The sequence below is a fragment of the Monodon monoceros genome, unplaced genomic scaffold (assembly GCF_005190385.1).
Source record: "Monodon monoceros isolate NGI ecotype Baffin Bay Population unplaced genomic scaffold, NGI_Narwhal_1 Super_Scaffold_11, whole genome shotgun sequence".
NCBI lineage: Eukaryota > Metazoa > Chordata > Mammalia > Artiodactyla > Monodontidae > Monodon > Monodon monoceros.
Genome location: NW_021703767.1, coordinates 111,374,125 through 111,446,213, shown reverse-complemented (window position 1 = coordinate 111,446,213; position 72,089 = coordinate 111,374,125).

The following is a 72,089-nucleotide window of genomic DNA, read 5'->3' as shown; positions in this document are numbered from 1 at the left end:
ATTCTAGTTATGGTTTTTTTTTTTCAGCCGCACCGCGTGACGTGTGGGATCTTAGTTCCCCAACCGGGGATCGAGCCTGTGCCCCCTGCAGTGGACCTGCAGAGTCTTAACCACTGGACCACCAGGGAAGTCCCTCTAGTTATGTTTTGTCGGAAGAGCCTACATGATGTCCTAATGGATTCCATGTGCCAAAAGGAGCAAAATGTAATGAATTAAATTATTTTATCTTGAACACTTGGAAGAATGACTGTGCCACTTACTCAAGTGAGGAATCTTGGGGGAGGAGCACACTTATGCAGGGGAAAATCAAATGCTTGATTTTTATTTTAATGTGCCATTTAGGCATTCAAAGGAGAATATTGAGTAGGCAGGTGGATATATGAGTTGGAATTCAGCTGAATGCATTAGCCCAAAGTCTTAGAAGTGGTTTGATGTGTAGGGTATCATCTACATTGTTTCTTCCTTAGTGCTTTGAGAGGGTTGGGGTTGATCATGACAAATATTCTATTAAGGTCTAAATTTTAATACTAATGATATCATGGTCATGATGCCAATGGTATACTGGAAGAATTCTTTTTTAGTTTGAAAAAATAGTGTAATGTACCCATTGCCTTTAGGAGGAAGGGGCACTCATTTCCACTGCTGCTGAGAGTGTTGGGTGATTAGAGTTCATAGTTGCATTATACTTGGGGAATTGCCCTCCTTTGAAGGACATCCCTTGCGCATCCCTTCCCCTATGTGTGTTACATCCAATGACATGTCAGTGTAGGAAAGATAATAAGGCCTAGAACCTTGGCCTCAATTTGAGAACACGCTTGCACAAATGTATCACAGTTCAACCTCTCCTTTTGCTCAATTCTCTTCCCTTACTCTTCAGAAGTATTCCCAGAAGCAGTCCCGAACCTCTGACACCCAAATCTCCATCTCAGAATCTATTTTTCAGGGAGCACAACTTAAGCCACAAATGTCTCACAAAAGTGAATATTCATAAATAAAGTGTTTTAAGTTAAAAAAAGGTAATAGAACTACTATGGTACAATTGAATTGGATATTATTTACATTATTTATTAAAACTATCCAAAAATACTGGTGAAAAAAGAGCGTTCAACTAAACTATATCTTATTTAGAAATATTTCAATGAATATAGATTCATCCAGGCAGAATCAGAGCTCTAATGGCAAATTTGAATTTCATTTGCAGTGTATTCATTTTGAAGTTCAGTTTTAAGCTATAGACCAATACACATAAAGGATATTTTAACACCAATTATATTTAACAAACACAGAAAAAAATTTTGAACCAAATAACACTTCAATTACAAAAATACCTCAGAACAACATGGTATGTTCATTATTTTTATAATTCAAATACTCCACAAAAGACACCAGGATCAAACTCTCAAAGCTTTTGTGCAGATTCTCGTCTGTCAATCAAATGTTCCGTTTCTGAACATGTTGCTTTTTGTCACTTCAAAAAGTTGACATTCCTATGATTAAGATTATCCCCCCATTTAAAAATCTCTCCCCCCTAACTTCCTGTGTTTTTCACTATTACTTTTTAAAAAACACTAATAAATGGTCTTTTGTTGGATTCATTTTGTTTACTTGACTGCTTATAAACACCAATAAGCTTTAAGAACTAGACAGAATTATTTCTTTTTAAAAAATTTTAAGCAGCAAAGCCAGTTTATTTAAACTTGAGTGAATTTCCTTAACTTTTATTATATATTTACTAATATTGATTTAAAAATTTTTTTTGAAATACACCAAGAAAAGCATGACCAAAAAAATAAGAGATACACTAAAAGGCGCAGTACTTAATTGCTTTTCATGAACAGTTCCTCTGAATACAGAAACATCTATTTAACAGCTGCCTGGAAATTGCTGACCCTTATCTATGCCGTTCCTTGAAATTTTCAATCTTCAAATTCTCTCTTTTTGTTGTTAAAGTAAAATTGTCTTAAAAGAGAGCATGGGCAATGTTATTTAGATGATTTTAAAGTGAAATAGAAATTTCATATGTTTCATAAAGAAAATGAAAGATTGTTTTTCTAGTCTTAGTGACTGAAGTGATTTTTAGTATTTTGGAGATAAATGTCAAGTCGGAACTGTCTGGCTAAAAGTCCATTGTAGAATTTTTTTCCCTTGTAACAAATTTGAACAAGGAGATTATAATATGGATTAAAAACAGTTTAATGGATTTATAATACATCTTTTAACTGTTTTTACAAGTGATTACTTATGGCACAAGCTAGATTTTTTTGTTTGTTTTCTTGACTCAAATTGTAAAATAGGAAACCTTTATCATTTTCTTTTCTTTTTAAAAAATATTTATTTTTCTTTCTTTATTTATTTGGTTGTGCTGGGTCTTAGTTGCAGCTCACTGGATCCTTAGTTGTGGCATGCAAACTCTTAGTTGTGGCATGCATGTGGGATCTAGTTCCGTGACCAGGGATCGAACCCAGGCCCCATGCATTGGGAGCTCAGAGTCTCAACCACTGCACCACCAGGGAAGTCACTATCAGTTTCTTTAATCTATACAGTGGCCTACAATGGATCTATATGCCCTCTTAGAAACCAGTTAGCAAGTAGGAGCTGAATTAGATTTTTGCTGTGTGGTTCCAAAAGAGAGAACAGAGAGCCATATGTGAACATGACAGATGGGCTTATTTCAGCATAGTGGTGGGAAGAACCTTTAAACAATTACAGCTGTGCAAAATTCAAATGAGCAGTGAGTTACCAGCCCTTGCTATGCTTAGATATCATTCACAGGTCAGAAACGTGGTAGAGGGGACTATAGCACTGGACAGTAAAAGGTGATATCTCATCCCAATCTGGGATTCTCTGATTTAAGTTGATGACTTATTTGAATATATCCTCACCTCCAAATCAGGAATATTCTAAATGTGTATTAAAAAATTTTCAAGTTAAATCAGCCAAGCTAATTTGTCCAATTTTATTCCTCCCAGTACTACAAAATTTGCTCACAGCTGGAGTCTACTGGCAGGTTTTAATTGTTTTTGAACTTGCTATCACTGAGGTTGCCATGAGAGGATTAACCTTTGAGTCACTCTGAGGATGAGGCTCTGCCAGGCTCTCTGCACAGTGACCTTCCTTGCTGCCCCATGGAGGGTGACCACTGCAGTCCTAGTTAAAATATTTCAGTTAGGCCATCTGTGGTAGGCAGAATAAGGGATCCCAAAGATCCCCAGGCTCTAATCTGTGGAACCTATGGATATGTTACCTTACATGGCAAAAAGAGACTTTTGCCGATGTGATGTTAACAGCCCTGAGGTAGGGAGATTATCCGGGTGGACCCGATCTAATCACATGTGCCCTAAGGGCTGAGAACATTTCTCAACTGCTGTCAGAGATGAGAGTTCAAAAGAAAAGTTGGAGAGGTGCAATATTAATATTATAATCTTTGAAGATGGTGGAAGGGGGTCTTGAGCCAAGGAATATGGGCACCTCTAGAAGCTGGAAAAGATGTGGAAATGAGTTCTCCTCTAGAGAAAGCAAAGAAAGCAGCCCGAGCACCATCTTTATTTTAGCTCAGTGAGACCTGTGTCAGATTTCTGATTTCTAGAACTGTATGATATATAATTTTGTGGTTTCAAACCACTACATTTGTGGCAGTTTGCTATGGAGGCAATAGGAAACTAATACAGCATCCATGAAGCCATGTGACTCTACATCTGCCAAGAGGGTGCTAGAAAGGTAGCCTCTCTTGCAGAAAACGTGCAGTAAGATCCCTTCACTGTCCTTCTGTTGTGTAGATCTGAGTATCTGCAAACAACCAAAAGTCATACATAACGAGAATATTTGTAATAGATTTTGGAATATTTATTCTGAGATCCAGTAAGATCTGATCTGAGATACAGTGTGGTTTGAATCATGGACTTAAAAATATGATCTTCAGCATTGTTTTGGTTTAGTATATATAGTATTGTTATTACATTTCAATTATTTTAAAGCTTTCAATCCATCAAGGCCCAGAACAAATGTTAATAATCTGTTGCTGAGAAACCAGATGTGACAGTCAGTGGCTTGCGAATCTGTTTCAGCCAAAAGGGCCTTAGGCGCATTTACAAACTAAAATAAGTATACTTCTGTTGCCTTCTCACTCTCTCTTCTGTATCCTTCTTTGCCTCTGAGCGACCTCACAGCTCAACACAGGGTCTGCCATGCATAAAGTCAACATCACTCTAAAATTATTCCATTCTTCACTTTCTTTCTTTCTTTCCCTAAGATCAAAATGGTTATTACCAAAAAGTGCTTATCTTTAGCAGGTAGGAGACCATGGGATTAAAGTAATTCACTCTGAGGGTAAAAGTCTTAACCTGTGCAGTGTAAGGTTTGATGAACTAAGTACAACTAATCAATGGACTAAGTGGGGAAATATTTTTGAGGCAGAGTACTTTGAAAGGGATGTGTTTATTGCAGGCCTTTAGTTCCCCGATGCGATCTTCAAACATGCAGTGAATATCTGCTAAGGTTCTCAGTAGGGCACCAGAATTTAAGTTCAAAGACCCTGGAGGCAGACAAAGCTGATTGAGTTCAGGCTGTGCCATAGCTGTGACTGAGCTTCTATGTCCTCATCTGTGAAATAAATATAATAACATTGACTAACTCTTAGGGTGACTGTGAGGTCTAAGGGAAATCACACATGTCAACTGCTCAGTGTGGTACCTAGCGTGGAGTTAAGGACCCAGTATGCCTTATCTGTCACTTATTATCTAGGGCAGGCTCTGGATAAAGCATTTTGTGAAGACACAGGAAAACAAAAAAGGTCTATACAGTCCTAGACCCCGTGGAGCTCTGCCCCCAACTTCCAAACTTTCCTTGTCTATGAGCAGACACCAGAAAAGCAACAGGTCACTTTAAAAAGTAAATTCCTAAATTACATATACACACTACTATATATAAAATAGGTAAACAACAAGGACCTACTGTATAGCACAGGGAACTATGCTCAATATCTTGTAATAACCTATAATGCAAAAGAATCTGAAAAGGGTATATACATATTATTTATATATATTCAGTTATGTATATAACTGAATCACTTTGCTGTACACTTGAAAATAACACAACATTGTAAATTAACTATACGTCAATAATTTTTTAAAAAAGTAGTTAACTCGTACATGTCTGGAATTTCCAGACAAATTTTTGGCACACAACAGGAGTAAAACCCATTACCTAAATCCTTGTGTATTTATACATGGTATTTACTTATTTCCTTAGAATTCTCACAGATAATTCAGTGAAGGAGAAATACAAAGGAGAAAATGTGTAAGTCAGTCATGGAGTTTTTTTTCCCTTTAATTATAACACACTGAAGAAATAAAGGAGGTATTTTAGGAAAGATTACCTTTAAAAAAACATTTCACAGTGGTTCAAAAAAGGAGTATAAATCTTGGAATAAGTCTCCACATCTTCCCCAGGAATTCTGACTTTGTTGAGGATGCATTGTTGCTGCTATAAAAGAGAGATGGGACTGGGTGAAGGCGAGGACATCAAGAAAGATTTGGTGAAAGTTGTTTGGTGCCAATAGCTATTAACGGCTCCATTCTGAGGACTTAAACAAACAAAACCAAAACAAACCCCCCTCAATTTTAATTTCAGAATTTAAAAAAAAGATAGACTATAATCTGAACCGTAAAGTAAAGTACAATAATCCTCAAATGGTCCTCTTAGTATTTCAGAAAAGAAGGATCGAGATGTTTTTCAAAAATTAAATTTCAGGAAAAGCCTTATTGTAATAAAAGCAGGTTTCCTCCTTAAGAGATGCCACTCAGAATTGATTACCTTCCTTCATAGAATGCAACAATAGATATGACTGACAAGCATGCCAAGGCTTCATTCTTCTAGCTGATTATCAACTGTTCCTTCCGGTAGCTGATTTCAACGAGTTGTTATTTTGAGGTGCTGTCATAGGCTCATTGGAAGGAACTAGAAATGTTAGCTCCTTCTGTCTGCAATTCCAGCAGGGATTCTATGTCTGAATATTACGTCTAACTTAATAATATGATTTTTAGAAATTTTTGGAACTGTATGGAGAAATGGAGTAGAGTTACCTCAAACCTTCATAAGAGAGCTTGAACATCAGAACAGGGCTTTCTGTATTCGGTCTTACTTAACTTCTTGTGATTCTGAATAGACACTTACTATTGCAAACAATGAACTGAGTATTAGACTACCACGTGCAATTCAAATGTAATGCAGTTCTTTATACGGTTAATACCTCTTTGAGCAGAAATTGAGTCAACACCCCTCGTAGCATGAAAGGATAAATTTGACTCAGAACACGTATATTCTGCTGAAGGGAAAGTGTGAACATTTATAAATCTAAAGTTAATCAATCCTTCGTAGGACAAATAATTCTAGATATCATAAACTAGCATGATTAAGCACAGAAAGGTGTTATCTTTCTAGGAGTAACACTTATAAATTACTTAACATGGTGTTCTGGCACATGGCAGACACTCAATAAATCTTAACTATAATCATCATTTAGAAGTAGTATTTGATTGTGCATTACAAAGACCTAACGATAAGTGGCTTAAAAATACATTAAATTTTCTCTCACGTACAATGGAGTCGAGAGGTGGGCTGTTCAAGGCTGGCATATTGACTTCTTCATATTATCAATATCTTAGAATATTTCTATTTTCTGCTTTGCTCTTCTTAGCAGAAGCTCACATCCTCAGAACTACCTCATGCTCACAATATGACTGCCATGATCCTACCTACCACATACAGGGAGAAGAAGGAAAAAAGCTGGTTGTGCAAAATGGTGAAGGCCAGCTGAGTCCATGCCATTTCTTCCAGAGTCCCAATCAATAACTCTTGCTCAAACATCACTGGCCTAAATGCAGTCACACGCTTTCCCTTTTCTTTAAGGGGAGATGGGAAGTATACTTTAACTGGAGGCATTGCCAAACCTAACAAAATTAAAATTCTGTTCTTAAGAAAAAAGGGGAATATTGGATTTGGATAGACAACCAGCAGTCTTTCTCACTGTTATTATTATGACTATAACTATTGGGAGGTCCAAGAATAAATGTGTCCTTTTGCAGTGGTTTGCTTCTCTGTGTGACTATAATATTTCCCTTTTAGTAATGCATTAGAGTCAGCTTGCAAGGGCCAACTGATAAATTTTCAAGAATTTTGCAAGCTGGTAATTAAACAGCCATTATTAAAAATTAAATAATATAAACAGAATTAAATTAATTATCTTAGAAACAAGGCTAATAAATACTTAAAACAGATAAATTTCTAATTATTTTACTGTAATTGACTATCATCCATGCCCTTGAGGTTATGTACATCCATTGTATCTATGGTGATAATTGTTGTTCTGAGACCCATTTTCTAACGTAGGGGCGTGTGGTTTCCCATACCACCACCAATTCTCCGACATTAGTATGGTGTCCTACAATTCAACACAATTCTGACGCTATCTACCTTGAGACGGCATTAGATTACACAAGTTAAGGCTCAGTCCTACAAGGCAGCCCCTTTCCAGCCCCCTACTCCAGATGCCAGCCACAACCCAGGTCACTACCTGTGATTCTGACTAACTGGTTATAAATCAGAGGTTACCACAACCCCCTCCTTGGGTTTGATTAATTTGCTAGAGAGGCTCACAAAACTCAAATAAACATTTTACTTACTAGATTACCAGGTTATTATAACAGGATCTCATTTAGAGCAGCCAAGATGGAAGAGATGCATATGGCAAGGGATGGGGATAAGACTTGGAACTTCTATGCCCTTTCCTAGGGCACCACCCTCCTTGAATCGCCACATGTTCACTAAGCCAGAAACTCTCTGAACCCAGTCCTTTTGGGGTTTTGTGGAAGCTTCATTATGTAGTCCTAACTGATTAAATCATTGGCCATTTGTGATTTATTCAACCTCTAGGTCCTCTCTCCCTCCAGAGGTGGCGGGGGGGGGGGTGGTAAGAAGTGAGGGGATGGATCTGAAAGTTTCAACCCTCTAATCACAGGGTTGGTTCTTCTGGCAACCAGCCCTCATCCTTACTGGAGGTCCAAAAGTCACTTCATTAACGTGACAAGAGACACCTTTATGGTTCTCAGCCATTATGAAATTCCAAGGGTTTTAGGAGCTCTGTGGCAGAAACTGAAGAAGACCAAATGTGTATTTTTTATTATAAATCACAATATCACAGGTAGAAATAATATATAATGGACACTTATATAATAGTGAGCTCCTGTGCTTCTCTTCCCAGTTCTGTATTTTGTGATGTTACATTGGTAGCTTAAAACTCGTCATGGAGGAAATATATAAATGATGGAAGTTGACATATACTAAAATGTGGGCCCTGGAGAGTATGCTGTAAACATTTACCAGTGCACTTCTGCCTCATATTAACACAATCTTTTTAATAGTTTGCTATATTAATACTGGCCAGTCTAGAGATTATGGTAGGGACAAATTTAGTATGTTTCACTAACATTATAATCACAACCAGGAAGTTAATCAGTGAACACATTAGAAGAGGGAAGGAATTGTTCTTCCTCTATTCATGTTTTGCAACAACTCTCATGGGACCACCAGCAACACTAGCCAGATATTTCAGCTCTGAGCTAGAGAAATAAATTTGTTTTGTGACTAATCTCTTTGAGAGATAGGCAAGGAAAGAGACTGCTACATGTTTTCTCCAAGGACTCATAAGTTTGTTATGTCCCTTTGAGCTTGTCTTACTCATCAAAAAAGGAAAAGGTACTTAAAAAAAATTCTGCCTCACTGGCTGTCACTCTTTGGATGGTAAGAAAATGAAATATTTGGGGGGGACTAAGGATGTAATATTAAGCAGAATATCAAGACAACGTAGTGGGAATCAATTAAAAGGGTGATTTATAACTCCTTTTCTGTATCAAATATTTAAGTGAGCTTATTAAATTAAAGCTAATTATATATTTTTTTACCTTGACTGCTTCTTTGCTTGCTACCTACGATTGTGTGTAAACCTCTTGCCCCACCGTCTGGAGTTTGAGATGATGCTGGAGAGATCCATAGGAGAAGGGAGTTTGACAACATTCTCCTTTGGCCAATCCGTAGGGAAGCAATCACTCTTCATTGCTGAAATGAGTGTGAATTAGTGTGACCTTTAGACAATTTGACATTTATCAAAATTGCAAATGCATATAGCTTTTGACCCAGCAATTTGACTTTTGTGATTTAGTCTATAGATTTACTTGTATATATATGCTCAATGCTATAGGTTCAAATCTATTCATAGTAACATTTTTGCATAATAGCAAATGGTTAGAATCAACTAAAAAAATCCATCAATAGGGAATGGCTAAATAAATTATGGCTTACTTTTATGGTGGAGAACTATGTACATGTTAAAAACAAATCCTAGGAATTATATAGTGGGGAAAATATGTCAGAACAGTAGGTATAATATACATTTTGTATAAAATAAGAAAAAATAAAAATCTATATTTCTACCTTATTGAATATGCATAACTCTGGAAAGATCTATAGAATCTAAGAGTAGAGATTTCTATGTGGAAGGCAAGGAGGTTCTGGCTAGATAAAGGACTGGGTTGGAAAGAAAGAAATTTTTTTTGTTGTTGTTATCTTTTATAGTTTTTTGATTTATCTTTTATAGTTTTTTGATTTTTTTTGAGCCATATGAACATAACTATTTAAACATTTTTGTAAAATCTTAAACTCATATATATGGCTTGCAATGCTAAGTAGAAAAATATTTGCCCACCAATAACAGAGATATTATTTGGTCTGATTTGATAACTGGAGCTCGAGCTGTGAGATGAAAGGACCACGAGTAGAGATGTGCCGATTTAAGGCAGGGGTCCCCAACCCCCGGGCTGTGGACCGATACCGGTCTGTGGCCTGTTAGGAAGTGGCCGCCCAGCAGAAGGTGAGCGACCGGCCAGCGAGCGAAGCTTCATCTGCCGCTCCCCAGCGCTCACATTACCGCCTGAACCATCTCCCCTCCCAATCCGTGGAAAAATTGTCTTCCACAAAATTGGTCCCTGGTGCCAAAAAGGTTGGGGACCGTTGATTTAAGGGACTGGACAGAGGATAGTGAGGCACTGAGGGACCAGCACCCCTGCTGCTGGGTCCCATTGGAAGGGTAAAGGTGTGGAGCTATCATGGAGGCAAGGCAAGGACAACAGCTCTAACTGTAGAAAGCAGCCCATGCCAGACACAGTGTGGCAATAAGGAGCAAAAAGAAGCTATATCCCAATCTTTCTTTCCTCCCACCCTTAATCTTCTGCTAGTGCCAAACATAAACCAGAGAACGAGGAAGCCTGGGGCACACTCTCTATAGTGGTCATCTTCCTCGGGACAAAGGATGGCCGAAAAGGGTGGAGAGTAAATCCAGGCAACAAAGGAAAACTAACCAGAACAGGATATTAGGAGGCCAATTTGCATCTTGGATGTGTGTGTAAATCCATCCATGTGTGTTCTATAAATGAGTTAAGATGGACCCCGATATCGGCTCCTATGGTGTTACTTCTTCCCAGCAGGCTAGGGTCATTAGCTCAAATTTTGCCAGCGCCAGACTCAAGTTTTTACACATCCAATTGCTTTAAACATAGCCCAAGTAACGATATTTATAGCCATTTAGAGACTGGTTGCCTTCTAAACCCTGTGGGACTGCACTGATTTATCTGCCAGTTATAGATAAGACAAACCCCTGGGGCTACAGAAGAAGAAAACCTTGTTGCCCCTTGGAAGTCTCTGACCCAGAGGCTACCCACTTTGAGGCTGAGTGACATCACGGAGACATGTAAGCCTCTCTCTGATTCCCTTTTCCCCAGGGGCTCCCTTGCCCTCTTCCCTTATTTTTTCTTTTTAAGTCAAAAGCCTACTTCTATTTATTTATTTTTTAAAATTAATTTTTATTGGAATATAGTTGATTTACAATGTTGTGTTAGTTTCTGCTGCGCAGCAAAGTGAATCAGTTATACATACAAATATATCCACTCTTTCTTAGATTCTTTTCCCATATAGGTCATTATAGAGTATTGAGTAGAGTTCCCTGTGCTATATACAGTGGGTCCTTGTTGGTTACCCATTCGAGTTCAAAGACTATATTCTCTAAATGCTACACTGTCATCAAAACTAAAAGCCTGAGAAATTCCCACTTAGATTGTCCACAAACATTTACTGAAGGGCTGCTCTGTCTGTGCCAGGCACCATGCTAACCACAGGAGACACAATGGTGAACAAGATTGACGTGGCCTCTGCCCGCCAGAATAAGAGCTCAAGTTTCCACTAGAGTCTGAGATCATAAGTTTTCCTTACAGCAGACAAGGAGCTTATCTATGTTATTAGTATTAACAATACTAATTAGTAATGTTTGTAATTCTGTTCTATATTGAATATAATAAGTGTGCTTGAGTTTCTGATATAGTCACAGTGAATCTAAATAAATCTTTCTAACTATAATAGAAAACTATAAAATTTTTCTTGCAGTTACTGTTTAAAAAGGAGTAAGAAATTCTCCGTGTGTGTGTGTACACATGCACTTTGCTTTGAGAAAAAATAACCTATTAGTGAAAAATTAACATTAACAATCAGAAAATTTTAAACTGTGGTAAGCTTTAAATTATAAATTTGGATTGTTCTTACATAGTATCTTGAGTTGAGCAGTGTTACCCAGTTGCCAGACTGAGCATGTGCTCTGGGCATGCACAAAGAGGGGCACTAAACACACAAACCAATAAGTAGATAAATAAATAGGGGAGAGTGAGAGCAAGAGGGATTTGGAGAGAGAGAGATTGAGACTGAGGTTGATTTAGCTTCAAAGGATTTATCCAGAATTTTGAAAACAAAAAATATAGAAAAAAAGTTTTACTATCTATGTACATGTACATTTTATTTAACTGTTTTTATTTTATATATATGGAGAAAATCAAGCATACCATAATGTTTTCATTGATTTGGGGTTTCTAAAAACCCTAACACAGTCGGTCTTATTTTGGATCAACTGTTTAACACTTTTCTTTTCATAGGTTGCCATTAAAGCAGTAGGACTTTTGAAGTGAACTGGTGCACCCCAGAAATAAAAATGTTAAACTTTAAATTCTTTTGTAAATTACAGAGAAACAACTATTGCCACCTAATGGTAACAATGCAAACTGCAATCGGTGCTTATTTCTTTAATAGGCATCTGCAACTTTTACAGCACACTGGACTACATAAAAATGGTATCAGTTTAAAATGCAAATGACTTTATAATAACAAATTTGGTAATGATAAGTATGGAAACATCTATTAATATCAATAATGCACTTTTATATAATTACTGGACTTGGAAAAGCCTTATGCCTTATTTTAATACTTGACATTAAACAGTTCTGATGAACTTTTTCATGGTGCTACTTCTATTAAAACAAAAGCATAATATAACATGAGAAAATTGTTTTTTATGACTTTAACTAGGTTTTTAAATTACATTGGAAAAAATCTACTAAGTACGCTTTGAGTTTACTATGAAATAAAATCTGAATACTTGATAATGGCTTTGTGATTATTTTTTGTTCATGTGTTTAAATATTCCATGAATTTCATTTTCTCTTGGGAAATATATCTAAAGTATTTAGTTAAAACTAAGGTTTATTGCATAATTTAGGATGAATTACCATAATACCAAAGTTAGGTAATCAGTCAGTATAATGATTTAATGGGGATGTGATAATCATTAACATTCAAGATATGCCCTCTAAAGAGACAGCACAGAAAGTTGCCTACCTAGTGGAATGTGTAGGTTTCTCAAATTATTGCATTGTCATATTGTCAAATTCTACTGTGTAAGAATGTCAAGTCATTGTTTTCCCAAAGTTACTCTTTAAGATGACTGACTATATTGTGCTTTTTTCATCTTGCTGACATCAGTTCTCTTTGGAAGAGAAACTTGGGACAGAAAATTTTGATGAGTAGTCAGAGAAGAAAGCTAGTCCTGACTGTTGGGCACTGCAGGGTAGGGAAAGTGAGGAAGGAAGTGCCCTCCCTCTCTGGCCCTGAACTCCTAGGGGAACCCAAGTGAAGGGGGAAAATTTGAAGACAATGTTAACAGTATGGAGAGATCGTTTACCTACTATACTATGTTGATGGTAAAAGACTAGGATTTAGAGTCAAACGACCTCCATGTTTTGGTTCTATAACCCTAACTGGGTTATCAATTAATCTTATAAGCCTTGGTTTATTTATTTATCAAATGGGTATAAGATATTTATTTAAATCATGCACAACTGACAACTCACATAATAGCCAAGGCTTCCTATTAGTTGCTACGAGTTAGTCTATAAATAGACTACATGTTGCTATAATTAGTCTTAGCTAATTATGTGCCACTGGCTTAGGTGGAACAATAACTGGAGAATTATGGGGTTGGAAAGAGAGATTTAAATTTTTTTAAAGGTAGAAACTAGAGTATGTTTAAATGCTCAGAAGTATGCTCATGAGAGGAAGACATTGCCTTTTACCTCACATAAGTCAACACTGACTTCTGAGGATTATATATCTGATATACAGCAAGCTGGAAAGGCATTCCAATTTATTGTTTTATGTTTTAAACCAAGAATATATCTGTAGGAGATATCATTAATGTTCATCAAATACCCATTTTTCTGTTCATTTCCCACCTGCTTCTTCAGCTGGGGTGTGTCCATGTGAGCAGTTCTTTAACGAATGAACTGTAAAAAGTGATATGCATCCTTCCAGATAGAGGAAATTAAGAGTCAGTGTGGTTTCAACATTTTTCTCCTCCCCATCATTTGTGTTCCCAATGGAATAATAAGGCTAATATAATATAAATATTATATTATATATACTTAATATTTGAGATTGGTCTGTACTTTTCCATTTTTAGTACTATTTGGGGGGTGGGGTGAAATAAATGTTCCGATGGCTTTTACTAAAGTATCTAGAAGTTTTCATTCCTTTTCTGCGCTCGGGAACAATTTTAATAATATTGCAGTTGTAACTAAATTAATCTCATTTTTTCCTGATATGTATTATATTATTTAAAGCGATGAATTTTCCTCTTAACATTGTTTTAGCCTTTTCACACAGATTCTAATATTTTTATTAGAATTTTAAATTATTTTTTATATTTTTAAATTTTAAAATCACTTCTCTATTTTTCCTCTACGTAGTCTTCTGCCATATACAAATAGATGATAGATAGATAGGAAGGTAGATCGATAGATAGATGATAGATACAATAGATAGATGTTAAAGTGAGATTCCTTTGTTTTTAACTGCTGTGAAACGTTGCTCAATAGAATAAAAGTTAGGAACCCTAATCACACATTCGTCTATGTATTAGTATGAAAATAGCAGAAAATTATTTCTGAAAAAATAAAACTTGGCTTTCTTTTATTGAGGAGTGTGTCTTATTTCTGTTTTTATTAATAAAACTCAAACTTTCTAATGCTGTTTGTCAACTTTATAAACATGATCTTAAAGTTTTTACAATGTGAAACTTGAACATCTTCGAATTTAGCAAAAATTCCATCATGAGAACAATTGAGCTATTCCTCTGAGTCCTAAATTTATCTTGGTTCAAATCACATTAACACACATGCCACATTAACTTCACACAAGGATAATCAAGTAACAACTCAGAGATATTTACAGGGATGTTTTTGATTTTAAAGTTTACCATATCATATGGCAGTTGCTTTATGATTAGCTAAAGGAAAATGTTTTCTATGTATGTAACTGGAGAAACTACATTTTTTTTTTCTGAGCAACTGATGTAAAGCAATTAAAAGTACTCATTGTGGGCTTTCCTGGTGGCGCAGTGGTTGAGAGTCCGCCTGCCGATGCAGGGGACACGGGTTGGTGTCCCGGTCGGGGAAGATCCCACATGCCGCAGAGCGGCTGGGCCCGTGAGCCATGGCCGCTGAGCTGGGCGTCCGGAGCCTGTGCTCTGCAATGGGAGAGGCCACAACAGTGAGAGGCCCGCGTACCACAAAAAAAAAAAAAAAGTACTCATTGTTAGTCAGTAGCTGTGTAGAATTGTTGATTTAATTTAGAGCTTGTCAAATATGCATATTTTAAAAAACTTTAAAAATAGAACTAAGGACACATCAGTCTAATAGAATCGAGGAAAAAATAATTAGAAAAGGAAAAGCATTGTTAACAGTACACAATAATATGATAGTAATATATCTACCATCAGAAACTACAATCAATACACACACACAAGGTAAAAGAGAAAAGTTCTCAATTTGTTTAAACTACAAAATCAGCTATACCTTGTTTATAAGAGACATACTATAATGGTGTCCAGAAAGATGATTATCAAACAAAATAGATTTTAAGTTAAATACATTATTATGGAGAAGAGGGCATTACATGATAAAAGGAAGATATGATTTTGGTAAAACACATACTAATATATATGAAGTAAAAAATATAAATAGAAATTTATAGATATGCAATCACAGAGAAAGATTTGTAATTCTACTTAATATTTTAAAACAGTAGTTGCTTGAGCAAACAAAAATTAGTGTCAATATAGAGTATTTAAACAAAGCAATTTATAAGCTTGACATAATAGCCATAGATGGAATGCGTATAAAACAATTAGACGGTTTTATGTTATTTTCAAGTACAAGAAATCTCTTTAAAAATGAACGTGCTTTGGCCACAAAGAAACTCTCAACAGACGTAAATAATAAAATTAGAAATCATTAGCAAAAACATAGGCACTTGGACATTTAAAAATGCATGTTAATATAATTTATTGGTTAAAGAAAGAAATAATCATATATTCATATATGAAAATGGACATCTGATAGATATCATATAAAATGAAAAAAGTTGCAGATTCATAAAGTGATACCATTTATGTAAACTTAAACACATAAAACAACATTACTATGTAGAAATACATAGGCACTGGCTAACATAACATGCATGGGAATGACGTAAAGCGTCTTCAGCGCAATGGATACTCTAGGAAATCAGGAAGGGGAAAGGATGGAGTTAGTGTTATAGCTGGATCTGTAATACTTAATTCCTTTTCTTTCTTTTTTTTTTTTTAAGACCTGAAGCAAATGCTGTGAAGTGTTAATTTCCCTTAAATTTGGTTGTTGAATGCTGAGCTATTTTTATTCTTTTTAAAATATATAAAATACGTTGTAGTTAAAATTAAAGGAATATCTTTAAAGAAATAAACCAGCAAAGTAAAAAACAAACGTTCTTATGGTCTGAGGGAACTGTTCCATCCTGGGTCTTCCACTTGGGAGAGTGTGCCGCTTTGGATAAATTACATAATTTAATTGGGCGTCGGCTTCTATGTCATAGAATCACTCTGAGAATTATATAAGGCTTCTATATATTGTTCACCTCTTTTAGAGCTGCCACATGGTAGACACATAACACATATTTATTCTCACATTTGTTGAATAAATGAATGAAGGAACAATCATGATCTTGGTCTCTAGAATCATAATGAGTGAATAATGCACATCCTTCCTCCATTTAGAATCCAGGATATGTCTGACAGAGTAAACAAGAGATAATCATTTGTGTATCTGCCAAGAGGTGTGCAGTGAGTCTTGTCATGTTCTAGCCTTTTTCTTTTGGCTGCAGCAAATAAAACATTACATTCTGCCACCTGAGAAAGCTGCACCTTTGATGAACATGTCTATTATTGGGCCTGATTTAAAGATAGTTTTCAGTGTATAGTTCAAAGAGTGATTCTTAGTTGGCTTCCTCAACAACATCTATTTCCCTTAGAAATAAAATGCTGCTTAGATTTTGGATATGATTTTGCTTGTGAAAATGATGGATGTATTTATTTGGCAGTATTTAGCTGGCTGGTCATTAAAAGCAAGCCTCCTTTCCACCACCCTGTACCCTCCCTGCTCCCACTAAAGAATCATGTCTCTGTTAAGTATCTCTGTGCTAAATATTAAGCTTGCATCATAGAACATGATGTTTCTGATTGACCTGTGGCCAGAATAATCAGTTGAAAGGTGAATAATTCAGTCAAGATGATTTTGTGGCATTCTTTAGAAGAAAATATGCTTAGTTTAAAAAAAAATGATTAGCCATTTCACTGAACTCAGCCTCTTTTTCAAGGGAATTTATCAAAACCATCTGGATGTCTAGACATGGCCCAAGACAAAGTATTCCCAGCAGCATATTAAGTAATGAAAATGAACAAGTTAGAAAATAAATAGTTCTTTAGGAAATATTAGTAATCCTGGTAAAAGAATTTAAGGGATAGTTTAAGTTTGAAATCTGCTTAAAGCCTATACTCTTAGAACTCCAAGGTGAGTAATTTATTAAAATATTAATTAGAAAAACTGAGTTAATTTACCATCTGGAGGCAATATTTTTCAAGGTATAACTTAATTACCTACAATCTATCTAGTGCTGCTCTAAGAAATACCCTGCACTTTTTCTTTGAGGAACTAATAGGTGGGATTATTGATTTTTAAAATCTGATATATTTTAATATATATTTTCTGTTAATCTTATAGAATCATTAAAGAGTAATCATGTAGGTAAAGTTGATGTGTATGGTAAGTAGGCTACATACTTAGGCTTTCCTTTCAAGCTTAGTAGAATTCTGAGTTAGTGATCTTCTAATTTTTCACAAGATCTAAACAAATATTCCCAAAGTTTACTAGAAAAGCAACTGCTCTTGATTTTTTCTGTTTCATTATTTCTCTCCTACTCTACACATGGAGAGAGGTGAAGTAAAAGAGGGAATATATGGGGAAAGTAGGACTATATCTTGACACAAAAGAAGGATCTGAGATCCTATGCAAAATGTTCCATAGCACCTAGATCATGATTCTCTTTTTCCTTATTTTTTAAGCTCTTTTATTGGCATAAAATTTGTATTCTTCTATTTTGTGTTGTCTTTTCACTTTCTTGATGCTGTCATTTGAAACAAATATTTTAAATTTGATGACATGAAACTTATTTTTCCTTTTGTTGCTTATGGTTTAGGTGGCATATCTAAGAGGTCTTTGCCTAGTCAGGTCATGAAGTTTCTTCTTGTGTTGTCTTCTATAAGTTTTACAGTTTTAGCTCTGACAGTGATGTCTATCTTCTGGGAATAATTTTTCGTGTGTGGTATAAGGAAAGGGTACCACTTAATTCTGCATGTGGATACCCAGTGTCTCAACATCATAAGTGAAAAAGACTATTCTTTCTCCATTAAATTGTCTTGGTACCCTTGTCAAAAATCAATTGATCATAAATGTGAGGGTCTATTTTTTGGACTCTCAGTTCTATTCCCTTGATCTCTCTGTCTATCCTCACATCAATAGCACACTATCTTGATTAGTGACCTAAGCTTTGAAATTGGGAAGTCTGAGTACTGCATCTTCGTTCTTTTCTTTAGGAATGTTTTGGCTATTGTGGGTCTCTTGGATTTCAATATGAATTTTAGGATGAGTTTATCAATTTCCGCAAAAACAGAATACAGGGATTTTGATAGGAATTGTGTTGAATCTATTAATTTGGGAAATATTACCATTTTAACAACATTAAGTCTCCTAAATCTATAAATGTGAAATAGCTTTTCATTTATTTAGATCCTCTAATTCTTTGCAACAATTTTTGTAGTTTTCAGTGTAAAGTATTATGTGTTTTGTTCAATTTACACCTAAGTATTCTATTGTTTTTGATTCTAGTGGAAATTGAATTCTTTTATTAATTTTATTTTTGAAATGTTCAGTTTTAGTACACAGAAATGCAATTGATTTTTGTATGTTGATCTTCTGATCTGATCTGATTATATAATATATTAACTCATTCACTAATACTAATATTCTAATAGCTTTTAGTGGATTTTAGCTTTAATATATTTCTATACAAGATAATGTCATTTGAAAATAGAAATAGTTTTGATCCTTTCTTTCCAATGTGAATGCCTTATTTATTTTTCTTGCCTAAATGTCCTAGCTAGAACCTCCAGTATAATGTTGAATAGATGAGGTGAGAGTAAGACATCCTCATCTCATTTCTGATCTTAGGGGAAAAGCATTTGGTCTTTCACCATTAAGTATAATGGTAGCTGTGGGGTTTTTTTTTTTTATATAGAAGTTACCTTTCAGGTTGAGGAATTTCTTTTTATTCCTATTTTATTAAGTTTTTAACATGAAGATGCTTTTTCTGTGTCTGAAATAATCATATACTTTTTATCCTTCAATTTATTGATATAATGTATTACTGTAAATAATTTTTTTGTGTGTGTGTGGTACGCGGGCCTCTCACTGCTGTGGCCTCTCCCGTTGCGGAGCACAGGCTCCGGATGCGCAGGCCCAGCGGCCATGGCCCACGGGCCCAGCCGCTCCGTGGCATGCGGGATCCTCCCAGACCGGGGCACGAACCTGCGTCCCCTGCATCGGCAGGTGGACTCCCAACCACTGCGCCACCAGGGAAGCCCTGTAAATAATTTTTGTATGTTAAACCAACTTTGCATTCCTGAAATAAATTCCACTTTGTTATGGTGTATAATCCCTTTTATATATTCCTGCCATGTCAGTTTGCTATATCTTGTTGAAGATCTTTGTATTTATATTCATAAGAGATACTGGTCTCTGCTTTTTTGTCATGCCTTTGTCTCATTTTGACATAATGGTAATACTGCCTTCATAAAATGAGTCAAGAATTATTATCTTCTATTTTTTGAAAGAGTATGAAGAATGAGTGTTTATTTTTATTTAAACATTTTGTAGCATGTACCAGTGGATCCATCTGGCACTGGACTCTTCTTTGTGGGAAGTTTTAAATTAACTAATTTATTCTTTTTACTTACTATAGGTCTATTCACATCTATTTCTTCTTTTGTCAGTTTTGGCTGTTTCTTTCTAGGAGTTTGTTAATTTAATCTAAATTATCTAATGTGCTTATATACAATTGCTAATATTATTCCTTTAAAATCCTTTTCATTTCCGTAAGGTCAGTAGTGATGTTCCCTCTTTCATTCGAGTCTTTTCTCTTTTTTCCCAGTTAATCTACCTAAAGATTTGTCAATTTTGTGGTCATCACAACTTTTCGTTCAGTTGATTTTCTCTATTGTTTTTCTATCTCCTATTTCTTTAATCTCCATTCTAATTTTTACTATTCTCTCTCTTCTGTTAGCTTTAGGTCTAGTGTGCTCATGTTTTTCAAGTGTCTTAAGGTGAAAAGTCAGATTATTAAGTTAAGATATTTATTCTTTTAAAGTATTTTGTGCTATAAGTTTCTAAGCACTGCTTCAACTGCATTCCATAAGTTTAGGTATGTTGTGTTCTCTGAGACTCTGCTCATTTTTTCATTCGTTTTTTTCTCTGTGTATTCAGATTACATACTCTATATCAATCATCTTCAAGTTCACTGATTTTCCCTTTGGTCAGCTTAAATCTACTGTTGAGTCTCTCTAGTGAATTTTTTGTTTGAGTTTTTTTACTTTTCATCTCCAGAATTTCTATTCAGTTCTCTTGTACAGTATGCATCTCTTTTTTTGACATTCTCTGTTTGATGAGACATTGCCATTATATCTGCCTTTACTTCTTTATGCATGGTTTCTTTCAGTTCTTTGAATATTTTATAATAGGTCTTTGAAGTTTTGTCTGCAAAGTTTGATCATTGAGCCCTCTCAAAGGCAGCATTTTCGCCTGTATTTTTTTTGTTCTGTATTTAGGTCATACTTTCCTGTTTCTTTACATATCTCATCATTTGTGTTGAAATAGACACTTTTAAAGAAATCTATATCCCGCAGTGCATATCCTCTGATGTGGTTCTTCATAGGGCTCAGCCTTGGGTGGACACACAGTCACTCAGGATGGCAGTGGTTTCATCAGGGCTTTCTTCATCTCTTTGCCTGCTCTCTCTGTTAAGTTTTTTGCCTCTGTTGATAATGCCCCTCTGTTACCTTCACTAAGTGCCAGCTGATGGCTCTATTGTTTGCAACAACGCTCTGGGGCATACATTTCTCCACAGTTTGATTCAAGTCAATTTGGGCCCCTGGATATTGTATTTACGGAGCTATGGAGCTATTTGTTCTTATGGCCTGTCTCACCACCCTTGTGTAAAACCTCTGTGCCACTTTAGGGGATTGGAGATGGGGATAACACTGTCATCCAAGTGAAATGCTGGGTGAGGTTGATAGTCTCTGGTTTTCTCATATTGACGGTCCCAGCTAGAAACCTCCACTCTATGAGCAAGCTGGGGCAAGAGTGACCGGGGCCTACTGTAGTGTTTCTACTCTTCATCCCTTCTGGGTGGAAAAAGGGAGTCCCAGATCCCTTAACTGCCCTTTCCTAGAATAGAGTTTCTGGAACAAGGAGCTGGGGGGATGAGTATTGCTGGAGGATGCTCCTCCTGGGAAGATTTCATAGCTATAGCCTGAGAGCAAGATGGAGAGGGAGATCTGCATTCTTAAATACATCCACCACGGGTAGTTTCCATGACGCTGAGCTGAGGGGGTGGGAGGAAGAGGTTTATGGCTCAATTACCACAGACTCTACTGTTCTTAAAAAGATTGAGTGAGTTTTCTTGAATTAAAATTTTACCATTTTCTCTATTTCCTCAGGACAATTTTCAGAGACTTTAAGTCATTGTTTTTTTATATAGTTTTAATCATTTGTGGTTGTTCCGCGGGGAAGAGGGTCCTTTGTGGTTGTTCTGCGGGGAAGAGGGTCCTTACGCCACCGTTCTGGAAGTCCTATGTATGATTCCATTTAAATCCAGACAAATGCAACCAGTTCATTAGAATGTAATAGACTGAGTTAAAAGTTGATGACACTAATTTCAGCTCCGGAACTTTGTCACTGAAAGACCTCAGGCTTATTATGGCAAATAACTGCATTTCAAACTCCCTATTTACACGTTAAAAAATAAAGGAATCAGCACACATTTTCACACATTTGTGAGATTTAGTCAACCACTGAATTGTCTCACTGGGTGAGCCAGTTGCTGTATGTGTTACAGTTTGTTACTCCCTCAAGTCGTCATTGTCACATACTTCTGGAACCATAATTTCTAAGTAGAGCACTAATGGCTTAAAGAAAAATGATTTTATCTATCTGGGATACATTGAAGGAACTAGTTTTGTTTTAATTAAAAGTTATTTATAACTTATTTATAAATTATTCCAAAAGCCACAAAATTATTAAGATGTGTGTGTATGGGGGGGGGTAAGTGGGAGGGTAAAACACCCCCAAAACACAAAATAGAACAAAAGCAAGAACTGCAATGTGGCCACTTAAAGACAAAGATGATTGAAGAGATATAGCATTAAGGATTGCTATCCCTGTAGTCATGTGTAACACTAATAAAATTACTAATACTCATACCACTTTCACTTGCAATGTTTTTAGTAATGTAAGAGAAATCACAACCTCTTCTATTTGCACTTTAATCATTTTTACTTTAATTATTAAAATAATTTTATAAGCCATGGAATCATACACACACACTTTCTCAGATATAGCAAATTAAAATTAGATTAAATCATGAGCAGTAACTTTAAAACAACTGAGTGTAGATCACAAACTTCCTAAGACTATGCTTGTGAAAGAGAATATTCTTCTGGCAAGAAAACTAAAAGCACCATTCAATTTTTAGTATGTTTTTGCTTGTTGAATGTCCATGACATAATTTGATTTTAAACTTGCTTTCATTATTATATTATTAAATTTCAAAAAAAGATGTGTGCATTTGAAGGGAAAGTGATTTATTATTATAATACTTTTTGTTCAGTTCTTAATATTTTTTCCTAAAAAGAAACCCAATCTCTAATTTATAAAAAATGTTCCCCTTGAATTATGAAATAGAGAAATTTTCCTCCTAAGTAAGATGGGTAAAATTATAGCATACAGAGAAATTTAAGTAGCTTTTATGGAATTACATAAAAAGTCATAAAACTGGCTGGGAATATTAACTTGGGATGCTCTTTACAGTCAAATTTACTAATTGTCAAGTCATATTTCATTTCCTTTTTAAGAAAAACTCTGAAAATGGGTCATGTTTCCTACAATAATTCTTTGTTCCTACAGTTCCTCAGTCTCTCAGATCTAATGATTTCCCTCCATCCTATTAGAATAATTACACATAATGAGATTGTTTGGAAGTGATGATTTGGGAAAAAGTTTCCTCTTTAATATTGTGAACTCTTGAAATTCTGTGTGCATGTATGCAGACGCGTGCAAACACACACACACACACACACACACACGCACAGAATTCTGCTCTGTATTTGCTGAACTGTTGCTTCCTCAATCATCTTTTCTCTTCAATCTTTACTCTCCATCTTTCCGCTGGTTTCTTTACTTTTATCTGTAAGTATCTTCAAATTTTTCTAGCTCAATAGCAAAGAAAACAAAAATATGTTCCTTCAAACTTAAAGCTTTATTTCCAAGCTATATTCTCTTCTCATTCCTTCCCTTTACCACCTGACTTCTCAAAAGATCTGCATATACAAGAGTTTAAAGTTTGTTATGAAACAGTAAAAACATTGTCGGGACAAATACCAGTTGTCAGAAAACATTCTCAGATAATCCCTTTAATTTTTATTCACGCTCACTCCCATGAAATCGCTATTCCGTAGCTACAAATAGTCTTACACTGCTATCCCCTACATAAATGATGGCTCTCTTGAAGTCAAATCCATTTCAAATCACGATAGAGTTTTTCATGGAACTTAAAAGCTGATTTTGAAACTTAAATGAAAGAGCAAAAGGTCGAGAAGACTCAAGACATTTCCAAAGAAGAAAACTGCTCTAACAGATATTAAAATTTTAATAAAGCTATGTTAGTTAAGACATTGTGTTATTTTCAGAGAGATAGATTTAAAAAAACCCAGAATATAGAGAACTTTGAAACAAATTACTAAAATATACAGGTTCAGCTTATGTACCACAGGGTACTTGCCTTACTTATAATAGTTTGTGCTGTTCCCTTGGTTTTTGCAGGGTAATAGTACACTCCAGAAAGAAGAATAGCTATATGTTTCAAGGATGTTAGATATGGGCTGTCATTGTCATCATGGTCCTCTGGTCAGGATAAGGGCTTACAGATGGCTGGTAGTAAATGGAGAGTGGGATCAAGTCCATTTCACTGGAGGTTCAATCGATCTGTGGACTCAACTTGTGGTTATTTCCCCATTCTGAAATGTATAATTGGGATAAATACTTAGCTACTGATAGAACCCTCACATTAATCTCCTGGTTTATTAGAAAAAAGACTGTTATGGGAGGAATGGACAAATTTAATCAGATGGTGGCCCAATTGCAGCAACTTTGCCAGATGTGGTATCTTTGCTGGAGCAGATCAACATCTTCTCTGGTTGCTGTTGGGCAATGCATGATTCTTCATCCCTTGAATAGGGAAGCATGCAAGAGAGATCACTTCAAACAGCAGGGCAGGATACCTTCATTGTTTTGCTTCAGTGTTTTCATGCTAACTCTCCTCTATGTCATAATTTAGTTGGGAGGAAACTTGGTTGTCTTGACTTACCTTAAAATATTATATTGGTCCACTATTTTGATACCATTATGCTAAATAGACTTGGTAAGCAGGAAGCAGCATTTACCCTAGATATTCTAGTCACATACATATATACCAGAGGTCCTGAAACATTTTAAAGTTTTGTAGTGAACCACTGATCTGGGACATTCCAGGAAATTCTTCTCTAATGTAAAGGATGCATTTTTGCATCTTGGACCCCCATTAAGAAAGAGAAATAGTGTTTGGTTGGGTCTATTTTTTTGTTTTTGTTTTTAAATTATTTTATTAAAGTATAGTTGATATACAATGTTCTGTTAATTTCTGCTGTACAGCAAAGTGATTCAGTTTTACATATATATATTCTTTTTCATATTTTTTTCATTATGGTTTATTACAGGATATTGAATATAGTTTCCTGTGCTATACAGTAGGACTCTGTTGTTTATCCATTCCATGTATAATAGTTTGCATCTGCTAACCCCAAGCTCCCAATCCATACCTCCTCCACCACCCTCCCACTGTTTTTTTGAGGGAACTTATTCCATGCTTGGGAGTACCACCTCCAATCAGTTTATCAGATTATGGGAAAAGTTTACAATTTTGATTAGAGCTCAGATTGGAGGTGATGGCAGCAGATTCAGGCTGGTGTGCAATCTTCTCTGCCACTTGGCCATGTCATCCCGCAGATCTGATGGTGCTAGAGGTATAGACAGTAGATATGGGGAATCTCCGGCAAGCTCCAATAGGCAAATGGCAGTGTAGACAGACCTCCCAGAATCTAGAGTTCATCTCTGCTTAAAATAACAGGTCCTCAGAAACTAATGTACATCAATAGGCATTAAGACTCTTAATCATGGAGGTAAAAGTGACTGTGAAACTTGAGTTGCTTGTACCCTAAATTGAATATTATCAATCTGCAGAGTCATAAGGTGCAGAAGAGTATCATCGATCTCTTGTAAGGCGGAAATAGTACATTAATATTTGCAAAACAGGAACAGAAGTTACGAGTAGATTGCATAAGTAGGTGGCCCAGACTGCCGTGTCAGCTACCTCCACAGTGAAGGTAAATTTCACAGTGACCAGAGCTACAAGCAATATACAATACACTTGTTTACTTGATATGGAGGGAGAGGTAACCTGATATATGAAAATACAGTGAATTTTTTAAGATGCTGGAAATATTCTATACCTGTGCTGTTCAATATGGTAGCCACCAGCCATATGTGGCTATCAAGCATCTGAAACGTGACTAGTGCAACTGAGGAAGTGAATTTTTAATTTTAGTTAATTTTAATTACCTTAAATTTAAATAGCCACATTGGGCTACTGGTTGCCATATTGGACAGCACATGTCTAAATTATATATATTTAAAAACTATATAACAAATGGTATAAGTGGCAGCAAAAGTTATTGATCAAATTATTCTAATAATTTCCAACTATTATTAATGTGGCTCTGGTTAGCCAAATGATGCTTCTGTCTGAGCTATGTTTTGACTGTATCTTTTCCAATGATTTCTTCATCCAATTTCTAGTCATTAGTTACTGGGAATCTTGCCATGCACCTAAGGGGTCAAGTTTGCATGCTGACCTTCTTCTAAGCTTTCTGTTTTCCCTTACTGGCCTCCTGGCCTCTCAGTGATTCCTTCACCACGAACCATGATATGGACCATGTGTCCAGATGCTGTTCATATGCCAGGAGCTGGTGCTGGGAGCACTTGAACCAGAGGACAAGTGAGACAGGGGAGGGCAGGGTGGCATAAGGATAGGGGATGAGATGGTCTAGATTTGTCCCATCCTAATTGCCAGAGCCAGTACTTGGCCACGAACTGGTTTCATCCCATACAAAGGCAAGGGCACAGTTTATTCCAGTCCAGATAGTTTATGGAACCAAGATAGAAGTGGGAAAAACAGAAGGGAGACAACAAGGAAAAAAATAGAAAGCCCAAAAGGTGGACCAGGATGGACAAGGGCTCAGTCAGGCCTGCTCCTGAGGCTCAGTTGGCCCTGGCAAGTGACAGAGCAGGTGGGCACAGAGAGGGGTGGGCAGCCTCATGTGAGGTTTCTCTGTCCAGGGACCAATCGTGAGGGTGGGTCCAAAGGAGACAGATATGGTGTCACTTGCTGGAGAGTCTGCTTTTCTGATGTTAATAGAGTCTCTGGGACATACATACCTATAGGCCTCCCCTGTCTACAGAGATTTATGTGCTCCAGCAGGGATTAGGTTGTTCAATAAGACAAAGGTTTCTAAACACACGTAAAGTAAAGTTAACACACTATGTAGGAATTATATCCCATCCAATCATCTCTTTATGTCCTTGGTCATTGGCTGCCTTCCCAGTTAATATCTGAGCTGGAAAGAACACATATTCCCCCTTGGGCAGTGAGGTATCTCTTCAGGGGCAGAAAGAATAGGTCTTCCATTTAGCTGTGCCTCCCAACCTCCAACCGAACTTTTGTAATAAACGACAGGAGATTTATAGCTGGCCACTTCCCTCCAACTCAGCTTCAGTACCTAAAGGGAAAAAGTGTCTTGGTATTGCAATGGGCATGCTGCCATTTTTATTGATTGGTTGAGTGATTAATTTACACTGCCTCTCAATATCATTGCTCTTAGCAAGATAGGGGTAGGGGATTAAGAGGCACAAACTACTATATATAAAATAAATAAGCTAAAACGATATGTTGTACAGCACAGGGAATATAGCCAATATTTTATAATAACTATAAATGGAGTATAATCTTTAAAAATTGTGAATCACTGCGTTGTACATCTGAAATTTATATAACATTGTAAATCAACTATAAAGAAAGAAAAAGAACTATTAGCATCCTTTAATGAGCTTTAAACAATAACTTCCAGGACCTGGCCCCCTGAGATCTGGTAATAAGCCTAGTCAGTGGCTAAGTGATTGTATCCACTCTGCCTGGAATCCTTGTTTTGCACTCTCTTGGGCCAGTGGATTCCTTTTGTGTGGCCTGATGACATTCCGTACTGGGTTGCAGCTTCTTTGTTTCTGCGCCTTTATAACTGTTTACACAGAGCCCTCAGCCTTCCCATCTGTAAATGCTCAAAGTTCATTCCAAGTGCAGCCTGCAGAGGAGTCCTCTGCTCCCCTCCAGTGTGCTTGGATAAATGCCTACAGGCCGTCTGCTTTTTTATTGTTAATCCCAGGAATGGAGTTTCTTTCGTTGGTTTCTTGCAGTTCTCTTTGACTTGAGCATTGACTGAGGCATGGCCCTTCCCTGCCTGGCTTCCTGACCTCCTCAGAGTTCTGTTCTGCCATGCTGGGTTTGCTCTCCAGCACACATACCCGAGACAGGAAAGGGTACCCAGTGACTTAGGTTATGTTTGTAGGGGAGCTAGTTCCTGACCCAGGTCTGAGTTGAAGCACCCTTTCCATTCAAGGGAGGCCCTGGCATTTAACTGCATAGTTACACGTTCCTCTAGTATTAACAGCCCAGCAATATTACAAGCAAAGGGAATAATAACTCACTGAACAGATTATATTTTGACTTCAAGTAAAAGATGGAATGTGTTTGTAATAATTGATGAGTCGTTTGACTCAACTAGTATGTGTTTTAATTAGATACCTGAAAACAAAGTTACTCCTATGGGCTAATATTTTGAGATATTAACCTATGCTCCCTTGTTCCGTAATATTTTCTCTTCTCCCTTCTCCTTTTAGGCAGGAACATTGGATTCTGCTCCCCTAATCTTAAGAGAGGTCTATAGAAGGACAAAAGCTCATGTTGCCTGAAAAAAAAATGCATTTCCTAGTTTTGGTTTTTAAAAGGCTAATCCCCAGAGCTAAAAATGAATAGGCTAGTCAAAGGAAAACAGCTTTTAAAACAAATGGAGGGAGAAAGTTCTTTCACAGACTAGCAAGAGATTACCATCAGCAGGGGAGAGGGAAGCAGAAGAGTGCATGTCCAGTCTACTGGGGAAGCAGTAAGAGGGTGGCTGCGTGGTGCAGCCACAGCAGGGATCTCGAACACCTGCTATGGCAAAGGCAGGTCAGACAAATGGTTGCAAAAGGGCCTGGTGTACAGAACAAAAAAAATCTTGTGAATATTATAAAAACGTCAACTGGCACCCCACCTCAGTGTTGGGGAGATAATTGAGGTTGGATGGGTCTGTGTCAAACCTTGGATGGGCAGCCCCTTCTCAGAGCCTGTGATTGTTGCCACGTGGTGAGGTGGTCCATAATTGCTAGTTTTCCTGATTTTCCAGAGAACCAGAAATGGTGCTTTTTTTTTTTTTTTTATAGTGAACTCCCCTGACTTTTAAAAGTTGGCTAAAATGTTTTTAAAACATAGAGTAGGCCAAACAATGCACATCTGCCGGCCAGATGTAGCCTCCATGCCAATGACTTGCAACCTGTAGCCTAGACAGGGCCGCAGGCCATCTCAGCAAGGATTCTTGTGCCTGAGGGCCATGCTGAAACAGCAGAGGAAGGTTGGTCTGAAGGGGTCATGAAGCTAGGGCCCTAGTAGTGTGCAAACTGATGACCAAGGACAAGATGACACCTCAACCATCAATGTTTTGGCCCCATGGCCTAACTAAAGGGTGTGAACAAGAAGTGGGAATTTCAATAAACAATGACAATGATTGCTTTACCAGCCAGGTGGATGAAGGTTGAAAATAGGAATCGATTCAGGTTATGCAGAAAAAGGATGTGATAATTCTTGAACACAAGAATTTGTGGACTGAGATTTATACTTGCTACGCCCAAGGACTTGTCAGATGTTGCTAACGATTCCTTGGTGAGTACACAATCACACCCAGGTTCCCACCCACTAGACATTCCTATATTCCTTTAATCTTCAGGCCTTCAGGTGACCTGGGGATTATGCTGTGAACTCTGTTTTGAGGGAGGAGAACCTACTCCATAGAGAATCTAGAGAGATCACTGTCATCTTTTTAATTTTTTTAGCAGCTTTATTGAGGTATAATTTATATAACATAAAATTTACTTACTGTAATTACACAATTTGACGATTCTAGTAAACTTATAGAGCTGTGTAACCATCACTACAATCCACTTTTAGAACATCTCCATCACTGTAGAAAGTGCCCTTGGACCTCTTTACAGTCAATCCTCACTCCCACCCCTAGCCCTGGGCAACCACTGTTCTGCTTTCTGTCTATACGCTTTCCTTGTCTGGACATTTCAAATAAATGCAACCATAAAATATGTAGTCCTTTGTATCTGACATCTTTCACTTAGCGTGATGCTTTGAGGGTGATTCACCTTGAGGCATGTCTCAGTAGTTTTTTCTTTTTATTACCGAGTAGTATGCTACCGTGCATATATACCCCAATTAAAAAAATATGTTCACCAAATGGATATTTGGATTGCTTCCAGTTTGGGGCTTTTATGAATAATGTTGCCATGAACGTTCACATACAGGTCTTTGTGTGGCACTGCCATGCTTTTGAAAGGGGATGTTTCAATATCAACCAATAAGAATTTTAAACAGGTGCCCATTTCATAGGCAGTGATGTAGAAAATAAGGTGTGCTTGGGGAACCAGGGAGAGCAACCTGACAGTTCTGCCCAGCATCTGCTCTCTATCGTTGTCAGATTCAATCTTCTATCAGAAAGACAAGTCCTGATCAGGAGCATTGGGCTGGGGGTTGGGAGAGATGAGGGGAGATGTAATACCTTCATGTAAGTAAGCACAAACAGGTGGCCACTTCCTAGGAAGGATGTTGACTCTCAAGGTGGAAGTGGGGGATTGGCCATTAAATCAAAGCCCTAATTACTGCACAGCCCATCAGAGGCGATCAAGACTCATGGGGAAGTGTATCTTCGAGGTGTGGATCAGTGCTGGAAGAGGAGAGATCTGAGCTGGAGATTCACTTTTTGGCACTTCCCTGAACTGTTTTTTGGGTAACATATTTCGGAATACTGGTGTAATTCACAGATGGGCATAGGTTACATTCTTGTCAGTGTACTTTTGAAGAAATCCCTTGGGGGTTTAGTTTTAAGCAATAATGCCTTTGTGGGTATATTCCATTTACACAAATCCTGGAAGTCTAGGATATATATTGGCATTATTAATAGAAGCTTATAAAAATAGAATTAAGTTCTTTTTAGTATAAAGTTATCTCTTTATTATCTGTATTTCATAATAAAATGTATGTGTATAGTATCAATTAAAAAAAAGTAAATGACAACCAATTCAGCCATCATGAGATACATCGCAAAAAATATACTCCCAGAAGAAATACACACACACACGCGCGCGCACGCACACACACACACACACACATATCCCAAGCATCCCTAAGTTTTCTGGCCTCCTGAGATCACTGTTTTATGAAATATCTGAATGTCTGTTTCTTTAGCTCAGTATTTCTGGGCATTCCTGGGGAGTGCATGCCCTCTCCTGGTTGTTGTCTATCACTCCACCCTTGAGCAGATCCTCTAATTTCTCTTATCATGTCGACAATCTGAAGTAGTGGGAAACTGGAAAAAAAATTAAAATCGCAGTCACAGGAAACCAGACCCCCTACTCACAAACTATACAATGATTTGATGCTTTCTCTGAGTCCTGTCTTGCTCTAGCCATTTGGTCCATGACTAACGAATGGTCTTAAGTTTATGACCACTCAAAAACAGGGTAGAGGAAATGACCACTAGCTGTGAGAACAGGAAAAAGATATTTGTATTCTATAATCTGTGACTCCCAAACAATGATTATCATTGGTCTTCTCTCTGCAAATTAAGACACTTTTAAGACACCTCCCTGAAATAAGCCTACGAATACTGGTCCCAGGTGTTGTCCTTTGAATTGCTTAACACTTTGCTGATTTTGCCACTGGACTGAGATGTCTTACCCTGCCAGGAGCCCTGTACCATCTGGACATGCCTACTCCACATATCAAGACCTCCCATTATATTGCAAAGCTACAGTCATCAAAACAGTATGGTACTGGCATAAAAACAGAAAAAAAGGTCAATGGAACAGGATAGAAAACCCAGAAATAAACTCATGCACCTATGATTAATTAACCTATGACAAAGGAGGTAAGACTATACAATGGAGAAAAGACAGTCTCTTCAATAAATGGTGCTGGGAAAACTGGACAGCTACATGTAAAAAAATGAAATTAGAATATTCTTTAACACCTTACAAAAAAATAAACTCAAAATGGATCAAAGACCTAGATGTAAGACTGGATAATATGCAACTCTTAGAGGAAAACATAGGCAGAACACTCTTTGATATAAATTGCAGCAATATCTTTTTTGATCCATCTCTCAGAGTAATGGAAATAAAAACAAAAATAAACAAATGGGACCTAATTAAACTCAAAAGCTTTTGCATAGCAAATGAAACCACAAACAAAATGAAAAGACAACTCACAGAATGGGAGAAAATATTTGCAAACGATGCGACTGACAAGGGATTGGTCTCCAAAATTTATAAATAGCTCATGTGGCTCAATATCCAAAAAACAAACAACCCAATCAAAAAATGGGCAGAAGACCTAAACAGACATTTCTCCAAAGAAGGCATAGATGGCCAAGAGACACATGAAAAGACGCTCAACATTGATAATTATTAGAGAAATGCAAATCAAAACTACAATGAGGGACTTCCCTGGTGGTCCAGTGGCTAAGACTCTGAGATTTCACTGCAGGATGTGTGGGTTTGATCCCTAGTTGGGGAACTAAGATCCCATGTGCTGCGTGGTGTGGTCAAAAAAAACCCAAAAAACACCTGCAATGAGGTATCACCTCACACCGGTCAGAATGGCCATCATCAAAAAATCTACAAACAATAAATGCTGGAGAGGGTGTGGAGAAAGGGGAACCCTCCTAAACTGTTGGTGAGAATGTAAATTGGTACAGCCATTATGGAGAACAGTATGGAGGTTCCTTAAGAAACTAAAAATAGAGCTACCATACGATCCAGCAATTCCACTCCTGGGCAGATATCCAGAGAAACACATGGTTCAAAAGGACACATGCACCCCAATGTTCATTGCAGCACTGTTTACAATAGCCAAGACGTGGAAGTAACCTAAATGCCCATCGACTGATGAATGAATAAAGAAGATGTGGTACATATATACAATGGAATATTACTCAGCCATTAAAAAGAATGAAATAATGCCATTTGCAGCAACATGGATGGACTTGGAGATTATCATACCAAGTGAAGTAAGTCAGACAGAGAAAGACAAATATCATATAATATCGTTTATATGTGGAATCTAAAAAAAATGATACAAATGAACTTATTTATAGGACAGAAACAGACTTACAGACTTAAAGAATGAACTTCTGGTTACCAGGGGGAAGGGTTGGGGAGGGGATACATTGGGAGTTTGGGATTGACATGGACACACTGCTATATTTAAAATAGATGACCAGGGCAGAGTCAAGATGGTGGTGTGGGAAGACGCCGAGTTAGCTTCTCCCCACAAGGGCACCTGCTGTCCACTGGTGGAGGACCCTGATGCCCAAGGAGACAGGAGGAATGCCCAAGTGAACTGGTAGGACATCGAGGGACTGAGGGGGGAGGAGAAGTGGAGGCCAGACAGGATCAGTGACCCTGAGGCTGGAGAGATCAGGAGAGGCAGGGGGGAGGGTCTCTCCAGGAGGAGCGGGAGAGGGCAGAGGGTGATTGCCCTGCGCACTCAGACCCAGGGAGCCTGCTGAGCTCCCAAGCTGGTATCACCCCCCCAAAGCCCCCTCCAGGCCATGTGGGTCCTTGGGGGCATAGGAGGGAGGCTGGGGAGATCAGGGGAGGCAGGCGGGAGGGGCCTTCTGGGAGGAGCAGGAGAGGAGCTGGGGGCATTTTCCCCGCCCACTCAGGCCTAGGGAGCTTGCTGGGCTCCCAGGTGAAGTCCCCTGCTCTCTGAGACCAGGGTTGGGGGCACACCTGAGCCCCATCTGTTCCTTGAGCCTAAGCCTCACCCCCCTCACCCCCACAGCCTCCAGAGCCTTTTCCAGCCCTGTGGGTCCTAAGCATAAGCCCCGCCCACCCCCCAAACCACATCCTTGCTTAGGCCCTGCCCTCCACAGCCAAGGTCATTTCCCCCCCTTTTTTTTTTTTGTCTTTTCCCTCCCCCTCTTTTTTACTATTGTGGTACTGTTATACCTTCCATTTGTTGATTCATCTATATTTTTATTTTTAAATTCTTTCTAACATATCTGTTAGTTTCCTAGTCTAATTTTATTTTTTACTTCGTTATTGTTCTCTCTCTCTCTTTTTTTTCCCACCCCACACAGCTTGTGGGATCTTGATTCATGAGCTGGGGGTCAGGCTGAAGCTCCTGCAGTGGAAGCTCTGAGTCCGAACCACTGGACTAACAGAGAACCTCAGACCCCAGGGAATATTCATCAGAGTGAGGTCTCATGGAGGTCCTCATCTCAGCACCAAGACCAAGCTCTACCCAACAGCCAGTGTTGGACGCCTCAAGCCAAACAACCAGTAAGACAGGAACACAATCTCACTCATAAAAAAAAAAAAAAAAAAAAGAGACAGCAAAAAAAAAAAAAAAAAGTCACAGATGAAGGAGCCAGGAAAAAATCTACAAGACCAAAGAAATAAGAGAAAATAGGCAATCTACCTGAAAAATAATTCAGAGTAATTATAGTAAAGATGATCCAGAATCTCGGAAATAGAATAGAGGTACAGATGGAGAATATACAAGAGACGTTTAACAAAGATCTAGAAGAACTAAAGAACAAACAAACAGAGATGAAAAACACAATAACTGAAATGAAAAATACATTAGAAGGAATCAATAACAGAATAACTGAGGCAGAAGAACAAATAAGTGAGCTGGAAGACAGAATGGAAATGGATGGAAATAACTGCTGAAGAGCAGAATAAAGAAAAAAGAATGAAAAGGATTGAAGACAATCTCAGAGACCTCTGGGACAAAACGAAATGCAACAACATTTGAATTATAGGGGTCCCAGAAGAAGAGAGCAAAAGAAAGTGTCTGAGAAAATATTTGAAGAGATTGTAATTGAAAATTTCCCTAACATGGGAAAGGAAATAGTCACCCAAGTCCAGGAAGGACAGAGTCCCATAGAGGATAAACCCTAGGAAAAACACACCAAGACACATATTAATCAAACTAACAAAAATTAAATTCAAAGAAAAAATATTAAAAGCAGCAAGGGAAAAACAAAAAATAACATACATAGGAATCTCCATAAGGTTATCAGCTGATTTTTCAGCAGAAAATCTGCAGGCCAGAAGGGAATGGCAGGATGTACTTAAAGTGATGAAAGAGATAAACCTACACCAAGATTACCCAGCAAGGATCTCATTCAGATATGACAGAGAAATCAAAACTTTACAGACAAGCAAAAGCTAATATTATTCAGCACCACCAAACCAGCTCTACAACAAATGCTAAAGAAACTTCTCTAGGTGGGAAGCACAAGACAAGAAAAAGACCCACAAAAACAAACCCAAAACAATTAAGAAAATGGTAATAGGAACATACATATCAATAATAACCTTGAATGTAAAAGGATTAAATGCCCCAACCAAAAGACAAAGACTGGCTGAATGGATACAAAAACAAGAACCATATATATGCTGTCTACTTCAGACCTAGGGACACATACAGACTGAAAGTGAAGGGATGAAAAAAGATATTCCATGCAAATGGAAATCAAAAGAAAGCTGGAGAAGCAATACTCATATCAGATAACATAGACTTTAAAATAAAGACTATTGCAAGAGATAAGGAGGGACACTACATAATGATCAAAGGATCAATCCAAGAAGAAGATATAACAATTATAAATGTTTATGCACCCAACACTGGAGTGCCTCAATACATACGGCACATGCTAACAACCATGAAAGGAGAAATCGACAGTAACACAATAATAGTAGGGGATTTTAATACCCTCCTTACACCAGTGGACGGATCATCCAAAATGAAAATAAATAGGGAAACACAAGCTTTAAATGACACAATAGACCAGATAGATTTAATTGATACTTATAGAACATTCCACCCCAAAGTGGAAGAATGCACTTTCTTCTCAAGTGCACACGGAACATTCTCCAGGATAGATTACATCTTGGGTCACAAATCAAGCCTCAGCAAATTTAAGAAAATTGAAGTCGTATCAAACATCTTTTCTCACCACAATGCTATGAGACTGGAAATCAATTACAGGTAAAAAACTATAAAAAACACAAATACATGGAGGCTAAACAGTGCGCTACTAAATAACCAAGGGATCACTGAAGAAATCAAATAAGAAATTAAAAAATACATAGAAACAAATGACAATGAAAACACAATGACCCAAAACCTATGGGCTGCAGCAAAAGCTGTTCTAACAGGGAATTTTACAGCAATTCAATCTCACCTCAAGAAACAAAAAAATCTCAAATAAACAATCTAATCCTACACTTAAAACAACTAGAGAAAGAAGAACAAAGAAAATCCAAAGTCAGTAGAAGGAAAGAAATCATAAAGATCAGAGCAGAAATAAATGAAACAGAAATGAAGAAAACAATAGCAAAGGTCAATAAAACTAAAAGCTGGTTCTTTGAGAAGATAAACAAAATATATTAGCCCTTAGCCAGACTCATTAAGAAAAAAGGGAAAGGATGCAAATCAATAAAATTAGAAATGAAAGAGGAGAAATCACAACTGACACTGCAGAAATACAAAGGATTATAAGAGACTACTACAGACAACTATATGCCAATAAAATGGACAACCATGAAGAAATGCACAAATACTTAGAAAGGTACAATTTTCCAAGAATGAACCAGGAAGAACTAGAAAATATGAACAAACATATCACAAGTAATGAAATTGAAACCATAATTTAAAATCTTCCAACAAATGAAAGTCCAGGACCAGATGGCTTCACAGGTAAATTCTATTAAACATTAGAGAAGAGCTAACACAGATACTTCTCAAACTCTTCCAAATAATTGCAGAGGGAGAAACACTCCCAAATTCATTCTACAAAGCCACCATCACTCTGATACCAAAACCAGAAAAGATATCACAAAAAAAGAAAATTATAGACCAATATCACTGATGAACATAGATGTAAAAATCCTGAACAAAATACTAGCAAACAGAATCTAACAACACATTAAAAGGATCATACACCATGATCAAGTGGGATTTATCTCAGGGATGCAAGGATTCTTCAGTATATGCAAATCAATCAATGTGATACACCATATTAACAAATTATGATCATCTCAATAGATGCAGAAAAAGCTTTTGACAAAATTCAACACCCATTTATGATAAAAACCCTCCAGAAAATGGGCATAGAGGGAACCTATCTCAACATAATAAAGGTCATATATGACAAACCCACAGCAAACATCATACTCAATGGTGAAAAATTGAAAGCATTTACACTAAGATCAGGAACAAGACAAGGATGTCCACTCTCGCCACTCTTATTCAACATAGTTTTGGAAGTCTTAGCCATGGCAATCACAGAAGAAAAAGAAATAAAAGGAATACAAATTGGAAAAGAAGAAGTAAAACTGTCACTGTTTGCAGATGACATGATACCATACATAGAGAATCCTAAAGATGCCACCAGAAAGCTAATAGAACTAATCAACGGATTTGGCAAAATTGCAGGATAAAAAATTAATGCACAGAGATCTCTGGCATTCCTATACACCAACAACAAAAAATCAGAGAAACAAACACATTTACCATTGCAACGAAAAAAATAAAATACCTAGGAATAAACCTACTTAAGGAGGCAAAAGACTTGTACTTAGAAAACTATAAAACACTGATGAAAGAAATCAAAGATGACATAAACAGATGGAGAAATATACCATGTTCTTGGATTGGAAGAATCAATATTGTGAAAATGACTACACTATCAAAGCAGTCTACAGATTCAATGCAATCCCTATCAAACTACCAATGGCATTCTTCACAGAATTAGAACAAAAAATTTTACAATTCATATGGAAACAAAAAAGACCCCAAATAGCCAAAGCAATATTGAGAAAGAAAAACGTACCTGGAGGAATCAGGCTCCTAGACTTCAGACTATACTACCAAGCTACAGTAATCAAGACAATATGGTATTGGCACAAAGTCAGAAATATAGATCAATGGTACAGGATAGAATGTCCAGAGATAAACCCATGCACATATGGTCACCTAATTTATGACAAAGGAGGCAAGAACATATAATGGAGAAAAGACAGTCTCTTCAATAATTGGTACTGGGAAAACTGGACAGCTACATGTAAAAAATGAAATTAGAACACTCCCTAACAGTATACACAAAAATAACCTCAAAATGGATTAGAGACCTAAATGTAAGACCGAGCACTATAAAACACTTAGAGGAAAACATAGGAAGAACCCTCTTTGACATAAATCGCAGCAAGATTTTTTTTGATCCACCTCCTAGAGTAATGGAAATAAAAACAAAAATAAACAAATGGGACCTAATGAAACTTCAAAGCTTTTGCAAAGCAAAGGAAACTACAAACAAGACGAAAAGACAACCCTCAGAATGGGAGAAAATATTTGCAAATGAATCAGTGGACAAAGGATTAATCTCAAAAATGTATAAACAGCACATGCAGCTCAATATTAAAAAAAACAAACAACCCAATCCAAAAATGGGCAGAAGACCTAAATAGACATGTCTCTAAAGAAGACATAGAGATGGCCAAGAAGCACATGAAAAGCTGCTCAACATCAGTAATCATTAGAGAAATGCAAATCAAAACTACAATGAGGTATTGCCTCTCCCCAGTTAGAATGGGCATCATCAGAAAATCTATAAACAACAAATGCTGGAGAGGGTGTGGAGAAAAGGGAACCCTCTTGCACTGTTGGTGGGAATGTAGATTGATACAGCCACTATGGAGAACAGTATGGAGGTTCTTTAAAAAACTAAAAATAGAATTACCATATGACCCAGCAATCCCACTACTGGGCATATACCCAGAGAAAACCATAAGTCAAAAAGACACATGCACCCCAATGTTCATTGCAGCACTATTTACAATAGCCAGGTCATGGAAGCAATCTAAATGCCTATTGACAAATGGATAAAGAAGATGTGGTATATATATACAATGGAATATTACTCAGCCATAAAAAGGAATGAAATTGAGCCATTTGTAGAGACGCGGCTGCATCTAGAGACTCATACAGAGTGAAATAAGTCAGAAAGAGAAAAATAAATATCGTATATTAACACATATATGTGGAACCTAAAAATATGGTACAGATGAACCAGTTTGCAGAGCAGAAATTGAGGCACAGAAGTAGAGAGCATACATATGGACACCAAGGGGGGAAAGCAGTGGGAGGTGGGGGTTGTGGTGTGATGAATTGGGAGATTGGGATTGACATGTATACACTGATGTGTATAAAATGGATGACTGATAAGAAATATAAATAAATAAAAAATAAACATTAAAAAAAAGAAAATGTTAAATAGACATAGATTCGAAGACTCAATATATATTTTTTTCAGAACATACTGGGAAACACAACACTAGCCCCACTGCCTCACTAGCTTCTCTGGACTCACTAAGTAACTGAGATTTGGAGCTGGAAGGACCACATGACATAGAACTTGAAGGTTACATAATGCCAACCAAGCCTGCAGATAAGCTACTGACAATTGGACCCATTGTACTGTATAATTTCTTTATCTCACGCATACACTAAATTTAATTTCTAATCCAGAAATTGCTGTTATACCTGAAAGTATAACCAAACAAAAAGTTTTTTGTTTTTTTTTTAGTGGTAAACCATGGGAATTGATCTTGCCATATTAAGCAAGAAAACAGGGTTTATTGGAAATATCCTGGGGGTAGTTAGCATTGTGAATGAAGCACTGAACACCACAGACACCAGAAGGACAGGAATCAGGGACACCCCCAGCACCTGAGGAACAGTGATTCAGGGATAGTTGCCTTGGTTCCAGCCATCAGATTGCCCAATTCCAACCCACTTTCTATCTAATATCTCCTCTAATGATCCAAACTTCCAGAAGACGTTGATTAGAAGACTCAGTATGGTGGTAAATGTCTTCAGAGATCTGTAGACTTACCACAATCTTTATCAAAATCTCAGCAGCAGAAATTGATAATTTACTCCTAAAATGTATATGGAAATGCTAAGAACCTAGAATAAACAAAACAACTTAGAAAAAGGAAGAATAAAGTTGGATGACTTCCACTATCCAATTTCAAAGCATATTAAAAAGCTACAGTAAATGATACAGTGATATTCTTGTAAAGGTAGGCATGTAGATCAGTGGAACAGACTTGAGAGTTCAGCAATAATCCCTTACACTTATGATTAAATGATTTTTGAAAATATAAGAGTGAAAAGATAGTCTCTTCAACCAGTGGTACTGTGACAATTGGATATTCATGTTTTTAAAAAATGGGCTAAACCATTACCCTACCTCACACATAGAAATTAACTCAAAATAAATAGTAGAGGGCTTCCCTGGTGGCACAGTTGTTGAGAGTCTGCCTGCCGATTCAGGGGACATGGGTTCGTGCCCCTGTCTGGGAGAATCCCACATGCCGCGGAGCGGCTGGGCCCGTGAGCCATGGCTGCTGGGCCTGCGTGTCCAGAGCCTGTGCTCCGCAACGGGAGAGGCCACAGCAGTGAGAGGCCCACATACCGCAAAAAAAATTAAAAATAAATAAATAGTAGATGCACAAGCTAAAACCATTAAGAAAATGAAAGGACAAGTCAGAGAGTAGGAGAAAATATTTGTAAATTATATATCTGATGAAAATCTTATATCCAGAATATAAAAAAAACTCTTAAAATTTAATTATAAAGGGGCTTCCCTGGTGGTGCAGTGGTTAAGAATCCGCCTGCCAATTCAGGTGACATGGGTTTGAGCCCTGGTCCGGGAAGATCCCACGTGCAGTGGAGCAACTAAGCCCGTGTGGCACAGCTACTGAGCCTGTATTCTAGAGCCCCCGAGCCACAACTACTGAGCCCACAAAGTGCAACTACTGAAGCCCGCATGCCTAGAGCCCGTACTCCGCAACAAGAGAAGCCACCACAGTGAGAAGCCCTCGCACCGCAACAAAGAGTAACCCTGACTTGTTGCAACTGGAGAAAGCCTGCGCGCAGCAATGAAGACCCAACGCAGCCATAAATAAATAAAATAATTTAAAAAAATTTAATTATAAGAAGATTAAAAAACCAATTAAAAATAGGCAGAGTTGTAGAAGATTCCTACAACTCAACCACAACAAAAAATGACCTGATTAAAAACTAGGCACAGGATTTGAATAGACATTGCTCCCAAGAAGATATATTAATGGCTAATAATAAGCACATGAAAAGATGCTTAACATCATCAAGCATCAGGGAAATTGAAATTAAAAAACAATGCAAAACCTCTGTACACCCCAGACATATAAATAGCATCTGTTAAAGTTGTTACAATAAGGTTTAGCAGAGACACAAAATTCTATGGATCAAAACTGTAGCAATAGATAGACTTGATATCACTCACCAGACTTTCTATGGTGTTTTGACTCCCAGCTGTAGGTGGAAGGTCTCCTCCTCTATCACTGGCCCTATCAAGAAAATACAAAAGACACAACTTCACCCTTTCTTCCATGCTTTGAATAAAGTTTTTTCAAATTTCTACCACTTGGGGGTCTATTGTTATCTCCTTTTTGCTTTTCATCCATCCATCCATCCATCCATCCAACCATTCAGTAACCCATTTATTCATTCAGTCAGTCTTTTTTTTTTTTTTTTTTTTGTGGTACACGGGCCTCTCACTGCCGTGGCCTCTCCCGCCGTGGAGCACAGGCTCCGGGCGTGCAGGCCCAGCAGCCATGGCCCATGGGCCCAGCCGCTCCGCGGCATGTGGGATCCTCCAGGACCCGGGCACGAACCCGCGTCCCCTGCACCGGCAGGCGGACTCAACCACTGCGCCACCAGGGAAGCCCAGTCAGTCATTTATTTAGTCATACAATCAGTAAATATTTATTGATTATTAAGACCCAGCACTGTTCTAGGCACTTGGAAAGCAAAAGTGAAAAAAAAAAAGTTGTCAAATACAATTACCCTGATAGAGCTTAAATTATATATACTGAAAGGTTTGAGGTCATTATGTATGGGAAGACATGCACATCATTTTCATCATATTTATATCCATCTAATTTTTCTTTTATCCTCTGCCACATTCTAAAACGTATATCTGTTAACCTTGATGTTAAAAGCGTTATGCCCATCCTTCATACTATTTGATTATCTAGTTTAATTTTCTTCTGTTTTCTCCATTATCTCTAGGATTTTTTTCCCCAGAACATGTTAACTATATCACTTAAGCTACAAGTTTCCCATTACCCTCTTTTCACAGAGGATGAAACAAGCTTGCATTGATTACAACCAGAGTTGGTGATCCCCTTAGCAGAAAAACAAATATAGTAGCTTCCTTGCACATTAGTGGAGCAAGCCCCCTGAATCTGTGCCTAATTGTTACTGCTTAAGGTGTTCAGTTTCCATTGGCCTTGATACTCTGATTCTATTTTTGACAGCTCTCATTCCTCTGCATTTAAAAAAAATTTTTTTGGCCGCTTAGCATGTGGGATCTTAGTTACCTGACCAGGGATCAAACCTGCACCCCCTGCACTGGAAGCACAGAGTCTTAACTACTGGACCACCAGGAAGTCCCAGCTCTCACTTCTCTGAGTTAGCTCGTGGGGGTTTAGTCTGATTAAACCAATCCACAAAGCACCTGTAATCGCCAACTGTTAATATCACTGGCTTGTCTAACCCACCAGCTATCAGCATGATTAAGATGTTTAAAATAGAAGAAATAAAGACTAAAAATTATCTTGTACCATCTACTGTATTATTTCACAACAAACCTAACTTGGAAAAAAAGGCCAATTTTAGAAGTTGCTTCTTTTTTTTAATACATTTAACTAGTTTACCAAAGTTAATACATTTAACTAGTTTACCAAAGGAAAGCTTAAGAAGCTGTAGAAAAACATATGAATATTTTAACTAAAATTGTTTTTATTTTTATTATGTAGGTCTCTACCCCTTGTTCCTGGCACAGAACTCCTAACACCCTTTTAATTTCTTGTGAGATAAGAACTCTAGAGTATCTCTTGTTCTAATATTTGTCTTTGACCCCTTTCTTGACACAGGGCTCCCAAAACCCTTGTAAATCCGAAGTGATAAGAGCCCTAGGAGAATTTTTTATTCTGCTGAGCTGACTCTGGGTGGGCTCCTGGATGGGGGCTGGTCACCAGAAAGACCAAACCATGATTAGAAGCTTGGAATATTCATCCCCACCCCCATCTTCCAGATAGAGGAGAGAAGCTGGAAATGGCATTAATAGTTGACTGTGCTTACATGAATAAGCCTCCATAAAATCCCAATTGCACAGGGTTTGGAGAGCTTCCAGGTTGGTGAATACATCCACACCAGAAGGGTGATGTACCCTAGCTCCATGCGGATAGAAGCGCCTGTGCCTGGGACCATCTGAGACCTCACCCCATGTTTCTCTTCATCTGGCTGATCATCTGTATTCTTTATCATATCTTTAATAAACTGGTAAATGTAAGTAGTGTTTCCTTGAGTTCTGTGAGCAGCTCTAGAAAATTAATTGAACCTGAGGAGTGGGTCATGGGAACCTTCAATTTATAGCCAAGTTGGACAGAAGTTGTGGGTACCTGGGGACCTATAGATACTACTTGTGATTGGTATCTGAAACAAGGTGGGAACAGTTTTGAGACACTGAGTCCTTAACCTGTGGGATCTGACACTATCTCCAGGTAGATAGTGTTAGAATTGAGTTAAACTGTAGGACACCCAGCTGGTGTCACAGAGGACTGCTTGTGTGGGGAAAAGCCTCCACACATTTGGTTGACCATAAGTATTAGAAGTGAAGTGTTCCCTGTGACTGTAAAGGAGACACACAGGAAAGAAAGACATAGAAGGAAAGAACAACTGGGTTGCTTTCCATTAAAAGGTGATTTGTGCCATTCTACCACCCCATATTTAAATTTTTAAAATAATGCTTATACTTACAATAACCACTGCATTTATACTAAAAGTTAACAAACATAGTAAATGTGGTTACATTTTAGTTCTGAATTCACTCTTTATACAATCTTATCATTGGAAGAAGTTGAAGAAAGGTGTGATTCATAAGTTTCATTACATGTGTATTTGCTGTGAGGAACACTGAGAGATGATTTTCCCTTTTGGCTGTTTAGCCAACTTAATACATGTGCAAGTGCTTTTAGGATAATGCCACAATGGACATACATCTTTTAGGCTGCCATCTTGGGAGAAACACTCAGTTCACTGTTTTGAGGGAGAGAAATAGATTTGAAATTCTTTTTACTCCATGTTTAGAAGTCCTGCTACAATTTTTAAAAATCTTTCTTTCTCTAAGTCATTGTTTGTGTTATAGTTTCAACAGTGTCTCACTGACTTTGGCCATCGGTGAAATAAAAGATTCTTTCAAGGAACTGGCTAACGAAACAAAGAATACTGGTAATAATGTTTTGGTTCATTTTGTCATAACAAAGATTTCATTTATACTTTTCACTGATTGCCTCCTTAAAATCCATGCAAAAAGAGGTCAAGTGATCCTATTTATTTTGATGAAATCTGTAACTAAAATGTCAGCTGTATCACTGAATGGTCATATTTGGTTGGGTTTGGGTCTTGGAATACAAAGAAAGGCACCTGTCCTAAAACCATTGGAAAATGTCAGAAAATATTTTTAAAGGCAAACAAAATGACATAGCCTGCTTCCTCTACAACCAGGTATGGATGAGAACTCAGAGCCTGCATACTGCCCCAAGGGAGTTTCCCTCCACACCTGCCGAGGTAAAGATGCAGAGCTTGGGTGTTAAGACCAAAACAAGGCTGATTCTTTGCCTTGATTGCTGCCTGTGGGGAAAGAAAAAGTTCAAGGCCTAATCATTCTCCCTTTAAAAATGTAAATTAGAACGTGAACCCCACCCCCTTACCTTATTAGAAAACAAACCCAAGTCCCCCTTGCTTTGCCCCCTCTCAGGCTTCCTGTCCTACATCCCCCCCACCTCCCCCACCCCCCCACCTCCCCCACCCCCCCACCCCCAGCTCTCACTGGTTCCTACCACGCTCAAGCACCCCACGCTTGTTCCTGTCTCAGTGACTTTGCGATTGCTCTATCCTGTACCTGGAATTCTTTTCCTCAGATACAGCCACTCAGTTTGCTCCCTCAGTTCCCTCAGTTTTCTGTTCATGTCACCTTTTAAGAGAGGTCTTGTTGGAATAGACAGTTTAAAACAGAATCTTCTCTCCTCCCATCACTTTATTAAGTTTCCTTGTATTATTTTTCTTTATACACCTTAATCACCACCTCCTTGCATATGATGCATTATTTGTTTGTTGTCTCTCTGCCCTTACCAGAATTGAAACAAAGTGGGGACATTGGCTTTACAATGTTTTTCCCAGAACTATGTCCCTAGCACATAGTAGGACCTCGAAAGTTGTTAAATGAATTGTTAAATGAAATCAGCAAGCTTTATTTTCCTTTTTACCTCAAACATCCAAAGTGAGCAACAGAATGGCTTTATTGCTTCAATAAGCAGGAAATAGAAAGGATAGAAAGGTCAGTGAGTGGAAAATTTCAGAGAGCACTTCAGAAAGAAGAGACTGAAGACACAACCCATGATTTGGGTTAGCCTGAGAAGTTGTGAGTCTGAAGTTACGCTCTGATCACTACATTACTTTTCAACCTGACCCAGCATTTTTCATTTACTTCTATGTCTTCTATTTACTTCATGTTTCCTCTTCTGAAAAGATTTAGGCTGTATAATCATGAAGTTAAACTGATACCACCTCCTTCTTAAAAGGAAAGAGAACAACTAATGTGCTATGATTAGTGCTAGAAACTTTTATTTAGAAATTATTTTTGTGGACTCATTTTTAATATAGCTTCTATATAATGGCTTTTAACTTTCAATATAGAACATGCTTAAAGGGATACATCTAGAACAATCTGATCTGACACTTGGGACTTTCTAGCATTCATATTTTTGTTCAGGAAAAAGGAACGACGAGTCTGCTAAGAATGAGAATGTGAAAGAATGTGGTGATGGCACACTCCTATTCATTTCAACATCTCTGAAAATCATGCTTCCTTTATTATTATTATTTTTTTGTGTGAAGCCAAAAATATGCCTACCATTATAAGTAACTTATGATCCATATCTGGCATGCTTTTACGAATAAGAAAGCTATGTTCTGACTTGCTTTTCTATTTTCATTGTGCTGAACTTAGCGTTTTTAATCTTCCTTTATAGAAGCAGAGAGGGAGAGAGAGAGAGAGAAAGAGAGAGGTCTTTTGCAGTACTAGAATAGATTTACAATTTTAGAATTTTTACCCTTAAAGCCAAGGTGTGTATGTCTATGTCTATGTCTATATCTATATCTATATCTATATAATAAATTAGCTTCCTTATAAAATACTATGTGTATTTCATGTTTAAGCATGTTCTTTCTCCATAACATTTTATATACATGATCTTAAATGTATAAGTTGTCAGGAGCTTAGGTAAGAAGTAACAAATAATTTACATTTTTTCTTCCTCAGAGTTAACCTAATGGCACAGACATATATCTTAATTCCCATAACTTAAACTCCATATATCTGTTCAATAAGACCTGCCCAATTTGATTCACAGTATTGCATTTTGAGGTATCATGGTTGAAATGAGTTTTTATTTCCATAGTGATTCCTGACCATGAGGGCAGCTAAGGGCAAAATTTAATTTCTGATTTCTCTAGAAGGGATGATAACAAGCAAGTGAATTGTAATTGAATTCTGAACATGAACAAAACACGAAAGATAAATTGAGTTTGCAGATGTGCACAAATGCATTATGTTTAGAGTTCAATGCTATTTTGTTTTCTTTCTAAATGAGAAAATTACATCCTTTGAATTTTTCAAGATGTGGATGTGTTGGTAATGTCCTGGCCACTTCTGTCTGCAAATAAATTTTTATTGCTCAACTTGTCTTTTCTGTAAGGAAATTATTTATCTTTAGAACCAAATTATTTCACTATAGCCTGAAAACACATTGGATATTTGGTGATCCTACTTGGGTGCTGCTATGCTAATTGAATATTTTTCTTATTATTGCCAAACTCAGTCATTTTGGGGGATAAACTTAAAATATGTATCTATTAAGTGCTAAAACATAAAAAAAATCAAACCTAGCCCCTGACTTTGAATTTTTTCTAATTAAAAAAAAAGAAATGTCCTTAGTTATTATGATTTTTTTTTTTTTTTTTTTGCGGTACGCAGGCCTCTCACTGTTGTGGCCTCTCCCGTTGCGGAGCACAGGCTCCGGACGCGCAGGCTCAGCGGCCATGGCTCACGGGCCCAGCCGCTCCGCAGCATGTGGGATCTTCCCAGGCCGGGGCACGAACCCGTGTCCCCTGCATCGGCAGGCGGACTCTCAACCACTGCGCCACCAGGGAAGCCCTATTATGATTTTTTAAAAATCAAGTTCTTGAGTGGAATTAAGTGTATTTTAAAATAATAATAGAGTGAGAAGATTTATAGGTTGCACATTAAATAATTAACGTATTAAATTAATTAAATCTAGCAACCTTCATCACCTAACCATCTTAAGTAACTTTCCTCTTGCCAAAACAAGAGAAAGTTATTCCATTTAATGCTCAAATTTTTCTACAGAGAAGTTTCTTCTAGGGAAGAAAACAGTATATAGATAATATGCCCTAGTGCATTTAATAATCAGTTCTAACAGCTGAATTCTCTTTCCAGTTGTTAAGATATGTTTCATCAATTTTACTTCAAAATATTTATCATAATATTAATAGATACAATCTACTGAGCATTCATTGTACAGGAGACATGACCAATATATCCTGAAAGGTATGTGCTATTATATTTCCACTTAATAGAGAATAAAGCTAAACTTAAAAATCAAAAACATAGAGTTGGTAAGAGAAGTAAGCAGAGTTTTAACACCAATCTGTCTTACTATAAGCCTATGCTTATAACTGCTTGTTATTTATTACATAGGGAAGGTATGTGTATCGATCCCTTACTTAGTAGCACCTGTTATGTAGAGCGGAATGCATGTTATTTATTCCTCACCATAGTGCTACCTAAGATGAGCATTTGTTCCACAAATCTGAATTCTCCTCTCACACTAGGTATATAACCTTGGGAAACACAGGTAACCGCTTCATGATTCCCTCACCAATGATATAGTCTCCACTCATTAAACAAAATATCTAACAGACTCCCCGGCAGTGACTGCCATTGCCTATAACACTCTTCTCCACAATCCAGCCCGTATGTCTTTTGCAGATTGTCTGCTGAGAAGGCAACATAATTGACAGTTAGATCTTTCCCCCTACCCCAGTGTCAGACCCTGATTTTGGTAAAGCCCACCCTCTTAACCCATAGACTCTGGAGAATATTTACATGGATCCTTCCTCTAAAAAGGTTTCAGATGCTTGGTCAAGATCATTTCCAAGTTAACCTCCAGCTTTGTTTTTGGTTTGATGCTTGATTGTCTATAGAAGCACAGTTGCTTTCACTGAGGCAGTTTATATTTGAAATGGATGTTGGTATAGTAACATCTTGTTAAAGAGGTATCCTTCTGTGAGGACTTCATTTAGCCCCAGCTGAAGAAACAAAATGAAGGAATAGGATGAAGAAATTCTCAAAGCTCAACATCCCTAAAGGCAAATGTACAGAAATATCTGTTAAGCCAAATCACAAGAGATTTATTCATGCTCAATAGCTTTGCTTTCTTTTTCTGCTTCTCTGAGGTAGAAGACATGATTCAGCAGAGCCAGGAATAGGGAACTTAAAGGGAACTTAAAGTATAGAGTTCATCTTGCTCTTCTCAGAGAAAGTCTCCCTATGGTACAGGAAGAAGGATGAGGTGAAGAGGAAAAGCCAAGAGAAACATCCACAATTGATCTTAATGTCTGGCTGCATGGAATGCTAGAAATATTTCTGGGAATATCTGCCCAGATGCAAGAGAGGACGTAAGAGGAAAGAAGTTAAAAATGGAATGAAAGGCAGACAAAAAATGAAACTATGACAAAAGTGTTAGAAATTACAGGGATTATGAAAGCCTAAGAGATGTTACAGTTGGTTAAATGGGGGTTATGTTTTCCTCTTAGGAGGCAAGGAATAAAATGAGTGAAGTTAGAAATGGAGTCCATGAGTCCACTAGCAATAGTTATAAACATGGAAAAGTAATGCTTATGAATCTGGGGGTGAGAGAAGGTGGAGAAGACAGGGCAAACTGTCCTTATTCTTCAAATAATGTTACTGAGGCATTGCTGCCACCTGGTGGCCAACAGCAACTTTAATTCTAGCGACTTCCTGTTTCAGGGAGAGGGTTCAAATACTTTTTTTAAAAAGACATGAAAAAATAGAGTCACTGCCATTCCTGCCCCTCCGACCTCTAGGCTGTGTTTTTTCCCAAGGTTCCCCCACTTGCAGGAGCCTGTGCTTCTCTCAGTGGGTACTTATCTCTTAGAGATAAGAGCAGAAGATCACTTCTAAAAGATTGTATTTTGCACTTTTAGTTATGTATCATAGTATTTTTCCTGTTTAGATGGATTAGCTCATCTTTAATTTGCATATTTGATTGGCTCCCCTATATGAAAAGATAAGCACTCGATTTTTCTTGTAAGATTTTCAATAACCACTTGGCAACATTTCACTTTTTAACTTCACAGCATGATTTGACGAGATGTTTTCTCACAACTGCTCTGTGCTAAAAGGGTCAGCAAGTGACTCTACAGTCCCAAGCTCTGGAGAAAGTGTACATTGAGAGGGACGGAAAGAGGATGTAGAGAAAAAATGCAAAAGAGACCTTTTTGCAGCTTAGATCTTTGTTGACTTGGCCTCAAAGCCCTGGAACTCGATACCACTGTGGATTTACAGAGCTACTGATTATATTTATAATGAGTTGTCCCTTTAGTTTTTTCCACCATTGTTAATTGTATTGCAGAAAGTCTGCCTTCCCAGTGTTATTGGGTAAGATCACCATGTTTAGTGAAATAATCTCAAAATCACCAACCCTATGCTTTTGCCTTAAAACAATAGGAGGCAGATCTACAGACCTAGAACTAGACTACTGTAGTCACAGGTTCTGAATTCACACTCATTTCTTTTCCTCCCTGATAACTGGCTCATCCAATTAATTCATAATGACGGTGTCTGCCTCCTGAACTCTGATAATGTAACACAATCATAGCATAAGCAAATGTAAAATAGATGTGAGTTTTTCATGTAACCCTTTAATTTCTTCTGTCAGAAATGTCCTCATTTCTTTTTTTTTTTTACATTTTAATAGCTCTATTTAAAGAGTTCTTCATGGGTCCCCTTTTCCCCCTTAATAGATGGAAGAAGTGTGTAACTGTCAAGAGGAAGGAAAAGTGTAGATGTACGGGATGAGGCTCTCATCGGCATATTCCTGATTGAAGTTGGTTCTACCAGTAACATCATATTGCTGATCCAGATACTGCAAGTGTCTTCCATTAGCAATTCAAGTACAGGAGGAGCCCCAAAGGGGTAACAATATGAATGCATTTGGGGTAGGTAAGATTTCCAAATAGAAGAAAAGTAGTGCTGAATCAGACACAAAGAGTTTGAATATTTTACTCTTCTGCTTTCTCACCTTATCTAGTCCTTCTTTAGTGTAAGGGAGGCCTGCAAATCAGTTAGCCATATATTACCTTCACAAATTTGTTTTTTATGTCTGCTCTGATTTATTTAATATTTTTCTTTAAATTCACTTTTTTACTTAGCCATTTTCTAAGCAATATAATGCATGAAATGACAATTTTGGTGTTAATTTTTATAATTCTTATTCAAATAAACACATAACTATTAAAGTAAAAATAAAAAGCTACCACTCAAAAGCCAAAACCTGGAAGTTGCAGGGAAAAAAATAAAAATAGTAGTTTTCCACAACATTCTAGGTATCTGTCTCTCTTCTCTCTCTTTCTCTCTCTCTCTATTTCTCACTCACTTTCTCTCTCCCATACACACATAATGCCAATCTACCATTGGAAATATATTGCTCTAAAAATTTAGGAAGAAAATTGAAAGAAGGGGGAATGTGAAAAATATAATACTTTAAAGAGTTCAAAGCACATTCACATATAAACTCCCATTTCTGGCCATAATGGAATAACAAGGACCAGACTCAACCTCTTGCACAGAAAACTGGATGAAATACATAAAATAACTATTTTTAGACTTTACATAACAGATAATCCAGCATTATGATCCTTAAGAGAAGGAAAAAATTGATATGAGCCTTACAATCTCCCTAGGTTCCCGCCTGGAGGCAATTTCTGTACACTGTCCATACCAAGGGGAAACCCAAACAGAGTTCAATGGTCTTAGGGAGTTAGGATCCAGAAATGGAAGTTCAGAGATGCTGAGGTGACTGAAAGTTGCAGGGCAGAGTTACAGAAAGCATAGAGCTATGAAAAACAAAACAGAACAAAACAGCTACAAATATCTGTATTGAAATCACTTTGAGTCTTGGTTGAACAGGGGTCAGTGCTTATGAGAACAAAACTCTACTATGTCAGGCAAAGAGCAGTCTGGGAGCTGTAAGCCTAATAATTCCTAGAGCTCACAAAAGTCAGAATGTCCCCTGAGAACCAACTAATCAGGCTGAAGGGTCCTCAGTCATCACTCGGGGGCATTCAGTGGCGATCCCAAAGGGTCATACCTTAGTAATAGAGCTAAATTATCTCTGGAGGGAAAGCTACTCAAAATCCTCCCTAACAAGTCTAAAAAGCAAGACTCAAAGTGATTAAACTGATCTGCAACTTAATTGTCGGCCAAAATACTATTTAAAAAAGACAAGAAAATCCAACCATTCAACAAGGTAGGATCACAGCGTCCAACATCTAATCAAAAATAATTGGGGCTTCCCTGGTGGCGCAGGGGTTGGGAGTCCGCCTGCCGATGCAGGGGACACGGGTTCGTGCCCCGGTCCGGGAAGATCCAACATGCCGCGGAGCGGCTGGGCCCGTGAGCCATGGCCGCTGAGCCTGCGCGTCCGGAGCCTGTGCTCCGCAACGGGAGAGGCCACAACAGTGAGAGGCCCGCGTACCGCAAAAAAAAAAAAAAAAAAAAAAAAACTGGACATTACAAGCAGGCAAATGTGACCCATAACTATGAAAAAAGTTAAAAGAGAATATAAGCATAATGAGGAAAGAAGTTCAAAATATAAAAAATAGACCACTGGCAACTTCACACACACATTTTCTTTGACCCTTACACCAATCAATTAAAGTATAGCACAGTTTTATTTAACCTCATTTTATAGATGAGAAAATGAAGTCACAGATATAGTAAATGAATTGGCCAAAGGACAAAGGCCCAATAATTTTTTAACTCAAACTAGAACCTAAGTCTTCTGAATCCTTGATGTCCTTAAGTAGATAATGGCAGGAATCTCAGTTAAAGGAGGCCGCTGTGGATATTAGTTTCCTATATCAGTCACAGGGCAAAAATATTAAGGAAAATTGGGCAAGTGTATGTGCATGTCTGTGTGTGCGTGTGTGTGTGTGTGTGTGTGTGTGTGTGGTATGTACCTTTGTGTACATGCATTGTGGCTGTGCTGTGTAGATTATGTAATTTGACACAATAATTACTCTTATTATCATAAAGTCCATTTTATCACGCTGTGCTCAAACCTCAGCATTGTTACCATTATAGAGATGACTTCTGATGAAACTAGGACTAACTTCTCCCCAATTCCAAACGCAGGGCTCCAAAACATTGCTCTGAAAACAGTACTGGAGAAAAAGAAGCAGGACATTAGCTTTACAACTAAGAGCCACTCTTTTGTGTTAAGGTCAATATAACTCAGGAAGAGTTTAAAAATTGAACTGACAATTTTTGGTACTAAAGATTTCTGAAAAATCAGCAATGTGTCTTGAAAATTTCCATATAACTCGTCTTGGAGTAAGAGCTCTGACTAGAAGGTGTATTAAGGGCTATTATAATTCTAATGCTTTAAAGTAGATAACTATTCTTGATCAATGTTTGTTAACACCTTTGAGTGTTAGATCCTATGAACGGGATGTGAACTTTGGATGCAAGCTTTATTTTTGGGCTGTACTCTAAAATACCTATGATTTTACTATCATTTTATGTTACATTTGGAGGAGTATCAAAATGTTCTTTTTTTATGCTGTACTCTATACAATTTAGGAGCTTACTATTTATTATTGAGTTACATTATGTTTAGAGACAGGTGCACTAGGGCTAATATAAGACCTCGCTAATTTGAACACTGTGTTTCCTTATTAGTGTACTGTAAAATACATATGTGTATATAATTATTTACAACTTATACAATAGTATATGAATAATATTACACATATATGCATATATACCCATATATACATTTATGCACATGTATGCATGCACACGTGTACGCACATATAATATGTTCGAGAAACACTATGCTTTCTTGAAGATTCACAATGCCTATCGCCATATTAAAGGGTCTGCAAAATTGTACCATAAGTTTTCATGCATTGGTGAAGTTCTCAGATCTTGGAATCTGATTTTGAAAAAATAACTATTAATATCTTGCAGAGCTACTATTCCCCAGAATCTAGTTTGAAAAATACTATTGAAGATGCTTGCTTCAAAGCTTTGGTGCTGAAATAAGACTGTTTGCGTACAAACCCAAATTTATAGCTTACTTATCACTTAATCCTGTGTGGCTCAGTTTCCTTATACAAAAAAAGGATATTAAAAGTATCTATCTCATAGATGTGTGTGAAAGTTTAAATTATAAACTTCATTCCAATGAGTATCTAGCACAGAGTAAATAATAAATATTAGCTATATTGGCTAAGATTTGATAAAATGATAAAATTGTGAGAAAAATTTTCTTGTTAAAAACAGTGGGTGATCAGTGCAAGCAAACCTTGAGACAACTCAGAGTGAAAGGATACATCATGTTTAACATTCAAAAGAAGGGACATGCATAATTTTCATTCACTTGACTCCCTTTACATCCAAAGTGAAATCACAACATATCCCAATGTGGTGGCTTTCCCAGTTTCAAGAGGAAAGATACAAAAGGACTTATTTACAAATCAGAAATAGACCCACAGACATAGAAAACAAATTTATGATTACCAAAGGGGAAAGGCGGAGGGAGGGATAAATTAGGAGTTTGGGATTAACATATACACACTACTGTATACAAAATAGATAATCAACAAGGACCTTCTGAACATCACAGGGAACTATAATCAATATTTTATAATAACCTATAAGGGAAAATAATCTGAAAAAGTATATACATATATATATTCTTTTTCAGATTAATCACTGTGCTATACACCTGAAACTAACATGACATTGTAATCAACTATGCTTCAATTAAAAAAATAGAACCTGGTCAACTGCCAGGCCAGATGATGCAGACAAGGAGAGAGGTGGAGTCAAGCATTGATGTTAGTTGGATGAGATGGCCTTATGGGTACCAAGCCATCAGGAAACTCCCAGACTTTATGTGCAAACATCTGCAGGCAGGGCTTGCGTCACCAAATTCAATGAAACGAGCCCATCGTTAGTACTCAATAAAGTTACTGAATCCCAAAATCTTACTGGAATGTCTACATTTTGAAAGTCTGCTAATAAATAATAAAGCCACATTTAACCAAGAAAAAAAAAGAGGGTCTCTACTAGTCTACTGAGACAAGTAGAGATTTCTCTGTTAAATGGAACCAAAAAATCTATCACTTTAACTGGAAATAATAACTGACTCCCAAAGCAGTAACAAAATAGAATGTTATAGTTTGAAATGTCTGCTTCATTTAAACTTAGGTAAGGTGTTTTCAAAGTATCCATTTTTTAATCTTAAAACACTGTATTATGTTTCTCTCAAAATTAATCCTACCATAAAATGTGGAGATGTGGAGAGTGAATCTAGTGGTAGAGGATGCCTTTCACTCAACTCTTTTAACTTTACTTGACGTTGGTAATATCCACGAAATAATCACTTGAACACTTGAAGCCACAACTTAGGAAATGGCACTGATTCACACAGAGGCAAATTTTGACATTCCTCTTTCAAAAATAGAAAGCCAAAAATTTCAGAGAAGTTTGCTGCATTCTTACCTAATAACAGCCCTCAAACATGGACAATAGAGCTCCATTTGCCAGAAAACATTTCAAATGAAATTATTCCCTATGAATCAGGTTGTCTTAAAGGCAGACAATTTTAGATTTGCACTGAATTCCCCAACTTTCAAGCTTTGTGAATATGAGTTAGTTATTTAGCCACTCAGTGACTTGTCTTACCAGTAAAAGGAAATTATGCTGCCTACTGTATGACACTGTAGAGGTGAGAAATCAATGGGATCATACATGTAAAGCAGAGGGCCTAGCAAAGTGTAGGTATCATCCCTTTCTACCCATCAGCTGGCAACATGAAATGAAATATTTATAAACTGAAGCACATTACAAAACATTCTTTTACAAAACAGAAATAGACCCACAGACATAGAAAACAAACTTATGGTTACCAAAGGGGAAAGGGGAGGGAGAGATAAATTAGGAGTTTGGGATTAACATATACACACTACTATATATAAATAAAATAGATAACCAACAAGGACCTACTGTATGGCACAGGGAACTATACTCAATATTTTGTAACAACCTATAAGGGAAAAATCTGAAAAATTATATATATATATATATATATATATATATATATATATATATCACTGAATCACTGTGCTGTATACCTGAAAGTAACAACATTGTAAATCAACTATACTCAAAGAAAAACAAACATATTCTTTAAAAATCATTTCATGGCATCTTTTCATATTCTAGATCCTGTGGGGCTTATTTCTACTAATGATTGGATTTAGCCTGTACTTGCTCTGTCATTGATCTTTTTATGTCCATGCAATGCTGGCTGACAAAAGAATATTTTTACAAAGATCATTTTTCAGCCAGTTGTCTGTACTTCAGAACTCAAATGACTACTGAAACCATCTTAAATGAAACTGCTCTTTGCCCAAATTTTATACACACTGTGATATAAAATACCATGCAAATCTTCTCTCTGTAATCTAGGATCACTGTATGTTTTTGTGAATACCTACTTAGTCTTGTTTATAGACCACTAGGGACGAGTGATATCATGGAATCAGGCTGCAACCTCTTTCTATACCCTTGTGTGAAGAGTGATAGGCTACCCATAATACGATGGTTTTAAAACAACCATAATCTACAGCAAGAAACTCATTTTACTTTTCAGACTATTACACACACATACACACACACACACATACATACGTACACATATGTCCATGCACATAACTGTAAACAAAAATTTCACAACATAATACTTTCTCTTATAAAGTCTGAGAGATTCTATTGCAATTCTACTCTATTTTATTCCATTTGGTATTTTGATGCTGATTATGGAACACAAAATTAATTTCACATATTCCCAGAGAATTAGAGACCTTAAAAGCACATGAAATATTGAAATGGAGCAGGACCCTATGGTCCTTGTCTCCCATGCCCTCTGCCTGCCTTTTGTCTGTGGAAAAACTTTAGCCAAAGAATAAGTTTAATCAGAGAAGTGAGAAAATGCAGAAGCAAAGGAAAACAGTCCAACAAGACTAAATAATAACTAAGTTTAGTCATTACGCACAGTCAAGGACCTTTAGTTCCTCTTCATGGGCTATAGATAATATTCTGAGCCATATCCTGTGAGCTGTGTGGTAGATATTGAAATCCCCACCAGGTGGAAGAAGTTAACTACATGATGACCAGATTGTAACCATGACATAAGCTGCCACGATTCTGAGAATTGGCCTCAAGGAAATGGGAACAAACTGACCTTGGAACTGAAGATTAACTGTACTTAAGACAATCAAGGTGACGCTGGTCAGACCACCACATGACCAATATCAAGATGACTGTCGGAGCTGGCTGTGCTGTTTCTGCATGTAGCCCCCTCCCTTCACCTATAAAAGCTCTTGCTCGCTGGTTGTCGGCGGCGGGGCGGGGGGGGAGTCAGCCGTTGGGCAGGAGTCTGCCCTCCCATCCTCCCAACCCCCCAGTTGCTGGCATCCAAAATAAAGCAAACTTTCCTTTCCACCAACCTTGCCTCTTTAATGGCTTTTGAGGGGCGAGCAGCCGGACCCCACTTTCCGTTACAATATCGTATCATTCTCTCCTTCCCCCCACAAATTTTTCTATTCTTGTTGTATAAAATCTTCTACACGTGGTTAACTTTGGCATTGGTCTTGCCAGTAAAATGCCTAAATCAGGTTGCAGAAACAAAAATCAGATAACTAAGGAGAGGGTTCTCTAAATGAGAAATGCTAGGCATCAAGGCCAAATTCATGATGCTGCCTTCTAACTTTATTCATGATTAGCACCATGATGGCCACCAGACATCTCCCACCCACATTACACCAATTATAAATTTGTTTTTACAATGAACGGTCATTTCATAAACATAATGCACGAAAGATATATTTCCCATGCTGTTCTCCACAGACAGCTGGGGAGGAAAAGTCTGATTCTTTATACAAAGTCTCCTTGTTGTCAGTACATATGGTCTGTAGTTTCCAGACAGGGTGTCACCCCAGAAGTTGGCAAAAAGGTACAGAAAAATGTCAGCTTTTGCTACTGATGTTAAATGAAGTTCACTGCTTAGAGCAGTCCAGCCTCTAGCTACATTTGTATGTGGGCTTACTGATGATGGGGCAATATCTTTCCAATTTCAAGGGAGCAAATGTAACTTTAATGCAAGAAAAAACTAGATGTAAAGCAGAAGGCAATAGAGAAAAATAATGACTGAAAAAGTATTACTGCTTTGAGCAGAACTCCAGGCTCAATATAAGTAGCACGATGACTTTCAGCTCTGTTTCTTCAGGGGAACGGGGAAGAATGGCCTACACCTTAGCCTGATAACATTTCCCATTAAAATAATCTAATTCTCTTTGTTCTGAATTTAGCCTTCTGATGGAACGATTTCCATTGTCGATGGTTTCTAATAGACATTCCTGGTGGAAAGAGAGTACAGTGAACATTCCAACTCCTCGTCAGTTCTTTATCAGTATAAGTTAATGCAATAGAATCTTGGCTACTAAATGAAGGCCACAGATGTTTAAAGAGGCTAAGAAACTTTAAGAGCATTTCAATTCCTTTCTTTTACAGATATGGAAATTAAGAACCAGAGGGTGATATGACTTTCCAAAGCTGCAGATTACAAGTTTATCTGCGTTGAGATAGTCTCCCACACCAGATTACTCAAGAGTAAATGGAAATAATTCACAATCTTCCCACATTTTTTTTTTCAGTTTCACTGGGGGAAAAAATGCCATTTCTGAACATGCAAATCTGAGACTTTTCCCCATCAAAACACCATCAAAGGATAGCCAGTAGTCACACTTTGAGTGACGAGAATTTTGTTCTGAGGTCAGAGAAATCTGAATCTAAACCCAGCTGTGTGACATCAGGAAATTTGTATGATTTACCTAAACTTCAGTTTTCTTATCTTTAAAATGGGAATATTAATGCTACATTAATATTACATTAATATTAATGTAATACTACATAATGTTAATACTATATTAACCTACATGGTTAGTATAGCATTATAGTAAATATACAACAGATACTCAATAAATGTTAGTTATTATTAAAATATTATTTCATTCTCTCATGCCTGAACTCCCTATCATGTAAGTCAGAGACTCAACTTCTATTCTTATTTTGGAGTCCAGGTTTTGGACCTGGGTAGGACTAATTTGTTTACTGTAGCAATTGTCAAAATGTGGCCTCCAATCACCTGGGAGCTTGATAGAAATGCACGTTCACAGGCTCAATCCCCAAACACCTGAATCAGACACTCCAGGGATGGAGTTCAGAAATCTGTGTTTTAAAAAGCCCTCCAAGGGATTCTGATGCATACTAAAGTTTGAGAGGCACTGGCTTCCTAGATTCAGATAGGGTGGAGGTAAAGATGGGTAAAGGGTTGTGGGCTCAGATCAAGGAATCCTGCTTGAAGGCAACGTCTTATCCGAGAAGACTGGACAGGCATCAAAAACCAGTTGAGAGGCAAAACATCAGGTACAGGTGGTGCATCAAAGAGAAATAAACGCCTTATGTCAGGAGCTGTTCCATCTCTAGGGCACCTCAACACAGAACGAAGATAGCTGGGGAAGGCAATGTTTTAGGTTCTGAGCCTATCAACTGCACTGATATACATTAAATCTACTAATTCTGTTAAAGTCTAGCTTACCTCAAACAGATTCTACATAGAACAGCTATTTTGGGTAAATCATAGATCCTGTCACTGAAGGTTTTAGAGATAGGATTTTATGATTTAAAAATCGAATCCTTAGTAATTTCCTTCTATAGTCTCATGATTTTAACAATTATCCTTAGAAAAGGACTTTGAATCGCTTGGCTCAGTTACAGGGACAGAAATACTGTACTTTGGCCTGATTCAGCCCCTGTTTATTGGCCAAAGGTATAGCAATTACAACAATTAGCAGTGGCTTAGTACTTCAAAAATTCTCACAGGGCCATAACTAAGACTCTCAAAGGTACATAAAATTATGTACCCTGACTATATCCATTGGTAGAGGGACAATTCTCGTTACTCTGTAGACACCAGGCATTAGTTATATTTATATTTTGTACATATGTGCACAGGTACATAGGCTATGAATTAAAGGAAATAATCCATCTTCATTCTAGAGAAGCTCCCCTGTTTAGGGACATAAAATCTACAACCTCTTGCAGGTGGAATTTAGTTCCAACTCCTTTATCCAAAGGCTCAAGTCCTGGCCAGCCAGCTGTTTCTCCCATTGCTTTCCAGCATAGTCTCTGGATCTAGGCCCCTGAGGCTCCATACAATTTCCCATGGTCCCTCATCCCATTTCAAAGTTGAATTTCTGTATTTTTTTTTCCACATAGAGCATTTTTTTTTTTTTGGCTGCACCCCACGGCATGTGGGATCTTAGTTCCCCAACCAGGGATCAAACCCGTGCCCCCTGCAGTGGAAGCACAGAGTCTTAACCACTGCACCGCCAGGGAAGTCCCCCACATAGAGCATTTTCTACCCCCACCAAGCTATGTCCTTGATTTCCTTCAATTCATTCCCTCGTCCAATCAATAAATATTCATTGTGTGCACGATTAGTATCAGACACTTATAAGTGACAGAGGGCTGAAGAGGTCTTGTTTCTGCACTCGTCTTGGCTCACAGCCTAGTGATGGGAGTCAGACAGGGTGACAGCTATTTCCTATATGGTGTGATAAGTTATAATAAGTTCCTAGAGGACAGACATCATAGACATCATTCACAACCCCTACCGCACCTGTGCTGCCCACATAGCTAGAATGTAAATTGCAGTAATATGGAGTTGAACTGCTTTTCGAGAATGGTACTATCCCATCTGAATTCGTCCTTTGGGAGGAATCGCAAAGAAAGTGGAATATCTAAGGAAGGAATATCTTTTCTGAGAAACTTTGCAATTACTTGGACTAAATACAAAGGGCATAGAAAAAGAATGAGGAAGCATTTGTGGGCTGACTCAGGAGAACCTCAAATAAGAGGTTCTCGGGCAGAAACGGGAATTCCCAGAAGGCATGGCAGAGGACAGTCAACTCAGGCTTTCTGGTTTGGAGTCCCTGGCATTCAACACAACCACTCCTGCCCCTGCCCCGTTCCCTTGAGAAAAACCTACTCCTGACTTCACCCTCCCTTACCGCATGACAGAGGATCTTTGAACTCCCAATTGCTTCTACCATTGCTGGAAATACTTAGTGTCTCTCAGCACAAATGCAGCTTAACGTTTTGTGGCTTTATTGGCCACACTGTTGTCTAGATGGTAAGAAAATATATTTTGCACAGTAGTTATTGTTACGTTAGAGGTTCTTACTTTCTGTGACCATGAAAATGAGTACTGAGATTCCCAGAGCTTAAAAATCAACAACCCAAAGCACATCTAATTGAAAAGGAAATAAATTCTCTCTTGCATGCCCTTTGTCATGGGATCAGATTTATTTTCCCTGTGAATCTTCAGATAAAAGAATTATTCAAGGGCATGCTGTGAGGATATGCTTGAGTCTGCTGTAACTACTGATAGAATATACAAAGTAGTCAAAGAAAATGATGGTGGCATTCAGACTATGGATTGTGCTAATGCAGATTTGTAGATTGTTTAGGTCACGTGAAAGTTTGTGGACTTGGAAATTTTTATTTGGCAAACAATCGGCAGAGCTGATATATATATATATATATATATATATATATATATATATATATAACTGCAGTTTTGAGAAAAACTGGACAGTGGTTTTCAGCTTAAGTGAAGATAGTGAAGATATCGCTTTACTCAGGAAGTGCAGCCCTTGTGAAAAAGCAAAGTAGGTGATGATCTGTGTGATGTGGTTGGAAGATGAGGCAACCGACATCTCTGAGATTTTCTTCTGCTAACAGCATGTGCCTTAAATTCCACTGTTGGAGATGGAACTCTCAATTTGAATATCTCTGCTGAGAGGGCATAGCCAACTGACCAGAGTCAGTTTAAGCATAATTTGTTACTGGCCATTTACAGTTTCTGTGGAAGGAAAAATCCACCCTTGAACTATTGTAGGAAAAGAAGAAAAGACATTAATTACATGCTTTCCATGTATAAACCACCGTACATTTATCTCCCTTAATCTTTACCAGAAATATGAACTGTACAGGGTTGCAGGGCTTGCTGCCACTAACCTACAGAATGCTTTTGTACAAATGGGAAAAGACTCCTGGAAACCTGGAAAGATAATGTCATAAGGCACATGGCTTAGTGAGGGGAGTGCAGGCTGGCTTTTAGTATCAACTCACACTTTTGTCCGGTACACAAGTTTTACCTCTGCTCACGATGCTCTAGAAGTAGGTATTATCACAATGAGAAAATGGAGGCTCGGGGGCTAAGTATCCTTCACAAGGGCAGATAGTTAGAGTGGGTCAATCAAGATTTGAACCTTGGTCTATTGGATTTCAAACTTGGAATTTGTTTTTTCATCTTTAAAATTGGAATAAAATTATATTTATCTCATAGGATTGTCATGGGAGGTTACAGAAGATGATTTATATAAAGTATTTCACATAGTACCTAGTACACTATATCATATTAAACTATACTACCTTCTGTAGATATTTAGACTGACAAGGTTAACAGCTGGTTCTGGAACCTTTCCTCTAGTTTTGGAAACACCTCAGGATTTGATACTTGGTCAATCCTCCCTGCAAGACTAACTCAAGGACTTGCTTAAGAGTTTATCTATACCATATCCAAGATAAATGAAAATCTACCCAATGACTATGTTCTGAATCAAGCACTTATATTACCACATCATTGAGATGGTGTGATGAGTGACCTGAGGTGATGAGAATCAGGCTACTTATTTGCACCTGAATGAGGGAGAAGGGTCATAGTTCACTATCTAGGAATGGGGAAGGAGCCATTCAGCTGTTGTCTTCCCTGAGTTGAAGCGGTCCTTTTGTACTCAGTCTGCCTCTCGTGACCACACATATGCCCCAGATGTAAAATGACTGGAGTGTCAGATGCTACGACTGGGAATCATGAGACCTCCCATGTGCTGTTACTGTGCAGGTCTTGTTGTTTCCTATCTTGTCTTAAAGTCAAATATACTTAGGGCTGAGTGAAGCCCACTTTGCCTTTAGGGTTTGATTGTCATCTAAACCCAAGACTACAGTTTCTAGTAAAGCAATGGAAATGCTGCATTAGATTACTGGGCAGAGTAGAGGACAAAAGGCAGTAATCAAAAGAGAACATCTCTGAGGAGAGAGATAGATCCTCAGATAAATTAAGAAATACTCTGTTCAAGAAAATGGATCCATGCAGGTGAGAGGGAATCCTAACAAGGAAGCCCTTGGTGCCCTCTGCTTTGCCATAAGCAAAAGACATTTGCCCAGCAGCTCCAGTAAGAGAGCCACACTTGTATGTTAGCTGGATCACAACTGCCAACTTCAGTCTTTGTATTGTAACATGTTAGAGCAGGGTAGAGATATAAAGCAATAGTTATTATCTGCTTACTCTGTGCCCGAAGTTGTCTTTGGTACAATCTCTTGTAATTATCAAAAAAACCAAAACCAGAGGAGTGGTATTTTTTTCATTTTATAGGTGAGGGCACTGAAGCTCAATGGCAATAAATGAATTGCTCAAAGGAGGTCAGGGGAAATGGTGGAGTTAGTGCTGAAGCCTAGGTTGACTGATGCCAAAGTTCTTGCCTTTCTTACTCCACCAGGCTACTTCTAAAATATTAATGATATTCATTTTCACTGGTGATATGTTTTATCCAAAAATCTATAACCATTTATAGATGACTTTTATTGAGTGCTTACTATGTGCTAGGCATTGTGCTTTTAAAAACATTGTCTCATTTTATGCTCACAATACATCTGGCAGGTAGACCCCACTATCTCTTTTCACAGACGAGGAAACTGACTGAGAGAAATTAATTAAACTGCCCCAAATCACACACTATGTAGTCACACAGCTACACAGTGGTGGAGTCGTATGTGAAAACATCTAGAACTCCTGCTGCAAATGGATTATGAATTCCTCTAGGTAGGAACCAGATCACGATATGTGAAAATCTCCTTAAGATGTTCAAGATAGTGGGCATCAATGAAGGTCATTGAATGGACTGTGACAGAATCTGGCTTTCCCAGGGAGTTAAAGTCTGAAAATCGGACTGGTCCATTAGTTATAATAGAAAAAGACTGGAAACAACCCAGATGCTCATCAATAGAGGATGGATGGAATAAACTAGGTATGCCCAAATAGTGGAATACTATGCCAAGCTTAAGGAAGTTAGGAATATCTCTCTATATTTTTATGGAGCTATTGCCAAAATATATTGTTAGTTGAAAATTTTTTAAAAACCCAGCAAGTTGTAGAAGCGTGTGGATATTATGTTACATTTTGTGCAATGAATGTATATATGTATATGATTTAATGTATAGATGTTTAAAGTAAAAACTAATAAGTATGTTACCTGTGAGGGAGAGAGGAAACAGGGTAGGGGCAGGGATGGAAACTAAACTTCTCTAAAACTGAATACGCTTTATTTTGTGGTTTTGATTTTGAAATCATACTTATATTTCACACAATTTAAAAAAGTAAAATCAAAAGCAATCCCTAAAAATAATGGTTATCAAAACTAGAAACAAGTGAACCAAACTATATATCAAGTAGGCTTCAATGACATGGGGAAGATTCACTTCAAGTGGCTTTAAACCATAGTATCTTGACTGTACATTCTAATGATAAGAAAGAAAACCACAAAGAAATTTTTAAATGCATTCAGTAGGTTTATTATTACTAGAAATATTGTTATTGTTATTTTGAAACTATTAAATATATTGAAATAAAGCAAATAATGAATTCTATTAATGTTCTCATGAGCCAAGATATTTTCAGAGGAAAAGATATATAAATATAAAACCAAGGAATTTAAGTAAAAATACTGGAATTTTTTATTTGAATTGGTGAAAATATCAGCGTGAACTTCGGAATGATGTTTATTTTTCTAAAAAATAGATATTTTCTCACTTGTTCCACTAAAAAATCCTAGAAGCCTTGAACACCTGGCAACAATGAACATTCCTGGTGCCCAGACTGTGGTTTACACATATGTATTTCCCATTAAAAGGAAGTAAGACTCCTTGGAGAACTGCTGATTCCAGGTCTGGAGGAGGAAATATACAAGATGAATTCTGAGCATTACTGTTGTGCCTGAAAGCAAAGAAACTATCAAAGAAAACTGGGTGGTGTCAAAAGAACACAGAAGCAAACTTGAAGGAGCTCCCATTGGTCAGCATCAGGAGAACCCAGGTACCAAAAAGCCAAAATAATAGTAATAATAATTGCTAAGAACTGAACATGTTAAATAAAATATTTAAAAGTCAATGAATTTATGATGATATTAAAAAATAAAAGCCCAATGGTCACTCTTGGAGTTTGCTGGAATACTGACTCATTACTCGGAAAATTGAGAAGCAAAGAAAGACTTAAGCATGTATCCTGCCTTTCCTGTAAGGACTAAATTTTAAGGCATCCAGATAGTTGATGAAGAAGCTTTTCTTAATAGAAGAAGAAAATATAAGCTTTAAAAAGAATCTCGTTTTGAAATTCTTAGGGAAGTAATAGATTTAGGCAATGATGATTAACTGTAATAACCTTTACATGAAAAGCTGGTATGTGTGGGGATGGGGTTACACTAGATGGATGAAACTGACAGCATGCAAACCCAGTGATCAGTCTGAGCATTACTCAGAGCGTGACATCCAGACACTATGGTTTTCTATAGTCAGAAGTATACAGCACCAAGAAAATAAGTTTTGAATCATTAACTATGAACTTACAGGAAATATGGGAGATTAAGAAGCATGTTGAGGAGTTCATGAAGATAGAATCAGCCAAATCCAGAATGTGAGAGTCCTAAGAAAAAATGACCAGTTTTCTTTTTTCTTTTTGTTTTGAATTTATTTTTTTATACAGCAGGTTCTTATTAGTCATCAATTTTGTACACATCAGTGTACACATGTCAGTCCCAATCGCCCAATTCATCACACCACGACCCCCACCCCCCACTGCTTTCCCCCCTTCGTGTCCATATGCTTGTTCTCCACATCTGTCTCTCTATTTCTGCCCTGCAAACTGGTTCATCTGTACCATTTTTCTAGGTTCCACATATATGTGTTAATATACGATATTTGTTTTTCTCTTTCTGACTTACTTCACTCTGTATGACAGTCTCTAGATTCATCCACATCTCTGTGGAACAAATTCATCCAATTTCGTTCCTTTTCATGGCTGAGTAATATTCCATTGCATATATGTACCACATCTTCTTTATGCATTCATCCGTCCATGGGCATTTAGGTTGCTTCCATGACCTGGCTATTGTAAATAGCGCAGCAATGAACATTGGGGTGCATGTGTCTTTAGAATTATGGTTTTCTCTGGGTATATGCCCAGTAGTGGGATTGCTAGGTCAGATGGTAATTCTATTTTTAGTCTTTTAAGGAACCTCCATACTGTTCTCCATAATGGCTGTATCAATTTACATTCCCACCAACAGTGCAAGAGGGTTCCCTTTTCTCCACACCCTCTCCAGCATTTGTTGTTTATAGATTTTCTGATGATGCCCATTCTAACTGGTGTGAGGTGATACCTCATTGTAGTTTTGATTTGCATTTCTTTAATAATTACTGATGTTGAGCAACTTTTCATGTGCCTCTTGTCCATCTGTATGTCCTCTTTGGAAAAATGTCTATTTAGGTCTTCTGCCCATTTTTGGATTGGGTTGTTTGTTTTCTTAATATTGAGCTGCATGAGCTGTTTATATGTTTTGGAGATTAATCCTTTGTAACTTGCTTCAATTGCAAATATTTTCTCCCATACTGAGGGTTTTCTTTTCGTCTTGTTTGTAGTCTCCTTTGCTTTGCAAAAGCTTTTAAGTTTCATTAGGTCCCATTTGTTTATTTTTGTTTTTATTTCCATTACTGTAGGAGGTGGATCAAAAAAGATCTTGCTGTGATTTATGTCAAAGAGTGTTCTTCCTATTATTTCCTCTAAGAGTTTTATAGTGCCTGGTCTTACATTTAGGTCTCTAATCCATTTTGAGTTTATTTTTGCATATCGTGTTAGGGAGTTTTCTAATTTCATTCTTTTATATGTTGCTGCCCAGCTTCACTTATTGAAGAGACTGTCTTTTCTCCATTTTATATCCTTGCCTCCTTTGTCATAGATTAGGTGACCAGAGGTGTGTGAGTTTATCTCTGGGATTTCTATCCTGTTCCATTGATCTATATTTCTGCTTTTGTGCCAGTACCATAGTCTTCATTACTGTAGCTTTGTAGTATAGTCTGAAGTCAGGAAGTCTGATTCCTCCAGCTCAATTTTTTTCCCTCAAGACTGCTTTGGCTATGCGGGGTCTTTTGTGTCTCCATACAAATTTTAAGATTCTTTGTTCTAGTTCTATAAAAAATGCCATTGGTAATTTCATGGGGATTGCATTGAATCTGTACATTGCTTTGTGTAGTATAGTCATTTTCACAATATTGATTCTTCCAATCCAAGAATATTGAATATCTCTCCATCTGTTGGTATCATCTTTAATTTCTTTTAACAGTATTTTATAGTTTTCAGCATGCAGTTCTTTTGTCTCCCTAGGTAGGTTTATCTCTAGGTATTTTATTCTTTTTGTTGCAATGGTAAATGGGAATGTTTCCTTAATTTCTCTTTCAGATTTTTCATCATTAGTGTATAGGAATGCAAGAGATGTCTGTGCATTAATTTTGCATCCTGCAACTTTACCAAATTCATTGATTAGCTCTAGTAGTTTTCTGGTGGCATCTTTAGGATTTTCTGTGTATAGTATCATGTCATGTGCAAACAGTGACAGTTTTACTTCTTCTTTTCCAATTTGTATTCCTTTTATGTCTTTTTCTTCTCTGATTGCCATGGCTAGGACTTCCAAAACTATGTTGAATAATAGCGGTGAGAGTGGACATCCTTCTCTTGTTCCTGATCATAGAGGAAAGCTTTCAGTTTTTCACCATTGAGAATGATGTTTGGTGTGGTTTTGTCATATATGGTCTTTATTATGTTGAGATAGGTTCCCTCTATGCCCACTTTCTGGAGAGTTTTTATCAAAAATAGGTGTTGACTTTTGTCAAAAGCTTTTTCTGCATCTATTGAGATGACCATATGGTTTTTCTTGTTCAATTTGTTAATTTGGTGTACCACATTGATTGATTTCGGTATATTGAAAAATCCTTGCATCCCTGGGATGAATCCCAGTTGATCATGGTGTATGCTCCTTTTAGTGTGTTGTTGGATTCTGTTTGCTAGTATTTTGTTGAGGATTTTTGCATCTATATTGATCAGTGATATTGGGCTGTAATTTTCTTTTTTTGTAGTATCTTTGTCTGGTTTTGGTATCAGGGTGATGGTGGCCTCATAGAATGAGTTTGGGAGTGTCCCTTCCTCTGCAATTTGTTTTTCTATATCTTCCTGGTTCAGTCTTGAGAGGTTATACCTTTCTAAGAACTTGTCCATTTCTTCCAGGTTGTCGGTTTTATTGGCATAGAGCTGCTTGTAGTAATCTCTTATAATCCTTTGTATTTCTGCAGTGCCAGTTGTGATTTTTCCTTTTTCGTTTCTTATTTTATTGATTTGAGTCCTCTCCGTCTTTTTCTTGATGAGTCTGGCTAATGGTTTATCAATTTTGTTTATCTTCTCAAAGAACCAGGTTTTAGTTTAATTGATCTTTTCTACTGTTTTCTTTGTTTCTATTTCATTTATGTCTGTTCTGATCTTTATGATTTCTTTCCTTCTGCTAACTTTGGGTTTTGTTTGTTCCTCTTTATCTAGTTCCTTTAGGTGTAAGGTTAGATTGCTTATTTGAGATTTTTCTTGTTTCTTGAGGTAGGCTTGTGTAGCTATAAACTTCCCTCTTGGAACTGCTTTTGCTGCATCCCATAGGTTTTGAATCATCGTGTTTTCATTGTCATTTGTCACTAGGTATTTTTTGATTTCCTCTTTGGTTTCTTCAGTGATCTCTTGGTTATTTATTAACGTACTGTTTAGCTTCCATGTGTTTGTGCTTTTTATGTTTTTTTCCCCTGTAATTGATTTCTAATCTCATAGTGTTGTAGTCAGAAAAGATGCTTGATATGATTTCAGTTTTCTTAAATTTACTGAGGCCTGATTTGTGACCCCAGATGTGATCTATCCTGGAGAATGTTCTGTGCACACTTGAGAAGAAAGTGTAATCTTCTGTTTTTGGATGGAATGTCCTACAAATATCAGTTAAAAGTGTCTGGTCTATTGTGTCATTTAAAGCTTGTGTTTCCTTATTAATTTTCTGTTTGGATGATCTGTCCATTGGTGTAAGTGAGGTGTTGAAGTCCCCCACTATTATTGTGTTACTGTCAATTTCCTCTTTAGAGATGTTAGCAGTTGCCTTATGTATTGAGGTGCTCCTATGTTGGGTGCATATATATTTATAATTGTTATATCTTCTCAGACTGATCCCTTGATCATTATGTAGTGTCCTTCCTTGTCTCTTGTGACATTCTTTATTTTAAAGTCTATTTTATCTGATATGAGTATTGCTCCTCCAGCTTTCTTTTGATTTCCATTTGCATGGAATATCTTTTTCCATCCCCTCACTTTCAGTCTGAATGTGTCCGTAGGTCTGAAGTGGGTCTCTTGTAGACAGCATATATATGAGTCTTGTTTTTGTATCCATCAGCAAGCCTGTGTCTTTTGGTTGGAACATTTAATCCATTCACGTTTAAGGTAATTATCAATATGTATATTCTTATTACCATTTTCTTAATTGTTTTGGGTTTGTTTCTGTAGGTCCTTTTCTTCTCTTGTATTTCCCACTTAGAGAAGTTCCTTTAGCATTTGTTGTAGAGCTGGTTTGGTGGTGCTGAATTCTCTTAGCTTTTGCTTGTCTGTAAAGCTTTTGATTTCTCCAATGAATCTGAATGAGATCCCTGCCGGGTAGAGTAATCTTGGTTGTAGGTTCTTCCCTTTCATCACTTTAAGTATATCATGCCACTCCCTTCTGGTTTGTAGAGTTTCTGCTGAGAAATCAGCTGTTAACCTTATGAGTTCCCTTGTATGTTATTTGTTGTTTTTCCCTTGCTGCTTTCAGTAATTTCTCTTTGTCTTCAAATTTTGCCAATTTGATCACTATATGTCTTGGCGTGTTTCTCCTTGGGTTTATCCTGTATGGGACTCTCTGCACTTCCTGGACTTGGGTGGCTATTTCCTTTCCCATGTCAGGGAAGTTTTCGACTATAATCTCTTCAAATATTTTCTCAGGTTCTTTCTCTCTCTCTTCTTCTGGGACCCCTATAATGTGAATGTTGTTGCATTTAATGTTGTCCCAGAGGTCTCTTAGGCTGACTTCATTTCTTTTCATTCTTTTTTCTTTATTCTGTTCCACAGCAGTGAATTCCACCATTCTGTCTTCCAGGTCACTTATCCATTCCTTTGCCTCAGTTATTCTGCTATTGATTCTTTCTAGTTTATTTTTCATTTCAGTTATTGTGTTGTTCATCTCTGTTTGTTTGTTCTTTAATTCTTCTAGATCTTTCATTTCTTGCATCTTCTCGATCTTTGCCTCCATTCTTTTTCCGAGGTCCAGGATCATCTTCACTATCGTTATTCTAAATTCTTTTCCTGGAAGGTTGCCTATCTCCACTTCATTTAGCTGTTTTTGGGGGGTTTTATCTTGTTTCTTCATCTGGTACATAGACCTCTACCTTTTCATCTGGTCTATATTTCTGTGAATGTGGTTTTTTCCCACAGGCTGCAGAATTGTAGTTCTTCTTGCTTCTGCTGTCTTCCCTCTGGTGGATAAGGCTATCTAAGAGGCTTGTGCAAGTTTCATGATGGGAGGGACTGGTGGTGGGTAGAGCTGGCTGTTGCTTTGGTGGGCCAAGCTCAGTAAAACTTTAATCCACTTGTCTGCTGATGGGTGGGGCTGGGTTCTCTCCCTGTTGGTTGTTTGGCCTGAGGTGACCCAACACTGGAGCCTACCCAGGCTCTTTTTGGGGCTAATGGCAGACTCTGGGAGGGCTCACGCCAAGGAGTACTTCCCAGAAGTTCTACTGCCAGTGTCCTTGTCCTCATGGTGACACACAGCCACCCCCTGCCTCTGCAGGAGATCCTCCAACACTAGCAGGTAAGTCTGGTTCAGTCTCCTATGGGGTCACTACTCCTCCCCCTGGGTGCCAATGAGCTCACTACTTTGTGTGTGCCCTCCAAGAGTAGAGTCTCTGTTCCCCCGGTCCTGTTGAAGTCCTGCAATGAAATCCCACTAGATTTCAAAGTCTGATTCTCTAGGAATTCCTCCTCCTGTTGCCAGACCCCCAGATTGGGAAGCCTGACGTGGGGCTCAGAACCTTCACTCCAGTGGGTGGACTTCTGTGGTATAAGTGTTCTCCAGTTTGTGAGTCACCCACCCAGCAGTTATGGGATTTGATTTTATCGTGATTGCGCCTCTCCTGCTATCTCATTGTGGCCTCTCCTTTGTCTTTGGATGTGGGGTATCTTTTCTAGTGAGTTCCAGTGTCTTACTGTTGATGATTGTTCAGCAGTTGGTTGTGATTCTGGTGTTCTTGTAAGAGGGAGTCAGAGCACGTCCCTCTACTCCACCTTCTTGAACCAATCTCTCTTGACCTATTTTCTTCAACATAGAAAGTGGTGGGGTGGTGGGTGGAGGGGGAAGGGGGTGTGTTATAGATTAAAAGAAAGTTGAGACATACAAATGAAAAGCAATATTTGGTTCTTGTTTGTTTTCTGATTCAAACAAACCAATTATAAAAATGCATATTTTAGGCATCAGAGAAAACTGGACATTATTTATAAATCTGGTTAGATATGATAATAGTGCTATAGTTATGCTAACAAATAAGGATTGCCTATAAGAGATACACACTGAAGCATCTGTAGGTAAAATGAGGTGCTACCTGGGATTTAAAATTCTCTGAAGAAATAAAAATTTTGTAGGTACAGGGAAAGATGAAACAAGAATAACAGAATGTGAATAGTTGTACATTTGGCAAAGAGGCATATGAATTCACTGAATCTCATCTATGCAGTGTATGGAACGGTCTGAAATAAATCAGTGCCTTTAGACCATTAAAATGAAGGTATCTTTCTACAATGTTTTTGTTAATAGGAGAAATAAATATAAGCTCTTACAGGAATTGTGCTGTGTTGTGTATGTGTGACTGTAGGAATGTTAAACTGCCTTTGACTGCACATCTACAATCACCATCAGCAAAGGTGTATAATGTCCTTTTCTATTCTACTGTCACATATTCATTCATTGGACAGATCAATTTGAGTACCTACTGTGTCACTATCCTTGGCTCTGCAGATGAAGAAGTGGACTTGAGAGACCATGTCCTTGCCTCTGTGGACATTAAACCAATAAATAAATCCAATTATTTCAAATAAAGGATAACCAGAAGGGGAAGTGGGGAGGGATTGAGCAGTATTAGGATGGTGAGGAAAGGCCACTCTTGGGAAACTAAATTTGAACGGAGTACAGAATGACGTGGAAGCAGCCAAGTGAATAGATGGGGGAGAGGGTTCCAGCACAGGGCACAGCAAGTACAGAGGCTTTGGAAAGAAACCTAGCTTAAGATAGCCAAGAGCAAAAAAAAAGAAACCAAGAAAGAAAGAAAGAAAGAAAGAAAGCCAGCATGCCAGAAGCAAACTGAACTGCGAGATTAGGAGTTTAGTGGTACCACATGAGGTTGAGGAGAAAATAATGTCCCTGTGGGTAGGATAACCAAGGGTCTTGGTTTGCTGGTATGGTCTCAGTTTGTGACTGCTGTCCCGTTCTGATGACTAATGAGACTGTGGCTCCTTTCAACTCACAAGTGTCCCAGAGTGGAGTCGAAGTGATATGGCCATTCTATGTAAACCCTGGATTCTATTTCA